The sequence below is a fragment of the Typopeltis vanoorti genome, chromosome 1 (assembly GCF_054136105.1).
Source record: "Typopeltis vanoorti isolate ZY-2024b chromosome 1, IOZ_Tvanoo_1.0, whole genome shotgun sequence".
Lineage (NCBI taxonomy): Eukaryota > Metazoa > Arthropoda > Arachnida > Uropygi > Thelyphonidae > Typopeltis > Typopeltis vanoorti.
The window spans coordinates 31,885,051-31,957,139 of record NC_143549.1 but is presented as its reverse complement, the minus strand read 5'-3'; the positions used below and the strand labels follow the sequence as shown (position 1 = coordinate 31,957,139).

Sequence of the window (72,089 nt, the reverse complement as noted above, 5' to 3'; positions counted from 1 at the left end):
AAGATAAGGATATCCTGGATGAATGGAATAATTACTTTCAAAGACTGGTAAATGAGACAAGCAGTGTCAGCATAGTAATAGAAAACATTCAAGAGGAATGCAATCAGGAGTGCATACCCATACTTGAAGTAGACAAGGTCATCAAAAGCCTGAAATGTTGTAATACAGCAAGATAAGTTGATATTAGACCGAAATTCTCAAATACGGAGGCATAAAAGCTTTATAATGACCAGGTTTTCTGAATTATGCAGTGCGTGCACTTCATTATTCAGATCACAAGGCCTGCCCATAGGAGTGAATTACAGAGAATAAGAGTAGCTCACTCATTCATAGCCCCCCCCATATTAAAAGGAAATCAAATGAAGGTGAGAATTGCAGATAAATTTCCCCGTCAATAGCAAGTATAGTTGAGAAAAATTGTAAAGGAGAAACTTGGAGAAGAGCAAGCTGGGCTCAGGCCAAATAGAGGTTGTCAAGATCCGATTTTCACTTTACGACAAAAAAAGCTGAGAATTCGTGCGGTCAAGAAGGCTGCTGTGTACTTAAGTTTTGTTGATCTGGTAAAAGGCTTGTGATAGGTGCCAAAAGAAAAGCTGTTCCAAATGCTCCAGTTGTATAGTATAAATGTGCCATTTATACCATACAACTGGAGCGTTTGGAACAGCTTTTCTCTTGGCACCTATCGCAGGCCTTTTCAGTTCTCTCACCGATCCTCTTCCTTCTGTATATCAATGACCCACTTCAGTTGACCTCCAACCCAATGCACAGTTTTGCAGATGACAGCACATTGCACTCCTCTCTTTCATTTGACAAATCCTACTCTACACAACTCACTTCGACCCACAGAACATCAACCACCACTGCCCTTAATTCTGACCTCTAAGCCATCCTCCAATGGGGCTCAGATAACCTCATCAATTTAAATGCTAGTAAAATCCATTTCTCTCTTATTTCTCAAAAAAAAAAAGAACAATATTCCCCAATATTATTTTTGACAACACCCAAATTTCCAGACAATTTGAGATTTCTCTTCTTGGAATTACCCTCACGGTAATTCCATTGCATCCTCAGCTTCCAAAATACCAGGATTTCTCTTTCGCTCAAGACGTTAATTCACCTCTAAACAGCTGTTAACCTAATACAAATCACAACTACGCCCAGCCAACTCTCACATTTTGAGTGGGGCCCATAAAAGCTCCCTCAAAATGCTTGACTCAATACAGAGGAGGGCAGTTAAGTTGATAAATGACCGATCTCTTACCAACTCACTCCCCTCACTTTCACACAGATGTTTGGCCTCTGCAATCTGTATATTCTATTAATATTTCCATGGGAAATGTTCATCTGAATTGGTATCAATAAGATGATAAGTTTTAAGATGATTTCATGTAAAATCAGCTGTGAGACAAGAAGGCGCACTGTCTCCGTTTTCATTTATCATCTGTGTGCAGCTCCTTTATGAAGGAAGATGGCATTCAACCTGATATCAAAATTGAAGACGTTAATCTCAACCTTTTTTAATTTACGGATATGACATACACTTGAATAAATGTATTAGAAGTTTTAAGTATTCTTTCTAAACTGAACTGAATAATCAGTTTTCTAACAAATTTGGTATGAAATCATATAGGACTAATCCTATAAGTCCTTTTAGTTATTTAGCACACCAAATTTGGAAAGAGGTAAAATAGCATTTCATTGGATTGCAAGAGACCAGAGATCCTGTACACTCAGCAAGAGTGCATAACAGGAATTGGATGACGATAATATTGATGAATTTAATTTCATAAATATCATACTTTTCCTACCTTATCAAATATTCCAAAGCGAAGATGCGGGTTGTGCGAAGTCTTTGAAGTTGTCGTGTAATCATAATAATACTCGCAATAATAATAGCAGCAACAACAACAGTAATAATAAGTTATAATTAAAATGTAATATTAAAATTAAAATTCTAGTGCTAGCGTGTGTGTGCATGTTATTACAACCACACCCATGTTTATTTATTTATGTAACAAATATAAATAAATAAATACATTTATTTGTTTATTTTATTTATTTATTTATTTTTATTTAGCAGAAAATGAAAATCTTATAGATGATTCCCAAGACAAATTTCCAATGACTGGTAAGTTTAAAATAATGATACGGGATACTTATGAGGATGGTTAAATTTAAAGAAATTCCTTGTGTGATTTTTTTTTTTAAATCAGAATCTTAATTTAGCCAATTTCTAATACCATAACTATAGAATCACGCGTATACCACAGTAAAAAGGGAATTTATTACGCAGATATTTCGTCTTGCGTATCACAAGACATGATCAGTGCAAACGGCGAACAACAATAAAGGAATTCGAATAAATAAACAGGAATTAAATTTGAATCCCTCTCTGTACGAAGTCGCGTGTTCATAGGTTCAAACCTATTGGACAGAAATGAAATAGATAAGTTAAAATATAAGAGATTACAAATTTATTTAACGCAGTTGAGGATGATAATTTTCCCCACTTTTGGAACAGTAAGGCAGTCATTACGATTGAGGTTAGGTCAATAAAATAGGACTTCAGCACTTCCTTTGTAAGCAAACGTATCCCCGAACAGATAGCTCGATGTATAAATTCGTATCCTGCTACCTTTTCCAAAATATAAACTCTCCTTGCTGATATTACCTGGCGTACACTAAGTGCCATGTTCCTGTTCGTTCATAGCAAGGCAACTTGGGCGAATGGCTCTTAGTGTACGCCAGGTCATATCAGCAAGGAGAGTTTATATTTTGGAAAAGTTAGCAGGTTATGAATTTCATTGATGGGTTTACAGGTAGCGAAGAGTTGACATTTTTTTCATAATTTTTGCAACGCGTTCAGAGATGCCATTTTAATAAATGGTATAGAAGTCCAGTGGACTTCTTCTATGGGCTGCTTTATAGACGAGTGGTTTATTATTAATTTTTTTTGGGGGGGGGCCGGGGCGGGGTTACTGGATTATATCCATTTAAGTAAGGCTGTTTTTTTGCTAATTTCCAATTCTTGTTTTAGAGATTCTTCGGAGGAAAAAATCCCGCGTGCTCTGGATACTAAAGGTTTTACGATGCCATATTTTTGAGATGGATGGTGAGGCTGATGTATTGTGGATATAACGACCTGAGAAAGTTGGTTTACGGTAGAGGGAAATGGAAATGGATCCATCTTCTTACGTTGAATGTGTAAATCAAGAAAGCAAATACCTGTTGATGATTCCTTTTCTAGTGTGAACTTGATTCGAGGATGCAGGATGCTGATTTTTTTCCCTTTCTTTTTGTTGTAGAAATTGTTCGTTTGTGGTCAAGTGAGAAAATTCTTTCTTTTAGGTGTTCAAGATAACAGTTGGCTTGGTTAGGTGACAGGCGAGGCCATTCCAATTCTAGCTTGAGAGGAAGTTTTCCTGCTTTTTTTTTTTTTTCCTACCAAATAGGTCTGTAGATGACAAAGCTGTAATTCGATGTAAAATATCATGCCATGTTACTGAATCATCGGAAACATCCAATCTCTGATCATTCAGCTGTTGTGAGCATTTTTTCATGATGAGAGAGAGAGGGGGGGGCGGTTGTAAGGATATTTATTAACAGTTGTTGAAGCACCTGTGATTTGTCTACAGTGCTAGTTTAATGTTCTAATCTCATTCATGCCACATCTTCTCATGCTGGACAGGCATATTTGGGATTGCAAAACATCGTCAGTCCAGGGGTATCAACAGTTTCACTCCACTATGATGGAGTGAAACTGAGTATCACCAGTTTCACTCCATTATAGAGAATTCTTTGCACTAACTTTCTCTGCATGTTTCTTATATGCTAGCGTATAATACCTCAATGTACTAGTGTGTTTGACTGGTTGGCATATAAGAAGTTTTGTTTGTAATCAACTTCCATATTTTTATTTATTTATTTAGAGCTGGTGAGAGAGGGAGAAATCTAACTGCGTACACTTCAAGAACACGTGGATCCTTCTTTGGTCTAATTTGAGGTTTAATTTGCGTACCACGTTCCGTTTTATTTATTTGATGGAGGTGTGGAAACCTCAAATACGAGGGAAATATCATAGTATTGTGTCCTATGTGAAATAAGTACGAATGCAATAAAGAGAAGACTTCTTTGGAAATAAAATTTGTGATAAGTTTAAAATATCTAATTAGGTGAGCTGTTTGCCAATGAAATCAGTCAATTTATTAGTCAATTTGCCTACGAAACTGTCTGCTGCAAATTATCAATCTCCTTATTATTACTGCCGCATATAATTTAGAACAGAAAAATACTCAGTAAATGCTAAATTTAGACGTGACGTCATCAATAGATTTAGAAAGAACAGGCGTAGATGAACAGAAAACCTGGACTGCATTTTTTTTTTTTTTTTTTTTTTTTTTTTTTTTAGTCTTCTTGAAGATCAACATATTTACGAACAAGAGTTGGCAGAGGGAGTTTTTGGATGCCCTCCGGAAGTTGCCAGTTGTCATGCAGGGCACGGCGAATAACGCAGCGACAGAAGTGAGTTAATCTCGATGGCTTCGAGACTCGTTCTTTCACCAAGGGAGTCCACTTTGTGGTGCTCTCAAGAAAAGCCATTGCAGAGCTGCTCAGGTTTGATGCTTCTTCTGGAGTGGCGACGCGTTCTAGAAATTCGACGGTGAACTGAGGAACACTGCGAAGTATAACTTCGGCGCACTTGATTTTCTGCAGCTTATTTTTCTCTTCCACTTCAGGGTTTTTTCCCTCTTGAAAATGAAGGTGGGTAATTGTGAAATGGATCCCTTGTATCAGTAACTGTAGAGCGGTGCAGTCACAGTCGACGACAAAATCTGTTCGTCCTTCGAGTCTCAGCATCAAGAGCAGGAGGTCTGGGTCGCTGCGGAGGATTAGCTTGCAAAATCGGCTTCTTCGACCGAAGACTACACTATCGATGAAACGCTCTTTTTTAGGACCAAAGGTCAACTTGTGAAAATTGGCAACTCGTTGGACATACAGCACAAAAGACTCCATCACTCTTTTGTTGTTACGCTGGTTTCTTCCTGGGCATCCCCAGGAAGGTGCTGACATTTTGGGATCTTCTTCTAGAATCTCACACGAAAGTTTCTTGAAGTAGTCGTATTCGTAAATGCGTAGGAGCACTTCGCCCACGAGATTCATATCAGCAACGTCTTTCTGGAAACACACCTTAATTAACGAGTAAACCAAAGGAGTTTCGTCAATTTCAAAGTTCGAAAGAGTTTTATACTCCCACCTGTAATATAAATCCAAAATTATTCGAATTTTCTGTTCATCGTCTTCTTTCTGTTTTAGAGAAATTTCTGTTTCTTCTGATGATTTTAAAAGTGAGTTCAAGGCCGAACGAATATCAGCTTTGAAATCATAAATAATATAAAAGGAATCTCCACGGCCTGATGTTTGATCCATCTTTATTTTAAAATTAAAGTGCAATACTTTACAGTTTCATTCTTGTTTGTTTCAACTATTCTTTGTTCACTTTTTTTTTTCAGTTGTTCCCAACAATGGTATTCAACAATGATATTTCTCCAACTGTTGTTTGATTATTTAGTCCTAATTCACATTCTAAAGCAACAAGAAGAAATTATGAGACACCAGAAATTATGTTGATAAAATAATGAATCCTTCTATTCGACATTTTATCCAGTAAAGAGTATCACGTTAAGAAAACCATATCATATTGAGTCCATGACGGAAAAATTATGCAGTATGAATTCTCTCCCCCCCCCGTATTATGACATTTGTTTTTGACAATGAGGCAATTTTCGCCATTATAATGTTCTATAACCTCAATCTAATTCTATTCGATACAGCAATTCTATAACTTCCGATTTTTCTTATTATACAGTAGATGAAGCTATTTTCAGCTGTGGACATTTTTTCCGTTAAGAAGAAATATTGCATGGTTAAATGCGTGTTTTTAAGTCAGTCGTAAATTTATCTGGAGAACGTGCTTGTTAAGTTCCGAATTTCCTGCAATAGAATAAAATCGGACGATTTCAGCAGTGGTTTACTTGTCAAGTAACGCAGCGCTCTATGATGCTCCCCTTTCTTTTATGCTTTCAGTATTTTTTTTTTTTTTTTTTTTAAATTCGTTATGAAGTTTGCCAATTCTTAACAGTCTGGCTACCTCACAAGAGAAACTTGAACTGGAAAAAATCCATAACGACAAACTAAACATAAAATCGGTTTTTTTCTTTTTCCTAGATTAAGCCAAGAACTGTACAAAGAATTCTGTACGCAGTTCATTTGTGGGGTTTGGTTCTCAGTGTGAAAAGCGTCTGAGCATGCGCGAATCACTTTAGCCGTAGATAATTTTCATTGCATTGGGCTTGTTAATTTTATCTGATTTGATTTTTGTCTTTTAAATAATTTTTTCTATTTTCTTGAAGAAATTATATATTCAGGTAATCAAAATTAAAATAAAAAATAATATAAATAAAATAACGTACTGCATTATCGAACTAGCAGTTCAATACGGAAAATACAGAATAGATTTTAAACATTTGAAGCATCCATCCATGGAGTACACTGTCCGACACACTTCGGCCTTCGTAATTCCGTAAGCGATATGCAGTATTCATTTGTTTTTATTAGCATTTTTCTCTCTCTCCCTCCCCTTAAAAGTCTCGATTCATTGATAGCTTGACCTCACTATCATGGTTTTGGAGTTTTTAAGTCATTTCAATCTCATTGATTGAAATCAATGAGATTGAAATGACTTAAAAACTCCAATATCCATCTATCTTTTTGAAGATGGATGGGTGACTTAAAGTCATTTCAATCAGATTGATTACCCATCTATCTTCAGAAAGGTAGTCAGGGATAGAGGAGTTCTGCCTATTCCTTTTGGGGAGGATTTATTTTTTAATTAATTTTATTTTTTATTTATAAATATATATAAAGATCTCGGTTAAGAATTTCCGTAAAGTTGGTATGCAGTGTAACTAGATTGGGGAGGAGGTAAATTAAATTACGTAAACATAACATATAAAACTTTGGAAAGAACAAATTGGCTTTCGTCTCAGATAGGGATTGACAGAACGAATTTTTATTTCAAAACAAATAGTGAGAATATAACAAGGATCTGTACTTAAGTTTTATAGATCTTGCAAAAGCATGTCGAGAGAAAAGCTGAACATTACGGTTCTATAGGAGTAAGTGGAACATTATGTAGATCAATATGCAATCTGTATTTAAGAGAAGTCAGAAGGACGGTTGCAGAAGACGGTTTGATGCAAAATTAGGCTTAAGATAACGATAAACACTGCCTCTGCGCTTTTCTTCATCTATATGGATCACATTATGAAGCAAAGCGATATTTAACCTGATATCAAAATTGGAGATGTTGATCTCACTCTTTACTTTATGTAGATGATCTTATACTCCTAAATAAATCCAGCTCAAGTCTGCGGGATTTCTTGACTAAATTCAATAAATGGTGCAGAAAATCCGACGTGAAAATCAAAAATAAAAAGACAAGGACTATGAAAATAGGGCAGGAACATCGAAAACATCAACTGCATTCTCAGTTGTTCATGAAATTTGTAAATAAAATGTAGAAATGGATAATAAAATAAGCAAAGCTACTTTGATAAGGAATCCGTTATAAATGAATGTGTAATAAATAAATTAATTAAAAAAACAAAAACAAATGAATTAGGCAACATAGTAAACTAGCAGTATACCAGACAGTTTCGATTATGGATTGGATTAGAAATAAAACAGTATTTGAGCAGAAAGTTAGTAAAACTGGGGTTCGATGCCAGGATGTTAGAAAAAATACCAAGACTAAGCGGACTGATGCAATTAGTAGTGCTTTGAAAGATCGAAATGAATTGAAATAGCAAATTATTACGGAAAGAGTCGTTCATGGGATGCTAGTAATGTTGTTAATTCTGTTACACCCCTTGAAGGCACATTTAAACAATTTGATAAAAAAAATATATATATAGTGTATAAAGTTAGTGCACAGTTGACAAAACTGAATGGAACAAATTAAAAAAAAAATGTACGAGTAATGAAAGAATATATTTTTGAATTAAATGTAAGCTTAAAATGTGAACCTTCTTAAGAATAATTGTATTTGATTTGTGTCCAATATATTTATTTCTTATTAAAATAGTTCAATATTATTTTATAAGAACAAAATGATGTGCTTTACATCCAAGCAAAAAAAAAATTTTTTTTTTTCTTTTCTTCCTTTTTTCTTTCGATTTTGATTATTTCTTAATTTTAATTGCTCTTATTGATTATTAATGATTTTCAGCATTCAGATATTGACGGCACTGTTTCTTCTGAGAGCTCAGTGCTAGTTTAATTTTATGTTACCGCGACTCTAATACACGTCCCGGACTACTGAATTAAAAACTTTTATTTAATATCGTGTTGGACCTCCTTTAGTCTGAACTTCAGCATATATGCGGGTTGGCTTAGATTCCACGAGGTGTCGGATTGCATCTACGTCTACAACATAAAAGATTCACCAGATATTGCTTCAGCTGTCTCAGATTTGACGAAAGAGGACTTTGCTCCCGAATCTGTTTTAATACCATGCCCCATACGTTCTTAACGGTGTTCAGATTCGGGCATTGGGATGGCCAGCGAAGATGATGGGAGTCGCTGCCACATACGCTCAACCACTGCTGAACAATTCTTGAGCGATTGGCAGAGGCATTGTCGTCCATGAAACCGTCACGTGCTGGATTAAGTCAGCATTACAGGACGGACTCGATCGGCAACAATGTTTAGATATTAATTGGAGGACACCCGACCTTCTATACGGAAACCACGGATTTCGCAAAAATCAGTGGTTTCCGTATAGACATCTGTGGAAAGTTCGTCTGCATTGATTTCTACGAAGTACTGGAAAGTTTCGGTGAGTTATAGGTCGCGAACAGGCTTCATTTAATTCTTCGGTCAACCGCTGTACACACACACAGGAAGTTCTGTTTGTCCATAGAATCCTTCTCAGACGACGGCGATCTCGTTCTTGACAGACTTTCTTAGGATCACAGTTATGCCTCTTAGACTAGCAATATGCATTATTTTTCCACTTATTGAACGCCAGAGATAGCTCACCTTCTGAGAAACCATTCGGCTCCATGGCTTTCAAAATGTTGGCTCCAGCCACGGGTACCCACAATAAGCTCTTTACCGAACTCCGAAAGGTCCTTTGCTTTTCCCCATTGTGATCGACACTATTGATGATTACTGACCAGGAGCTTATGAAATCATAAGCAGTTGGTTGTACATATCAGTCGCTGAATCAGAAATCCTTATGCGGATGTGCGTAAACGTCACTTACGTAGGTATACTCAAAATACTTGGTATCATACATGTTCTAGGCAACTATTTAAGAATGTTCCTGGTCAGTAATCATCAATAGCTACGTTTTTTATTTTGATTTATTATGGTATGCGTACATTTTCATAGCTAGGATAAACTCGCGCATCACAAGCTTAAATATAAAGTTATGATTCAATCGTGTAAATTGGATTATAAGTTTGCAAAGGAACCGATCATCATTTTGCATGGGATTAGTACCAGGAAAAGTGCTCATCACTTTTCTGAAAAGTTCCAGAAAAGTGATGAGCACTTTTCTGGAACTTTTCGTATTGCTGTTATCCGACAGGATTTTTTTTTTCCTTTTAACTTCCCAAAACTCGAGATATTCCCCCCCCCCCTCAAAACCGGCAACAAAAAATTTCCAAAATGAGAGAATAAGAAATTGATAAAATAATGAATAATGAAAAGAGGAAAAAATAGATGAATATTTATGAATAGTAATTTGCGATCTGAAACTGAAGGAAGGTTACCAAAAGCAGTAATAAAATATAAAGGGAAATGGAAAATAAATATGGGGAAACCTAGGAAGAGAACAATAATATAGTCCTTTAGATGCCGAAACATGCTTTTAGCCTATATCTTAGGTTTACAGACTTTCGTAGGTGAATTCGCATAAAAAAATTTGAATTAAAAAGAGTTCATAAACCTGAAGACTATAACGTATTCAAGATAAAAATGGATAGCAATCTAAGATAGAAACCACATACTAGAGAAATTCGTAACAGGGATTACTTTTCTTTCGCCTTCTTCCTTTATTTATTTATTTTTTCTAATTTCTCTACAAAGATCATACTGACACATTTGTATAGGACAGTGGTGTTCAACCTTTTTAGCTACGCGAGATACTTTTCTATAAAAAGTTATTCGGCGATTTACTCTCTTATATAGATCACGTTCCCCCAACCTGATATCTCATTACGCACAAATAAACAACTAAAAATTAACAACTAAAAAAAAAATACCCAACTAAAAACTTTATTTGTATTTAGAAATTTATTTATCACTTTTAATTATTTTAATACAACAAATATTTTAATACAACAAAAATATATATATATATATATATTGGAATAAAATATTTATTTCTCTATTTTGGAAAACCAAAGTCAGAAAAATCAACAGATTGATTACAAACTCCCAAGTTACAGGAAATGCTGGTTCATTAAAAAAAAAAAAAAATTAATGTGAAATTTTGCATTGTTTGGACCTCGCAATATTTTCATAGTCAAGTTGATAAGAAGAAGTGGCCAATCGCAGACAATCATCCAAATGATCTTTTGTAATTTGGTTTCTTAATTGATTTTTTATGGCGGTCATATTTGAAAAAGAGGATTCTGACAAGAATGTCGATCCGAAACACGACAGATTTTTCGCGCAGTGTCAGTTAATATTGGGAATTTTTCATGTGCATACTTCCAAATGACTTCATTGTTTATTGGTTTTAAATGTAAACTATTCTGAATGTTTTTTATCTCCAGTTTTACTTCAGCTTAGTTTATATCAAACAGCCCACTAATTTTATTTGGAATTTCTGTGATGTTCAAGTTTTCTTGAAATGGATTATTGACAAAAGATACAATCATTTCAGTTTTATTAAAATCTTTAAATCTTGAATTTATTTCTTCCTCAACTAATTCTATTTCACGAATAAATTCTTTTAAACCATAGCGAAGCATTTCTTGATTTTGTTCAAAACATTTTAATAAATATGGGAGATGTCTAAATTCGCGGTCATTTATATTTTTCTTTAATAAAAGTAAGTATTGTTGGAAAGTTTTTATTGAACTTAACACGTCAATTAAATTTTTATCTCTACCTTGTAACTCTAAATTTAAATTGCTTAATTTCGTTCAGAAATCTACTAAAAATGATAAGTGTAACAACCATCTTTTATCATTCAATTGTAGATAAATATCTCCTTTTTCATCAAGAAAAAATTTTATATCATTAATTAATACAAGAAATCTTTCTAAAACTTGACTTCTGCTGAGCCAGCGAACATTATTGTACAACAGAAGTTCTCTATCATCATCATCTGCCTGTAATTTAAATAACCGCCGTTGCAGGGCTTTTCCTCGAACAGAATTTACAATTTTAAATATATCCAAAACATCTTTTGTGTTTAATCTTTTACTACACAGTACTTGTTGGTGAATAATACAGTGGTACGTTAAAAAATCTGGATATTTGTCATCGTTTTTACATAATGAAATGAAGCCTGATTTATCACCTATCATTGCAGGAGCACCATCAGTAGTAATAGACACAAGTTTAAAAAGCGGAAGTTTGTGTGGTTTCATCAAATGCCAAAAAAAGTCTTCTCCCCTAGTCCTTCCCAAAAATGGTATAATTTTCAAAAGTTCTTCTTTACTTGAATAATCTTGAAATACCATGCGAATAAATACCATTAACTGAGCAGTGAAGTCGTTTGATTCATCAAATTGTAATGAAAACGCAACACACTGGTGAATGTCTGACATTAACCTGGCCTACAAACTTTTCTCCGGCAATTGGAACTCTTCCTTTTGGCAATTTGAAACTTTGTCTGCCTAGAAGTAGTCTCTCTCTCTAGCGACGTCTCGAACCGAGAAGCTCCTTTCTGGAAGCGGGAAACTCTTCTCTCAAGCAACGTGGATCCGGGAAGTCTCTCTGACGGCGACTCTGGACCGGGCGACCTCCTCTCTGACAGCAATTTTGGAACCGGAACCCCTTCTGCTTGCTTCAGTCCCTTTTTATTAGGCCTCCTCTGAGACCTTGGATGAAGTTTGGCAACCCCCCCCCCCAAAGAATCGGTATGTGTCTTTCATCTTAAGTTTCAAGTTCGGCACGCCTTTTGTTCTCCTCCGCTTTCTTTTGATTGTAAGTTGCCGGACATCGGAAAGTTGTTTGAACTCTTTCTGACTGACTTTGGAGATGTTTACACTTAGAGCCTGCAAGCCTTTCTCATACATACAAATTTCAATAACAACCTAATGCCGCCATGTACAGCTTCAGCGACAAAAACATTGCCTTTGTTTTTAACACTCTAACACAAGGGTGGGGAACCCCTCGCCCGCGAGTCAATTTCAATTCGCCCCTTTACTCATATGTACATCAGCACATACACTATATATAAGAGTTAAAATTTGCCAGTCGCCCCCGGAAGTTTTTAAATTAGCAATTTTCGCCCTTGATACTAAAAAGGCTCACCACCCCTGCTCTAACACATTCTTATTAAAGCAGTATATACAGTTAGCTTCAAAAGAGTTATTTACAAAAACATCTAATACAAACTATACCGAGACAAACAAAGTTTATTTTTTACAATATTCACATGGGACTTAACCTAAGTAAAAAATCGATGTAATGCGCTTTGGAATATTTAATATTTAAGCTGCAATCGCGTTTTTACACTTTGCTTATAATCGTATTCACTCGGCTCGCTGTTTGACTTCCACTGATCCAAATTAATTCATTTACCCGGACTTATAAGAAAATTACCGATTTGACAATTTTAACGAAAAATAAATAAACAATAGCAGTACACTTAAAAATAATACAAAACAATGATAAATGAAATATTATGTTTTCAGTTTTAATTAAATTTGTAGGTAAGGAGGAATACACAAGAGATCGACCAAAAATCGCTCGGCGGTCGATCGCGATCGACGGTGTGAACACCCCTGGTATAGGACATTTACTGTTCTTAAATCTGATAATCGGTATGTAAACATCAGACACGATGCTTACTTAAACAGAACAGTGCAGAAGAAGTGTAAACGACAATTTCTCATTTTTTTTTAAACTAAGAAATTGTAAATTACTCAAGTGAAAAATATATTTGTCTTAAAATTATTAATATATATTATTAATTTATGTTAATTGGTATTTTTAAAATTAAATAAATTAATTTTAAATAATTATTTTTAAATTAATTTTTTTAAAATTCACAAACAACATAAATTATCAATGTTTAGAGTGTTTTCCCTGAAAGTACTTTTCTTTTTATGCATCACAAGCGCACTCAGCACAGCCTTCAAGTAATGCTGTTAATTCATTATCGAGACCCCAACAAGTCCCTTAAAACAACCGGACAAGAATGCAGATTATTTCGTAACCAAATTCAAATTCTCGTGTTTCGATGAATCCTTATTCTTCACCACAGCATAGCAATTGAGGGACTTCATAAGTTACCTTTTAGCTTGTTCGTACAGTTCTTCCCTTAGGGAACTATAGGAAAGCAACTGAAACACACGGCGGAACATCTTCATAGTTTCTCTTAAAGGAATGATGAACACAGCAAAGTTCACTGCAATTTAATTATTCTTAGGTTCAGATTTTCTATAATTTAAAATAGTTTTTAATATATACAGTAAATGATTCGGACCACTGTGGATGTTTGGGAGGTTTTTTTTTTTTTTTTTTTTTTTTTTTTTTTTTGCCAATTTGTAAAATGGGAGTTCATTGTTTCTTTGACGTTTTACAGAAGCCTCCGCTGATTGTCGCATTAAAGTTTAAATCAGATGAAATTCTGCCATAGAAATATTAATTTTGAGGAGGTGGGTATATTTTATCGAAATACTGTATTGTGTTCACGTTTTGTCTTAATACTGTTCATTAAGCGCTCAGGATACGGAACCGATTTAAATGTTGGAGTGTTGAGTACTTTTCAATTGTTTTAAGCTTAATCGAAAAATGTAGTTCACAGAGAACCACATGCCAAAATTCGGAGTCAATTGCACGATGATTAGCTACGTATATCAGGCTGAATAGGATTCGATCTTTGAAAGTATACAGAGCTTATAACGTGTCTAATTTTATTTAATTTCTGACAGTGTTAATGTTGAGGCTTTATTTATGGGTCGTCCAATGCTAATCATCTTCATGAATGTAAAATTCTCTTGACATTCTGCGGCCACCAAACCGCCAAACCTACGCAGTTCATTGTCAACAGGACTATATTATTATTAGCTTTTGTGACCAATGTTTACAAGGAATGATATTTGTTGATTTACTGGATTACAGGTATCATCATCGCTGTAGTAGTGGTCATCATCTTCTTGAATATTGTAGTTATCCTCTTCGTTGTCATCATCCGTAACAGGTATGTGGAACTTATTTTATTTGGAATACAATTTTAAATGTAAGTCGCTTTTCACTGCAACAGATTTGCATGTCCCGTTTTGCCACTCACCACACATCCTCTCCACGCACATTACGTATTTCATCAGAGAAAATATTAATGTTAAGCTGGCACATCGCTAAAGAAAAACGGTGAAGACCTCTGATGTTCGGTGCATCCACAATAATTTTGACAGCAGAATCACTAAATCGACGTTATAGCTAGAAATTGTCAGCATAAACTTGACTGTGAGTGTGATGAGGAGACATCAATATCAGCAGGAACAACGTCGAGAATTATAGCAAACATCACGCCTTGATCTCTCATCCATGTCAGCGAGGAATTGCACAATCTAGTTATATCTCCACCCATCGGAGTACAGCGAAACTGACTCAAGCCATGGAACCAGTGGTGGGTAATGGCTTTATGCATTACGGTCTTTAGCGGTGACTTATGTATACTCACCGCTTAAGTCCTTGAGCAAACGACAGTCCCGAAGTCGTCACTCTTCACAGATCGATCGATGATTGCTCTTCAGTCTCAGTGCATCATGAGATGCTTCGAAAAAAGCTCCGATGGCTTGGCCACGTGGCTAGATCAGATAGGTTACCTAAAATAGCACTAGAGGGGCGTGACTTATTGGGGAAAAATACGGGACGATCTAGAATTCCATGGATAGATAATATTAGAACATGAGCTAATTTTTGGTTCTCTACCTTGTTAATGAGATCTCAAGACAGAATCATCTGGAGAAAGTATGTTAGGACTGCCACCTTCATAGTGCCCCAACAGTTTATATAGTCTTTTACCCGGAAGAACATGCTGTTCTTCCGGGTAAAACGGAGGAAAATTTGGAAGGAACACTTCGAATCAGGTGAGAAGTAAAGAGCGTAGTGAGTAAACATGTAATGCTAACAGCTGCTCAATTCTGTGATGAGGGACTTATAAAACTACCTGACATTAGAAGAAGTGAATGGACCATGAGGTGTTTGCGTTGAGAAATTCTGGAAATTTAAATTTATTTCGAATTAATAATTATACCCTAGCTGGATGGAATTTCGCGAGGTTCGCCATTTCGGATTTCTGTTAAAATTTGTTGAATCACTTAAATTTTGATTTGAGTTGGACCATTTGTGGTGGTAATGGTTAGGAATACCAAAATTATATGTACAGAGCATATAATTTTGCTCTCTACATATAAATCGAATTAAATGCGGCAAATGTTTGATATACACGATGTACGGTGGTACAAAGTGTATATCAAACTCTATAGAATTCTTAGAATAACGTAATCATGGTAGTTCTCGCGAAAGCAACTTAAATTCGACAATCGAAAATTCAACTCTGGATATTGTTAAATGATCTCCGAACTCGGTCATAACCACGCTGAACATTAAATTGAAGAAGCAAGCAAGAAATCCCTGTTTTCGCAAAGTACATAAAGCATCCTTCGTATGGAATGAGAATATTTCCTTGAAGTAGTTTTAGAAATTGGTAGGTACCGATGATGCTTGCGTAGCTTCGGGATAATTTCCATACCAGGTCAGCGAACCATCTATAAGTTAGATTCTTGCCTACTGCAGGAAAACGTTTTGCGTTTTCAGGTCATTTTTTTCATTCCGATTTCATATTTAGTCGGTCTTTGCTATAATGGGTTTTTATTCCCTACTGGGGTATTTAACAACTCAGAAGTCGTATCAATAGTAGTCACGATTCACACCTGTTTCGTCCAGCTTGCTGTGAAAATGATCACAACTCTGCCAATTAAAACGTAGAGAATAACTGCTTGGCGATTTTTTTAAGTTATTAAAATAATGTCTCTATTTCAGTTGAGGAATGGAGAGGCATCACAAGATAAACAGACAATAGTAAGACGTCTATAGTATTAAAATATTTATTTAATTTATGCCACGCTTGGGTATGCTGCTGCATTGAGCAAGTAAAACGTGGTGTTGGGTGGATTTCTTCCTGCATCTCAATATTTTTTGGAAATATTGAGATACAGTACTGGTCGGTAGTACGTGCTACTAACGACCAATACTGTTCACTATTTTTTTTTTTTTTAATTTCTGCCCGTAAATAACATCATAATGCATTGTTTTAGACAATAATTGCAAGATAATAGTTCATTGACAACCGACTTAATTTCATGAATCTTAATTTCTTCTAGGAGACGACACAAGAAAGCAAATCCTCCTTCTCACGGCACGGACATCTCTTCGTCTACTTTCATCAGCAGCAGCAACCATCACAACGGGGTCCCAGAAGAAGCGGTGTACCAGAACGACATCTGTTACGAAACCGTGTTTCCGAAAGCGAACAATTTGTACGATCGAAAAGAAACCACCCCGGAGAGCACAGAACGTTATCTACCTCCGACAGAACCGCCGCCAGCTCCTGCGGTTTCCGACTCCATTTATGCAAAGGTGAACAGCACGTACGGAAAAATCAACGGACCCCCCAAAAAACACAGGCCCCCGGATGCGCCTTACGAAAGCGTGTACGGAAAAGTGATGCCCAAAAACAAAAACAGATCCCTGAAGAAACAATTTTCCCGATTGGGAAAACCGAAGTTTTCGAGGAAATCGGAAACGAAAAAAGTGAACCGATCGCCTTTCTCCCCGCCACCGCCTCCGCCTCAGCCTCCCGTTTACGCCAAAATAGACTACGACAAAAAGAGGTTGTCTCGACTGCTCAGAGAGAACATGCAACGAAACGAAAACGGTTTTCAGTCGAGCACCGAACAGTTACCATCGTCAGATTACAACGACCTGGACACGGAGCCCGTGAGACTACGCGAACTCCCGCCCTTACCCACAGACGAAGATGGAAGAGCCCTGGAGAACAACTGCGTTCCCATCAAGCCTTATGCCAGTGCTTCCGTCATGCTGAAAAGCAACCCCATCTACGAAGGGGTGAATGTAGAATAACTAAGAATCAGTGAATGTGCTGATAGCTGTAAATATATATAAATACGAAATAGCGCATCGCATTTAATTTAAAAAAAAAAAAAAGGAACTGACTGTCTGTATGTGCGGTTGTGTTCATAATGTTATGTAACTAACAATGAACAATATGGCGTCACTAAAATTGAAGAAACTCGTGTAATCACTTTGAATCCTGACACGTTCCAGTGTATTTAACAATTCCAACAAGCAAATATACTGCAACATGATCGCCTTCGAAAGAAATATATTCTTCCTTTAGCATTTTTTCATTTCCAAGAGAATTTCAAACGACCTTTTGAATATTTGAAAGATATTTTCTCAGATGTGTATGTTCAAATATTTTTAAAATGCGCAATTTTCCAACAAAAATCATGTTTTCAATTTTTTTTATATTTTTTATTTTTTTGCAGCATTTCAAATTGATTTCATCTCTGCCACTTTAACCACGTCTGTATTCTCGTATCATTGTAAAAAAAAAACAAAAAAAAAAACATGGATGTTGCGGAACATATTGTTCGTGTTTTGATAACCTATTTTTGTTAAAATACGAGTGCATAAATCTTCGATGAGAATGGCTAATCTTTCATATGAAGTTTTCAACAGTGAGTTCATGGATGCTATGTTGTCCAGTGACGTAACTGTTGAAATTTGAGCATGCCTTTGCTTCAGCAGATCGAAAGTCTTCTACCATTAATTTTTCTTTTGTTATTGCAATAAAGCACTAGTTCATTTCTTACATGGATCCACACGATTATATACAATAAATACTAATTAGTATTAGGAACGTCGTGATTGTGAAGAACCGGCTGCCGACCGATTTACAAATATTTAGGGACAAATGAATCCTGCTTACTTCCTTTGGACAACGAAAACGAGTTAATAAAATCAGAGTTTCTATTACCACGGAATTTTATGATGATATAAGATATCACAACATCTCGTGTGGACATCATTTTATATGATTTTTTAAAAAACTTCCTTAACACCTTTGGTTTTTAGCGGCATAAGATTCACTTATCTATAAAAGTCTCGTGTTATTTATTTTTTTTCCTACCGACTGACTAGATTTAAGAAGCAAGAACTTTGATAATAAACGCTTTTTGAATTGGTAAAAATGTGTCAAAAAGTAGGTAATATATAAAAGTATATCTTTCATTTGTGGTATAATTAGTTTAAATTTTAAATTTAAAAAATTGCACTTTAAATTCACCAATTAAAATTAAAGCACTTTACTAATACTCAGTAAAAATGGATATTAGATAACCCTTTGATAAAATCAATCTAAAATGTAGTATAACTTCAATAATGTAGAATCGCTGGAGCATAATAAAAGCAGTCCTGTGTTCGATCTCTGATATAGACAAGTAGGGTTTTTCTCCTGGAAACTTGAGGTTTTATTCCTTCATCACAAAACGTAACCGTAGAATTCTCAGTATTATACACAAGAATACGAGTGTTAGAATTAGGGCTATGAGATGGCGGCCTTTGTCTGCCTTACTCACATCAGAAAAGCTTTGATAGCATGAGCTCACAACAGTCTAACGGACGAAGACGGGCTGCTCACCTTTCTTCAAACAGGACTAAAGGAGATCCCTATGTGGAAGAAAAGACGCTACAGATTTTTTAACTGAATCGTATTTCTGTTAAATCCTTTTTTTTGAATTTTTTTTTTATTAAAAAGGACTTCACAAGAACATTTTTCTTTTCTACAGGCTTTATGTTCAAACGAACCCTGCTGGTAATGTCGAAATAAATAATCGAATTGCCCTCTTTCCTAAAGGGAGAACACAGTCTCCGCTCTTGATCTTCATCAGTAGTTGAATTTATCCCTGCAGACAATTTGTACAGCAAGCAATGCTTCCGTCTCTCCTTCCTAATCCTAATGCCATGTATTATTGTGTGACATTATGTGAGTTCTGTTACAAATTTATTTACAAGTTGTATGAAAATACAAAGATTGGTTGGGCCGGTGAGAAGGTAAAAACCCTTCTCATCCGTTGATTATAAATCAATCATGGAAGTTACCAAAGCCAAACAAGTGTATCAAAGTGAAGTGTTTGTAAAATAATAAAAAAATGCAATTTTTTTTAAATTTAGTTCTTTTTTTTTCCATACCAAATGTCATTTTTTTGCGTATGTGATTTCTCTAGCGTTTTACAAAAAAAAAAAAAAAAAAACTTAGCTTAAATTTCTTTAAAATTATATTGTCAAATTTATATTTTTAAATCTTTATTTTAAAATACACTTTTCAGAGCTTCTTCGATTGCTGTATTAAACGAATAAGCATTTTTTAACGAAATTTTTTTGACGTTGATTCATTCATCCAGTTTTATCGAACACTTAAAACACATAAAACGACTAATCATGGCGACATCAGCAGACAACTGTGTATTCATTTAAGGGTCATTCCAAGTAAAATCATCAGAGATCATTTTACTTGGAATGAGTAAAATCATAATTTTTTTACTTTTATATAGTAAAAAACTCAGCTATGCTGGCAATGTTATTTCATATCTCTACGGTGCAAAGGTCCAGATGCTGCAGTTTGAAGTGCTTATAAAACTTCGTTTTATTTTAACTCATTTCACTTATCTTGGGTAATAAAAATAAGCAACACGCACCACTTAAATGTGATTTATTATTATTTTATCTTCTTATCAGTTTTAATAACAATTCTAATTCGCCTAATTTGCCTTTGATGATCATGTGACTGCAATAAAATGAAAGCTTTCTGAAACAGAGCGAAAAGCAACCTTTTTCTCATCGACTGCGACGTTACTGTGATACACTTGTGTTGTCAATTTTCTTTCTTTTTTTTTTTTTTTTTTTTTTTTTTCAAATTTGTCACTCCTTCGCTGGACACACACAAAAAAGGAAAAAAAAAATTTATACTAACAGTGTCGCTAGAAGAACAGAAGTCAAATATGATTTGTATTCACAATATGCGGTATACAAACACAATTTCGCAACCCAAAACAGCTAACATCAGAACGAACAAAACTAGGGATGAGGAGTAGAGGGATGGAATTGCAAATAATATGTTAATTTTCCCTTAACCTGCTTTAGCATGTTGTTTGATGAGTCACTAAGACACGTGTTCAAACTTGCCTGTACTGCCACAATTTGTTCAGCTTCACAATTCTTACATGAATGGACACACGAGAAATTTTGTGTTTTATATAATTCCTGTTCATATCCTGCTCTATTCTTCATTAAATTATTACCATATCTAATATTAAAACGAGCCGTAAGCCATATAACTTCAGCGTTGATATTTATTTTATCACTTTAGTTATCAAAATGCTATTCTCTCTTGAAAATAAAATTTAAGTGAATTGGAAAATAATTATTTTTCACTCTCATGATTCTAAAAAATTGTCTTCATAGGTGGATATACTAATGCTGAAAGATAAAAAAAAAGAGGGAAAAATGGTTTTCTTCATTTCCAAACGGCAGTTGATTGAGGTGGAGAAATAAAAACTGAATGGGAGAGCAATTTTGCATTGTAGCCCCCTGTCAAGAGTAACCTCTCATAACAATTTTATTGGGTCCCTCTCACAGCATTTTCTGTTAAGTCCGCTACTGACTTTTATTCCCTATAGGATGTAGGTGAGGCCGTTAAAGCTCTACCCAACTTTTTTGGAGATGGGGAGGAGCAGTTTAATCTCCACCTATAGCTGATCAGAGACAGATGGCCCAAAACTTCAATTATAAACGGCATCTCCTTACAGGGGTATAATTCTTCCGGAAAAACAGGTAAATCAATTAAAGGGATATATGCAGTTATGCAACAATATTTGCACCCGCATAATATGATCAAAAATATGATATGATATGGCTATGGTTGTGATGATAGACATACAATGCAGCCATGACCCATACAAGGAAGCACACAGCCTTGCAATCGTCATAGACAAATATTAACAAATATACCGGAGAGCTCAGCGTCTTTCCCTTTCGATTTGGCACTATCATAGGATACTACTTTTGTAACAGTTCAGTTAAGTTCAGTTTGGGGGAATTTCTGCTCTGTTGTAGCTGCCCCGATCAACTGTAAGTGATGTTATTGTGAAGTTGCAACGTCTAGGAACAACAACAACACAATCATAACCTTGTAGGGCACATAAAATCAGAAACAAAGTTGAACAGGGTGCTGTAGTGTGTGGTGCGAAAAATTATGGAAGTCGAAAAATTCAACTTTCGAAATGCCTTTGCAAGCAATGCCGGCACCACAAGTGTTCGTCGGCAGCTGAAGAATATGGGTTTCCATGACCGCGTAGTCGCACAAGCAGAATATCAGTCAAGGCAATGCCAAGAGTAGTACGAAATGTTAAGTTTGTAGCTATTGATGATTTTGGAGCAGTGGAAACGCGGAATACCAGAAAATGATCAATCACGCTTCACCATTTGTATCTAGCACGACATTGATTGATTCCTGTCCACAAAGAGGAGTCTTTGCATGAATGGCTTGATGAGATGGGTACTGAAGAACTTTACTTGACTGCAAAAAGCCCTTATCTCAATCTCATCAAACATCTGTGGGATGAATTGGAACGCCGATTGCGAGCAAGGCCGAATCGTCTGACATCAGTTACAGACCTCACTAATGTTATTCTGGAAGAATGCAAAGGAATTACAGAAGCAAACTAACAAAATCTAGTAAAAGTCTTCTCAGAAAGTTGAAAGCTATTATATTATATATTTTGGCTCCATCCAGCTACTTTTGGATCCGGATGGGCACACATTCGGATACTTTTGATCAGATAGTGTCTATTAAGAATCGCAACTGACGGTGCTAAGACAACCAAACGCAACCCGAAATTCAGTGACTTCCCATATTATTTTTATCTCTAAATACTCATTTTAAGGTGTCACAGTACCTTATTTCTTCTACCACAATGCTAGATAGGGGAAACTCTTACCGGTTCGATTCCAAATACTAACTTCTGGAACTTTCAGCCGTTTCTCAAATTTAGTCGATCTTCTTCGCTTTAGTCTTCTTAGATTTAGTCTATCTAACCTATTCTAGAAACTAAATCATACAAGATAATACTCCATGCTGTAAATTTATTGAATCTTTCAGATTTAAATATTGCTTTATATTAATCAATTTTCTTTCATTTGTAATTTTGATATATTATTGTTCTTTTTTATTATTAATTTATTTTTGTTGCTTTCATTTACGTATGAGAATAGGTTACTCATTTAAAAATGTTACTTTATATAAATTATAATCTTTCTGTTTTCTTTCCCCCTTTTTCTCATGACAAATTAACCTACAATTCAGTTATCGAGTGTGTCCTAAAAAAAGTTGAACGAATGCCAGCTTCCATTACTCCATCAGCATACTTACATCTTGTTCTCCTTATAACAAAACAGATGTTTCGATATCTGAAAAAAAAATGCTGTAAAAATAGACATAGAAATATAGGAGTCATACATACGCAAATAAAACAAATGAATGATGTGCTAACAAATAAAATAAAAAAAAAACTGAATTGACTATGCAGTGAAACAAATGATTCAAACCGTGTATTTCTGTCTCTTTCGTCAAAGGGCAAGTGTCAAAGAAATTAAAAGTTGTTTCTTCGTGTTTGGCAGATGCACAATATTACGATTTTTAAAACATTACTATGGTACATATGTAGTAAAAGCAAGACGTCATTCTTTGTTAGTGTAGTAACAGTTAAAGATTTTACAAATAAAAAAATATGTGCATCTTTTCAATTGAACTGAATACGATATCCTACAGCTATCAAGTTTCTCTAATTATTATTAGACACCTCCAGGGTGTCTGATAATAATTAGTAGGTGCCCTCCGTTGATGAGTCCAAAGACTCATCAACGGAGGGCACCTACTCTACAACTTCTCTCTCCACTACTTCTCCCAAAGACGATCACAGACATCTATGCCCACGGCGGGATTCGAACTCCAAGCATTTTGGCTGGAGAGCGGATACGTTAACTACTCGGCCAGCCAAGCTGGCAACTCTATAATGACCTGATAAAATACGGATACAAGTGATGACTTTTTTTTTTTTTTTTTGGATAAAATTTGGAAAGAAAAACTTTTTCTTGCCTCTAATATTTCTTATCGTTTATTACTTTTTACTGCTTTGAGAGAGCACTTTTTTCGTAGCAACTAACTCTTATGTTCACACATCATTGCCTCGTGTATTAGATACATGGGGAATGTTCATAAGGCATAGACCTGAATCGGCTGATATCTTTTAACACGTTTATTGCCAAGCTGAAAATTGAAATTTCGTGTGGTGGCCAATTTTTTTTTTTTTTTTTTTATTTAGTTAGCGATAACGCGTGATTGGCAATGAACGTGTTAAGGACCGGCAATTACTGTCATTTATTTCAATAATATTTCATTCTAGCAGAGTGTGTGAAAATCTCTTCATATCAATAATAGTTCTACACATTCCTTAGGGCAGTGCTTCCCAAACTTCTGGATGTCAGGGCCACCTTTTGAAAAATTAAAATATTTCACGGTTCCCCCTCGAAAAAAAATCGTAATATAGACGTATTATTATAATATTTATTGTATTTATATTCAATACAAAACATACACAGCGAATATTGCAAAAAAACAAACGGAAATATTACATTTTTAGCATCGTACATACACATTTGACATGGCACGATATCTCAGATTTTTATATAGATGGACATATTGTTATTGTACATTTGCAGTACAAGCACATGAAATGTAAAACGATTAGTAATAAAGAATTAAAAACATAAAACAAGTTTGATAACAATCTAATGTGATGGATGTGTTTCAATACTGCTACACCAATATCACGTGAAATATTTGGAACTGCAATTCTTAGATTTCTGCTTTGAAATGAAACTTATAAGAATAAGCAATATTTACTAATATTCATTAAGCGCCGAAATACGCAGGAAGCAAAATTTGTGAACCCGCACCAATGTGTGATTTTTTTCCATTAAAATATAAAAAATAACAAAAGAGAAATAATAAATAATAAAAATTAAATACCTTTCTATTAAGATAAAAAAAATCTACTTAGTCTTAAAAGATTTTCTTGTTTTCATTATTTCGCGGCTCCCTCAACAAAACCTACGGCCGTGGCCCACAGTTTGGGAAGCGCTGCCTTAGGGGATTCCGATCTTCATGGACACCTTTCTTGTGTTTGTGGAAGTCCTAAATCCTATCTGGTGTGGTCACTAGTTTCCTACGATTGATCTCTAGATTGGGGTGAGCTCTTTATCAAATAATAAATGAAAGATAGTTGAACACATGAATGAATATGAGACGTACCTCCTCGATATTCGACTGTAACAGTTGGGTTGTAAAAGAACATATTTCTATGAAATAAAAATTATTTTTGACCTAAAATTTACAATTTTTATTTTAAAATAATCATTCTTAGTGATTTGAATTACTGGTATGAGCTATTTCGGCAAATTCGCTGCTTCTTCTGTGTTGGTTATTTATGCAGCTTATTTCTGAAAGGGAAATTGAATTTAAATACAAATAAAAAATCACTACCTTCACGAAACTACTTATATTTGTACAAAGTACACTGCTTGGAATGAAGTCAACGGGCACGACCCCCCCCCCCCCATGAGCAAGGTGCATCGTGTGCCATGTAACGAATGAGTTTGTAGCCGGTATAAATTAGAGGAATATGATGCTCCCAAATGCAACTGTGTTCGAGTGAAATGACTGCGACAAGGGAACTGACGGAGTTTGAAACAAGAGTCGTGATAGAATGCCTGCTACAAGCCTATCTGTTTGGCATTGACAAATTGACCCTTCATCTCAGTATGGTAATACTGAGATTTGACTAATATGGATCTAGCCTTTTAATTTTGTTGGCTTTTAAAATGACTTTTAATTTTATATGTTTTTAAAATGACAATGTGTTGTACTACATGTTTTGTTATTTATGTCATACGAATAAAAATAAATAAAAATCATACTGAGATGGAAGCGCATGGAGTCAACAGCAAGTGCTACCCGCAGTGGACGACCTGCCGCCCTCATCGAACGTGACTGTAGGGCGATACGAAAGGTAATATGTAAAAACCTCCATTCGTCGGCTGACACGTTGAATGCGGAGTTCCGGGCATGGACTGGAGCACAAAATATTCAGAACCGAGGCTCACAACATGGGTTTCCATGGTAGGAAACCGCAATATGCAAAAGATCCACATTACCTAACAAACATGCAACGTTGTCTTCAGTGGTGTGAAGAGCGTGCAGAACGGGACGTGGAAGCTTAGAAAGCTGTGTTATGGAGCGACGAATCACGCTACACCTTCTACCAAGCAGATGGATAGGTATGAGTGTGACAGATGCCCATTGAACATTTCTTACCAAAGTGTGTAATCGTAACTATGAAATTCAGAGGGCAAGGGTCGTTCATCAACAATAGTCCTGGGCCTCATTACATGCCCAGAAAGAATGGTTCAAAATTCCCATTGATCGCTAATCATACGCTTGTGGAAGTATGCCCCCCGTAGGATTGCTGCAGTCATCACAGCGAAAGGAGGTTCTACATCTTATTAAGACGGGCGCCATAACAGTTTGATCCTCACACCATGGTGTCCGTTGACTTCTTTGCAAGCAGTGTATTTATACTTGGGCATTATTCCTCAAGCTACCTTTCGTCAAATTTGGGCCATTATGAGTGCATAATGGCCCAAATCCTCGATGTCGCGATGCACGTTCTTCACAAAAGATCCTTTTCTAAAGACAAAACAAGCTTTTCTTCCTGTGTAATAGCCTCGTATTATCGAGTTGTTTTCAGTGAAAAAGAATTATAAAATGTGGAAATTCACGATAATAACATAGAATAAAAAAAATCAGCTAACGCCTTTTTGTTCCCGTATAGGGAGTAGGCGAGGCCGTTTTTAAGCCCTACTTAACTTTTGGAGACTGAGTGCGCAGTTCAATCTCCACTAGTAACCAATCAGAGATAGCTGGCCCAAGGCTATCACTAATTAAGCGGCACGCAGTGAAGAGAGATGGCTCAACAAGTGCCGCCATCTCGTGGTCCTTAACCCTAACACTCGTATTTAATGTCTGAAATAATGTGGGTTCTACGGTCGATTTTCTTGAGTTTACGGGACGAAAAACCCGAGTTTCCGGGAGAAAAAAACCGTTTGCCCGTGCCAGAGATCGAAAAATTTCTTCTAGTCGCCGACTAGATTCGAAACCAAGACGTCTTCCTTCCTGCGGTCAAGCGCCGTAATGTGCAAACGCCACATTTACTGAGCTACACATTAGTAAGATGAACTGCTCACTCATCCCTGACGAAGATAAAAGGTGAAAGCAATCAACGGATTTCAAAAAAAAAAAAAAAAAAGTTAATTCAAAAACAGGCTTACCTCCTTTAGGAAATAAAAGTAAGGTAGATTTATCTATGTTAGTTGTTGCGCAGATCTGGTGTTAATGAAGCTGAGAATTCCGACAGCTTCACTAACACCAGATCTATGCATCTGATGCCAAAAATAATACAGTAATTCCTATTATTATTTAAAGCAGAATGAAAGTAGAAGAAAATAAGACCACGTGTAATTTCTTAAAATTAGCTTCACCAGAGGGATATCAAGTACGTTTCCAGAACAGCAACTGAATTTAATAAACCTGAATCCATTGCTTTCATGCCTCAGACAATCTTTCCATTGCTGCTTTCAATTCATAGGTACGTCCAGACAATTTTCTGTCAACACTAGACAGTAATATTTGTCCTACTGTCATATTTAATAACAGTATTACTTGGAATGAAAAATTCGCGAAAAACTAACTAAATTAGTATCGGATGCCTTGTTGATGTTGCTTTTTCTGACTGGACAACCTCTTGTAGATGGGGGTTATGATAATAAATAATAAAATTGCATTTTATATTATTTTCGACATAATTTGGAAACAGATGCGTTGCTTTTGCTATTAATATCACTACCTAGCACGAGAGAGCATCTCTCGGAAGGATATAGCAACACAGCTACTCCCATCCGTTGCTTGTGTTAGTTCCTGCCTTTCAAATACGTGTCACTTTTGCTTTCATATAAAGAATGAGGGAAGAGAAAGTTTTAGTTTATGTTCAAACAAGCAAATGATAATAACTGTGAATTTAATTGTTATCATTACCTTGTGCTCTCTGGAAAAATGTATGGGTAAGGAATCCTATTTATGACTTTAATATGTCTGTGATTGCTTAGCGAGTAGTTTGTACGTAAAATGTTTAAAGAACCAGGTGATAGTAAGATGATATGAATAATATGATTTTGTCAATAAGGCCAGGGTGATAATGTGTAGTTTAAATGATCATGCAGATAAAGGTAAGCAGAATTTTACTTTAGGAACAACTAGAAGACACTATACACATTCAAACAAAGATAAACGCGCTTTAACCCGAGCAAACAGGATCGAAGAATCAATTTAATGCCAGCATTAATTATATGAAACACTTTATTCATGCTTCCACTTGATCTAGAGATATTTAGATTAATTTAGGCAACGGTACAAACACGATAAGCAGGGCCTTCTTACTTATTTTACTACTTATTTTGGACAAATGCTACGAAAGAGGAGGTACATCTCAGCTCACCTGACATGAATACCTAGCAGAGTGCTCTTGTGCCCTTTAACTGAAATGAAAACACTCCTAAACTAAAAGAGTTTTTCAACACCAACAGTTCACCGCAGATTAATAACTTGATGATCAGAAACATCGTTCATACATGGAATTTATTAGTTATCATCCCACCTGAAAAAAAAAAGGCTATCCAAATATTTAATATTGAAGGGATACAACCTGTAAATACATGAACATTTAACCGAACAAAATAAAATAATTGCAGAAATATCAATGGCTGAGGACCACACACGCAGTCTGAGGAAAATTAGGATGGTAAACAGATGACATTAATGACAGAATCATATTCAAAACAAAAATATCAAGAATGAACATGGGCAAGAGTTGGAGAGGAAATATAAGCAAAAAAAAACTGCTCGAAGCAAAACTGGCAAAAAATATCTAGGGGGGATCGAAATGTAAGTGAATTGATGTAGATAAAGTGCTTCAAAGGAATGAAATAAAAGTGCTGATCAGATTGGAGACCCATAATAATAATAATAATAATAATAATAATTTTTTTAATTTAAAAAAATTTTTTTATTAATCTCTCAAATATTTACATATATCTCAAATATATACAATTATCATCTTGAGTAGCATTCGCATATCATTTTACAAGGTTCAGCACGAAGTGCTGCATATAATAAAATTTCCATAATAATGACGATAACATAGTTTTTTTTTGCTTTCTTTTAAAATAACAATAATTTACAATTATATAGTTCGGATAATAATAATATTTTTTTTAAAAATAATAATAGTTTATTATCTCTCAAATAATTACATGAATATACTAAAATTTAGGCAACAATGCAACTTTTTCTTGCAAAATGGTTCAGTAAAAATTATAATTACTCGTAATATCATTATCATTTGCAGAATTTCTCATTGAAGCAAGAGTAAAAAAAGCGTGTATTATTACCATTGATAATAATCATAGTAATACTTTACACTTAATAACTCACAAGTTAAACAATTTTACTTATGTTGCAGTTTACATAATAATAATTTTTTTAAATTTAAATATGTAAATTAAATATATAATTTTAAATTTAAATATACATCTGAAGTATTACTATCACATTTTCTGTTTACTACAAGTATTCATTACAGAGTGTTAAGTAAATTATGTTTGATAAATACTATTACTGGGATGTTATGTCTCAACTGCATCCTCGAAGCTTTGTAATTAGCTTATCTGAGGATGACACTGGTTATATATATATTTTTTTTTTATTGATTTGGTTGCTGTGTTGGAAGTAGGCAGGTGTTTAGGAGGTCAAATGAATGATCTGAAAGGTCTGATCAAAGTGAAATTGCTGATATATCCTGTGTTATTGCATCTGTCTTGATGGTTCACGTTCTTTTTTTATTGTGGGCTTCTTTTTGAACTATTTAGGAGGCTTTTTTTTCACAGTGGCAGCCTTTCTATGTCTTCTGTGCTTTTAATTTGTATCGGCTTTGAAGTTTGTGACTTTCTTATGAATATCTTGGCATCTCTGGTCTACAAAAATTAGTAATTTTTTTCTGTTTTTGCTTTCCTTGCTTGGTACAACAGATTCTGGTTGAATGGTGTTAAATATTCGGATAGGAAGATTGGTGTATTGTCTTGCTGTGCGTTCAAGTCCTTGGCAACTGGTTTTTTCTGTCTGCTGGCTTTTATGAGATTGTCTCTTGTGGACTTGCTCGTAAGACGAATTATGACTGATGCAGGTCGTGGCAAGCCTTGGTTTTTGCTCTTCCTAGGAATCCGATTTACGGTCTGAATGTTGTTAAGCTGTAGGGGGTTATCAATTACATGGCCTAATTTTAAAACCACGTCTCTGAGGTTTTCTGTAGGTGCAGTTTCAGGAAGACCGTTTATGACAAGATCTTCTTTATGTTGTTGCTGATTTAAACGTTCGTATTGTAGTTTTAGAGAATGAAGTTCTTGACCGAGTTCGGATGTCTCTTTCATCAAATTGTGTTGCCTGTCATTTAGTAGGTTAATGCTCATTTTAATGTCTTTTATTATTCTAAATTATTATGTTTTACCAAATCTTCATATTCGCTAGATTTTTTTGTTATTTGTTCGTTCTGTTTATTAAAGAGTTCTTGCACAGGGTCTACTAAGCTGGCTTTTATGGTCTCTAGACCGTTTCCTATTAGTATATTTAAAGAGTTGAAATTATAGCACTCACCTGCATTTTTTTCTCTGTTCAGTTCGTCGTCTGATTTTGGCTCCGGTAGTATAATCGGCTGCGTCGTAGGCGGCTGCTTTAGGTGCGTTTCTTTGTTCTTCCTACAGAGTACGCACTTCCATTCCTCGTGTTACATCGGATTTATATTTATGTTGCCCGGTTGTTTCTGAAAAGCCGGCACATTTTAAGTGTAGAATCCTACTGCATTTCGTACAAGTTATATTATTTCCGTTGGACGATAAATCCTCCAGGCATTTGATACACTTCACGACTCACCTTTCTTCCCTTAGGTAGACTGGCGTGATTGTAAAGATGGCGACGTCCTTTGTTCTTCGCTCGTTGTTGACCACGGTCCTCTCTCTTCACTTTTCAACACTTCAAAATTTGATTTCTTCTTAGCCGATATGGTTGAATTTTATATCACTGTGTTGGGTGTGTTAAGTAGGATTACTTGGGAACACTTTCACTTAAAACAGGAGTTGGAACCACTTTAAAACTATAAAAAACTGGAGCAGCGATATCACTGTGCCCCCTTATTATTATTATTATTATTAGTAGTAGTAGTAGTAGTAGTAGTAGTAGTATTAATATTAATAATAATAATAATAATCTTCTTAGATGCAAATGCTGTAATTGAAACCATCGCAACCAATAGTATAAAGGAAACAAATCAGTTCCTCTACAGCACAGCCTATATCATTTCAGCGAAGCTTGGTTGCAAACCGAAAGAGCAAAAGCCGAGGATGAAACAATCTGCACCATGGAAAATCCGGTTAGAACGAAAGGTCAAAAGGCTTCTAGCTGATCTAAGCAATTTAAAGAGTTTTAAAGAAGGATGGTTGAAAAATAATAACATCAAAAACAAACTGATTAACACATATATTATGGCCAACAAAACAATTGCTGAAGTTACCAAAGAGATAAAACAAAGAATTACAGCGACTGTAAAGAAAATTAAAAGATATGAAGCAAGAATAAACCAATATGTACAAAATATGCAATTTCGACAGAACCAATCAGTTCTTTCAGTCTCTGCAGAGAAATACAAATGCAAACCACCATTCACCCGGAAAAGAAGAAACACTCACATTTTGGAAGTCAATCTGGGATAATCGTATTGAACACAATAATGATGCTTCATGGATTAAGGAAATAGAATCAGAAATGAAACAAAAGGAAATGCTAAATGTCAATATCACTAAAGAAATGGTCAGTGCTGAAGCTAGAAAATTAAAAAACTGGAGTGCACCCGACAAAGACGACTACATGGATTTTGGTTAAATCATCTAACCAGTCTACATGATCGAATGGCAGAACAATTTCATTATTTGTTGCAGTCAGGCTCAGTGGAAGACTGGATGATATGTGGGCACACTTTTCTCTTCATGAAAAATAAGGATAAGGATGCAGACCCAAGTAACTATCGTCCAATAACATGCCTACCAACTATGCTTAAGCTGTTCACTGCAATCATAACAAATTCCATATACCACTACTTATCAGATAATCAGATTTATTCGATTGAACAAAAAGGCAATTTTCAAAAATCTAGAGGAGCAAAAGACCATATCCTTAGTAATAAAATGATTCTCAGAAACTCAAAAAGACGAAAAACTAATTTAAACATGGCATGGATACACTACAAGAAAGCATTCGATTCCCTCCCACACTCCTGGATCCTAAAATCACTAAACATATTTGGAATTATGTTCGCTTCAAAAACATATGTTCGTTTCTGGCTACTGCTATGAAATCATGGAAAACAACATTAATAGTGAATAATGAAGGACTTGGAGATATCAGCATTAAACGTGGAATTTTCCAAGGTGATTCCTTGTCACCATTGCTCGTCGACATTTCTTTGATACCTTTGTCTATGATTCTGAAGAAAACAAAACTTGGATATGAAATTCCTAAATGTAATATTAAGATTTCCCATCTGTTGTATATGGATGACTTGAAGCTATATGGAAAATCGGCACAGCAAATAGATTCTTTATTGAACATAGTTCGTATTTTCAGTCAGGACATCAAAATGGAATTTGGTTTAGATAAATTCGCAATTTTATCTATTAAACGAGGAAAAATTAATAACACTTGCAATTTTAATTTTGATCAAAAGAAATATATAAAAGCAATTTCACCTGACGAACAGTACAAATACCTAGGTATATTAGAAGCCACTGATAATCTCCACTCGAAGGTTAAACATCAGGCAACATTAGAATACATTAAAAGAGTTAGAAATATTCTGAAACCAAAACTAAATGGATTAAACACAATTAGCGCAATGAATTTTTGGGCTATACCAGTGATCCGATACACAGCTGGGCATAAGGAGCATAAACTATCGAGGAGAATAGGTGGACAGGGTCTGCTGCAAGTGAGACAGACTGTGGAAGAAGAAGAAATTGGTTTAAGAAATTACATCGACAATAGCTCTGAGCCAATGCTTCAAGCAATTATACAAGACGGCCTTCTGAAAGCAACAGGAAACAAATCCGATTACAAAGAGGAACAACAAAATATCCGATATGTGCGCTGGAAAAATAAACCCTTTCATGGCCAATTTCTTCGAGATACTGAGGACAAAATTGACGTGAACAAGAGATGGCAATGACTTCAACACGGATACATTAAAAAAGAAACAGAAGGATTTATTGTAGCAGCTCAAGAACAGGAATTACAAACTAATGCAATCAAAGCAAAAATTTCAACATCAATAATAACAGCAAATGCAGATTATGCGATCAGGCAGATGAGACTGCAGAACATCTAATCAGTGCCTGCAGCAAAGTAGCTCAAACTGACTATAAATACCGCCATGATCAAGTGGCCAAAATAATTCATTGGTATGTATGCAAAAAATATGGCTTTCCTACTTCTGATAACTGGCGGCAGCATAAAATCGAGACCGCATTGGAAAACGAAACAGCAAAAATTCTGTTGGACTTTAGAATACAAACTGATCGACATTTGGAACGCAACAGACCTGACATCACAATTATAGAACATCGACAGGTTTGGATTATTGATATTGCAGTATCCAGTGATAACAACATTAGCAATGAAGAACTGGAAAAAATTACTAAATATCGAGATCTGGCAATCGAAGTTCGCCGACTGTGGCTTAAACACACCAAAGTCATTCCAATAGTTATCGATGCACTTGGTGCAACTTCAAAGAAGCTGTCCAACTATTTACAGCAATTAAAAATCAATTAAGTGACCCCATATGACCAAAAAAAAAAAAAAAACAGCATTACTTGGAACAGTCCATATTTTACGACGCTACCTGACGGACTATTCTTAGATTCTTAGGTAGAATCTGAATTATTCCGAATCACCAGTAAAATTTTTATTTATATGATATCTTGTTTTGACTGTGTATTAATTATGTGAATAAAATAATAATAGTAATAATAATAAGAAGAAGAAGAACTAGTCTAGAAAAAAAAGTTGCTAGTAGAAAATTAGTCATAAAATATTAAAGAACTATCATAAAATTTACATTAAAGATGCCAAGAAATTAAATTCTTAGTTTAATTCTTTATGAAAATGTAAGCAAACGAAGTTTGCGAGTGAAGTATCTTCACAACTGGGCTACTTGCATATAGAGTTTAATGACTTCACATCAATTGCCTTTGTATCCCATAATGCAAAGCACACATCCTTTAGGGTGTGTATTATCCTATAATATAGAATGTGTATAATCCAATAATATAGGATTATACACATCCTAATATATAATCCTATGCATTATGAGAAGGGCCAAATTGAGGCATCATCAGTGGAAGCCAGACCCAGAAAAGATACTAAGGTTGAAGTAATGCAGAAGTGATATATTTCCCATATACATTGGTGTCTAAGGCTGAACACGATATCTTGAAGATTAGAGCCATAAATTCAGACTAATCAGTTGTGGTGATTTAAATAACTGGCGATTTCGAGTAGAAAGCGGGGACACATTTCGAATTGTGGACAAAGGGGTCACGTCGTGGTAGCACTCAACAGGATAAAAGGTAAAAGACTGCGCTAAGCGAATTGTGTTTGAAGGAAGCTCTTTTCGTAACGGAATAAAGTTGTAAACTTGGATGTCTTGTAATATCTCAAAAACATCATTTAGATGATTTCACACCAGTAAAAATCTTTGGAGAGCTTGAAGAAGGCCACAGAATTATTGATGTTGTCAGAGAGTTTGGAATCTCAGTATCCAGGTTCTAGATACAACACTATGTGATATTTTCTTTCCATTAGTTTGAAACTAAGCGTTTCAAACTAATGGAATGCGTTGCAGACGTTTGCTAAGAGATCACCCTCGCTCTACCACGGAGCATGATTTTTGGCTATAACAGCAAAACATAATCGACGCACCAAGGCAGGTCAGCTTACAAGTCGGCTCCGGCTCCATTCAAGCAGGTATGCGGATATCTACAAACTGTGGCAATACATCTGCGACAAGTAGACCTATGCACCCGAAGGTCTGTAGTATGCGTCTCTTTATCCACAGCTCATCGTAGATTACGTTTGTAGTAGTGTTGTATCCATAAAAAATTGACAAGACACCAATGGGCTAATGTATTCTTTACAGATGAGAGCCATTTTAGTCTTTCTTCCGATTCCAGAAGACACTCAATCTGACGTAAAAAGTGGTACTGCTCTCCATCGTGAGAATTTTCTTGACACTGCTGGAGTCATGATGTGGGGAGACTTAATGGACGTACTGAGCTACAAGTGCTGGAAGAAGGGACTATAACTGGTGAGCGTTATTGCAGCAATGTACACGAGCAGTGGAAATACTTCTGGAGATTGAGGATATTAATCGAATCGAGTAGCCAGCACACTTCCCAGATCTCAACCTCATATAACACGTTTAAGACGCAATAAAGAGACGCACTGCGTCTCTCTATTGAGTCGTTTGTTTTCTAGTCCTCCAGAAAACAAACGAGGCTTTATCCTTGTTATGAAGGAGGCGTTAGAACTCCTGAATCACTTGGTGCTAAGCATGGTACGACATGGTGACAGCTGCATCGCAGTTACAGATGGACATTTTATACTGAAATATGTCTCTGTATAGTTTTCTGTAAGTACTGTACATTAATTCCAAATTAATTCCTTAGGAAATTTATAACTTTTGCCAAAAAACATATTGCATTTAATTTGTACGAAATTTATAAAACATTTTTGCGTAATATACGGTAATTTATTAGTATGCTGCCGATAAATTCATGTTCGCATTTGGCTGTAGTCATGAAAATGTTTTCATATACGGTAAAAATGTAGTTCACCCTTAGATTTTGGACACCAGTGTACAAGTAGTGATTGATTTCCACTGATGAGACCCCACTTGGAGCCAGTCAGTGGGAAATACTTTTAACGGTATATTATCATACGAATAATCATTATCATTTGTATTGTTGTTTCAGGTCAATCTATGATAACACAAAACCCAAAGATAAGCTATCTGTTATGCAGTAGTTCCAAGTTCTCCGGCAATTTTCTGATTGAATCCAGTTTGTTAACGAATGAAACTGAATATGGTATGTTTTTAAGTATTCGTAAGTATAAAATTCAACTATTAATAAGTATTATTATTATTATTAAAATAATAAGTGTTACTATTACTATAACTTGATATTGTCGTGACGACTCTTTTCTGTCGTGTTCTAAATCTATCTAGTTTCAAGTCACTTTTATGAATAATACAACTAATTACGAAATGATCACCGATCCAAAAGTAGGGAAATTTATATTTATACTGCGCCACCCTATTCTTAGATTAGTCTATATAAATAGTAGGATCAGTTCTAAATTAAGTTAACAGTCATCTCATTAGGCCGAATCATCTATTATTATTTTTACTTGGGGTTCCCGCAAGATTCGAATATTTATGAATGGTGCAATAATAAGGAATTCAGGCAAACACAATATTTAGATCAACAAAATAAAACATTTAATATATGATATGGTTAACAAATACAAGAACTCTATTTTAAAATGGAACTATACAATTAACTTAACACTTCTTAGGTCACTGATGCTAATTCAATGTTCTAACTTTCATATACTATTCACAGTCTCAAAAACACAAATCTTCTTATTTCAAGTTAATATAACAATTTCACATCTTATTCAGTCTTCACAAATCTATCAGCTCAATGTTTATATTCACAGCAGGCAATAAACTACGTAAGCTATATTCCAAGCAAATATATTCCCGGACCTTGAGCATCGGAGATATATTACAGTTAATGCTAGAATAGAGAAACTTATACAACTACTCTTACCAGACAAATTCTTCAATACATCAAATTATTGAGAGAGCACTTATGAATTAACTTAATTAACATTAGCGGAACACACATAACAAATATTCTCCATAGTTTAAACTGTATTACTGTAAGTCGCACTTCACTATTCCAAACAACAGTAATTAGGTACTAATATCTTTTCCTGTTCACTTTTCTCCAAGTAATCAATATAACCTTTTCCTAGGGCAACATAGAATTTAATCGTAATCCAGATTAACTAGAACTAATCAGAATTTTCGCATTGACTGTCCAGTTTCCTTTTATCTGATTACGGCATCAACCTTTCTTCATAACAACAGCAGATTTCGCTTATAACATTAAACTTTATGTTTCACTACTTATAGGTTCACTTTCGAACACTATACTCATAAATCTCTGCCCTGAGGATTATATAATCTTGGATCCGCAAAACTCTCTCCTCACTCCTTAATAATAATTCTTCTCTATCTCTTCTTTCTATGACCTTCCCTCTTCTCTATATTTTTATCTATCTTACCTTCACTCCCACCTTACGTTCGAACGCCACGCTCTACTCCACTCGTGGTTGTTTACGCGTGCATCTCCATGACAACAGACTGCACGTAAACATTTCGCTAATGTAATGTATGGTCTAATATTATTCATGAGTGATTACATAACATTAAATATTTCACAAAATAAAACAACAGAATATTTAAGCTACTTCTTTAACTTTTTGATTACGTATACAGTTAAATATAAATTAACACTTTACGTTACACCATATATATTTAGTTACACAAAATTCTAAACATATTATTATTTTATAAGTTAATAGCAGGTCAGATTTTGAGTAAATATTTAATTAGTAATTCTTATTTAAGGAATAATAAACAATTTTATATAAACCATGATTAATATTTAATAAGCAATGTTAAATGTGAATGAAAAATAATAAATTACATAACATAGCTTCATTCACAATTTAACAATATCTCCATGCAATCTCAAGACCCGTAATAAATTATTTTTTAGGATGTTTAATTTTTCTTTATAAATATGCAATATTAAGCCTAATATTCTTCCTTCATATCGTATGCTGATTAAGGGTAGGAGGTCTCCGGGAAAATTCATGTCTCGTTAAGTAACTTCATTAGAATACATACCCAATACATCTCATTGTCCACGGCGATATTGTCGTATTTCTCTTTCTTGCTCACCCTTTCTTCTAACAGGTTGAGGATCAGAAAGCAACAGATCACGTTTGCCATTTTTTTCACCCGCTACCTCTCGATTGGAATTCGTCACAGCAGTCTTGAGGTGATATTTTGCATGAGTGAACTTCCTCAACCAACTTCTTAAAATTTCATCGTGTTTCGAGATAAGGAAAGCTATTAAAGAAAGAAATTAATTGCCGAAATAAATAATCGCTGCAGGGATCTTTTTATTTATTTTATCAAGCTCTGAACAAACTATGGAAAAATTCACAGAAACTAAGCGATCCCGGTTTGTTACCGAGACCCACCGCTGAATAATACCCCGTGTTATATTCAGTCTTCTGCCAATTTTCTTTCAGGGGTTGAATAAGTGTACTGATGAATGAATCTTCATCTTTAAACTTTTCAGCTAACTCCCGAGTACCACAGGACTCTTGATTTTTAAATCTGTTTCTTTTTTTTCGATATTTTTTTTAAAATACGATCACTCAAACCAGTCAATACAAAAATCAAAGAAACTTTTAGAACCTTCTTCACTTTTAACTCTTAATTTTTTAATCAAATATTTTTCTATGGGATTATGGTAATTTGGCTAACTTCCATGCTAGCAAAGCTCAATCGTATTAATTATTTCTCTTAAGAAAGAATCCGTACATTCGTGTCTTACTTCCGACACTATACCAGATCTGTAACTAAGATGAGTTTTCTCATCTTGCGATAAGCTAACGACCGGTTTATCTTGGCATACGCAATTCTCCTACTCAGCATTCAAGGTATCATGTTATATATATTTACATGATTTACATGAAATATATATATATATATATATATATATATATATATATAGACAGGGCCGGAGGAATCGGGCATGCAGAGCATGCGGGCGTCGCTACGATGGAAACGCCGCCGCCAGGGAACGGTTCATAAGTTAATTTTTAAGAAACAAAATTTTTATCATAAAAACAAAATAATTCTTAGAATGATCAATATTAAAATAAATGAGGCCGTATAAATTGAATAAAAATTTAAAATGTACATTGCTGCCTCTTTGATCAGCCGGCTGTTTACAATTTTGCAGCTGTTTACAATTTTGCTGCAGTCTATCTAAAGTGAAACGGTGAACAGTTTTTATGCGCAAAACGAATTTTCGTACCAAACATTTGTTGCTAGTTAACTAGTCATATGGTACGCATCTCAGTAGGCTACTGACAGTAGCGCAGTGCCGACTATTATTTCGTCTCTGTGTCATGTTGTGTAATAATTTCTCGTGGGTATAAAATAGAAATGGAATCAAAAATTTAAAAAATAGTTATCCGGTGCACAAAATCATAAGCGTCATGCTGCGAAAGAAGCAGATATTAAGAAACAAACTGGGACTCTTAATAAATTTGTTAAAATATTAAAATATTCTGATGCAGATTGTAACCAACTCGATACATCAGAAATCAGAGTTAAAGAACCGTGCACATCATCCAGTTTGCATGAAGGTACTATTGCAACTATTGAACAAGATAATTGAACATGATTTAAGTGAAAAATAATTAGGATTTAGTCAACTACAACAAGATTTAGTTGTAGTTGACCACGAAACTAACACCTTGTTAGCCTCTGTGAATTTAGAAGATCCAGGTGAACGGGGAAATATTGATGAAAAATTACGAGTTGTTTTAATTGAAATGGGGCCTGTTCAAAATAAAAATATATATCCCAGAGATACATATGGTCGTAAATTTGGCGACATGTATTATAATAGAAAAATGGAAAAAGGGAGCTCGTGCCAAGAACATGGCTCATTTATTCCGAAACTTTAAATTCTGTTTTTTGCTTTTGTTGCAAACTTTTCGCGCCTACTGAATCAAGTAGTCTTGTAGAAGGTTATAACGATTGCAGAAATGTAAGTACAACTTTACATAGACATGAGACTAGTTTAAATCACATGAAAAATTTCTTTAAATGGAAGGGACTTGATAAAAATTAAAAAAAAAACAAAACTACTATTGATTTCCAGATTCAAAGCATGTATGAAATGGAAAAGAAACATCGGACGAGTGTTTTAGAACGCTTGATTGAAATGATAAAATTCGTTGGTAGCCGAAATTAACTTTTCGCGGATCATCTGATAAATTATATGAAAGAAATCACGGCAATTTTTTAAAATTAGTCGAACTGTTTGCGAAGTTTGATCCCGTAAATGAAAACTCATGCCGAAAGGGCCCTACAACGAAACAATAGAGTACACTATTTGAGTAAAGACAGTCAAAATGAAATATTGGAAACTTTAAGTAACGTAATCAGGACACAACTTTATTATCAATTCTAAAATCTAAATATTATTCCATAATTTTAGACTGCACTCCTGATGCAAGTAAAACAGAACAAATGACCATTATTATTCGCTTTGTTTCCTGTGACAATGGAATTGTCAAGATCAGAGAAAACATTTTAGGTTTTCCCTGATCTATATATCAGATTCTACAGGACGTGGTTTATGTGCAACAATAATGAACCAACTGGAAAAATGGAACATTCCCATTGAAGACATGCGAGGTCAAGGGTATGACAATGGGGCAAATATGGACTCCAAAATTTGCTTTTGAACAAAATTCCTCGAGCTTTTTACGTGCCATGTGCTGCTCATACTCTAAATTTAATCATTAACGATGCAGCTAAAGTGAATGCAGATACAATTAGTTTCTTTACAATTATTCAAGAAATATACAATATTTTTTATTCTCTTACAAACGTTGGGCAATCCTTTTAAAGTTCGTAAAAAAATTAACATTGAAACAGCCATCAGGAACCCGATGGGAAAGTAAAATTAATGTAATCCGCCCTCTACGATATCAGTTAGGAGAAATTTATGATGCACTTTTTGAAATTTTAAATAATGAACATTTTAATAAACAAACTCAGCATGAAGCACAAACATTATGTGCTAAAATAAAGGATTACAAATTTATTTGCTCTTTATAACTTGGCATGATTTACTTAACAGAATAAACCCTGTGAGTAAAATGCTTCTAGACAAAAATATGAACATTACACTTGCTTTAGAATCTATCGAAAACTTAAAAATATTCTTACAAGAGTATCCATCAGATACAAATTTTAAAGAAGTTCTAAAAACGGCAAAAGAACTGAGTGAAGAGGTGGATGGAGAACAAGAATTTAAAACTAGTACGGGAGTTCGACGACGAAAGAAGACACGCCAATTTGACTACGAGCTTCTTGACGAAACGCCACAATCGCCAGAAGATAAATTTTGAGTGAATGTGTTTTATACACTTCTAGACGTTGCAATGTGTTCGTTAATAGAACGTTTTGAACAACTAAAAACATATTATGATAATTTCAATTTCTTGTATAGATTACTACAAATTAATAACGAAGATTTACGAAAAATTTGTGACGATTTAGAGATTCTCTTGAAGGATTGCGACAATAAAAACGTAAATGCCATAGAACTATATGACGAGTTATGTGCTTTCCGGGATATTTTTCGGAAGGATAATTTAAATATTCAAAAGCCCTTTTGATATTCTTAATTTTATTGTGTCCAATAATTTATCTTTTTCTAACTTTTCAATTGCTTTAAGAATACTATTAACCTTAACTGTTAGTGTAGCGAGCGGTGAACGTTCCTTTTCCAAGTTGAAATTGATTAAAACCTACTTAAGAACAAGTATGTCACAAAAAAAGGCTTGTTAGTTTGGCGTTAACAGCTATTGAAAATGATATATGTGCGGAATTAGACGTTAAGACCATTATTTCTAATTTTGTGAATATGAAATCAAAAACCTTAAAATTTTAATAAAAAAATTTCAAGTATATTTATGTAATTTAATTTATTTTCTGTTATTCTGTAAAGATATTATTTTTTGAATACTTATTAAATGTTCTAATTATTTCTGAATTTTTTTATTATTTTCTCATCTATTTTGAGTTTCTTTTAATTTCCTAAAAGATAGTTCCACTTATAAAAATTATTACAAGTTACTAAGAATTTACTATCTTGTAAATTCGGGTCGGTGAGAAGGCTATAATCCCTGTATGATTATATTCAACGATTAAAGTTAAGTGCTTTATCAAAATTTGCTTTAACTTTGGAGAATTTTTTGAATATTCGGGTTTTTAACGATTATCCTGCCTAGTCAACACCCCCGATTCGTTACATTTACCGAACCAACGTGTGACTGTTCGGTCAAAATTTATTTAAGAAATTTCAAATAATTAAAATTTTTATTATCGTAAAAGAACCACACACGCCCGGATCGTTACGGATCGCTACTAGGGCGTCAAAGACCCTAGCGCCGGCTCTGTATATATATATATATATATATATATATATATATATATATATATATATATATATAGAGAGAGAGAGAGAGAGAGAGAGAGAGAGAGAGAGAGAGAGAAGTTTCATAAACGTTTTACATTTTTCACTTAACTCTGTATTCATACATGATTCACACATAGCTAACGAAGCGTACAATAGGTTGAACAATTTTTGTGTGTGTGTGTGTGTGTGTGTGTGTGTGTGTGTGTGTGTGTGTGTGTGTGTGTGTGTGTGTGTGTGTGTGTGTGTGTGTGTGTGTGTGTGTGTGTGTGTGTGTGTAAAGCTGCTGTATGGAAGTATCTAATAATAACAATAATAATAATAAATCAGCAGTACTTACAGGCTCATGATCTGCATTTTCAACCTGACGTTCAGAATCATAATTTTAAGATAAGGTAGTTATTATTATGCTTAAATGTATGTTTTATTTTCTGAAATTTCCCTCGGCAGAACTTTGTTTTTTTTAGGGGAGGAAAAGTCCTTCCATGAGACTTAATGACTTACTTTCATTTGTGAAACTCTGATAAAAGTCCTTCGAGTCCTAGACAGGATTCGAACCGAGGTCTTTCGATGAAGGCGACCAAACGACTTCATCGAAATCGACTGAGCTATGGAGGCTCTATGGAAGTATATACTAATGAATCTGAATCCGTAATAAGAAAACAACAAATAAAAGTCGTGTAACGCCCTTTATTCTCCAAAGGGAATAGGCAAAGCTCTTTTACTTATGACTTTTGGAAATCGATGAGCAGCTGGTGTTCATCCTTAGCTATCATCAATGACTGAGTTCAGAATCATTTAATAATTTTCAAGGCACTGGGAGAGAGACTATCTCGAACAATCGCGCCATCTCATGATCGTAAATCCCAAACACTCGTATTGTCTGAATTAAAGTAGATTTTTTTGTCTAAATTTTTCTGAAATACGAGGTTAAAACTCTAGTTGTCTGTGCCACAAAGTCGCTAACTCGGGAAGGAAGACAATATTATAAATATTACATTTCAAACGTTTTACCCCATGTAATCCAGCTGTAAACCAAACATTTATTTCACAAAAACATTTAGAGGTATTTGATATAATTTTTATTCTTTATTACCACTGTGACATATGTTTGGCTGTCATATTTTCTGGGAGTGGGGGGGGGTAACTTCAGCAGAAACTTTGTCGGTAGTGCTAAACATTCATTACCCAACATGTGGTTCTTCAACATAGTGAACAGGTCGAAGTCTGGAGGGATCCTGTCAGTAGTGAATAAGTTACATGGAAGTATTTGTCATGTGATTAGATACATCACTTAATATATCGCCTGCATTGTCATTAAAATGCGCAATATTCGATTTGAATTGCATTCTTCCTCCACTTCGAAGTCTTGTTTCAGTAACACAAGAAACAAAAACGAGTATGCAACATTTTTATTCAGAATCTGGCTGATATTAAGGCTGAAACTATTACGCTATCCTACTGGCAACGCATGCGCAAAGTGCAGAAGGTTTGAAATGATTTTTGTATGTTACTGTCAATTTCTGTTAGAACTATGGTATTGTCTGTATAATATTAAATTTTGGTACATATGAACATAGTTTTCGTTCATGTGTACATGTGTTCATTAATGTTTATTTAATGTTTTCCCTAATATTATGTGATCCAAATACATATTATAACAATAACCTCTTAATTATGAATTTCTTTAAGAAAATCCAAATAGGAAGTGGTTGTGATGCTACCTGAATAATGAGGCAAGTGAAATAGATTACCTCTTAACTAACAAAAATATATCATTCAAGACTCGTAAATCTTGATTCGTAAATGACAACTGCATTAGATTTGTCGCCAATATCCACGAGAATACAACAGCAACATTCAAGCATTTTAAAGACACAAAGCCTGTCAAAAGCACTCTTATGAACAAATTCAACAAAGGATTCAACAGTGATCATTTGATATCCTAATAGAAGTGAATGAAAAAGATAATAAATTATCCTTCTCCATCTATAGAAAACTCACCAACACAGAAAGAGTTCTTAATGCGGCCTCACACCACCATTCCTCGCAAAAAAAAAAGGGACAGAGCTTATTTCCAGCACAGAAAAACAGAGAAATTAAGAATTTCAATATTTAACACAGATCCTCAAAAAAAAAAAAAAAAAGGTTATGAAGCTAAGACAATAAAAGAATCCTGTACACACCTCCTACAAGCATCTCACAAAAGCAAGATTTCAAGAACGCAATCACGCTTCCATACATCAAGAATGTTACAGACAAAATGGCTAAATTACTAAACAAACATAACATCAAAGTGGCTTTTCTACCGTTGGAAAAAATTTCATGATCTCTACATCCCCCAAAACCTCCACATAATCTTTAATCCTTAATCCTTTAAAAAACCAGGCGTATATAAAATTCATTGTTCCTGTGCCATCTGCTTTGTAGGCCAAACGGGAAGATCAGGGGAAATGCGCATGAACGAACACCAAAAAGACGTACAAAAAAGAAGAGAATACAAATCAGGCCTAGCATACCATACAACTTCCACCGGCCATAATGTACTCTGACAAAAAACAAACATGTCTTACATTGAAAAAAATTGTTTCATAAGGAAATTTAAAGAAGCTACAAACATGCTGAGAATTCCAACACAATGCAACATAAACCAGGGCGTAATTCTACACCAAGTTTGGTCAGCATTGATAAAAAATATACCCAACTCAGACCTCGGACAATGTGAACGTGAACAACAGAACGTGGCAGCATCCAGCATCGTTCAAACTTAGCATTGCACTGAATCTAGAATCGGATATTCAATTTAATAATAGTTAGACTGCCAACTGTATATAATGAATTAATTTGAGTAATTTCTCATTTCTTGTGTTTAAACTTTTAGTTACCTTTGACCCCTGAAGAAAAAAAAGTATTTATTTTCATTTAGCTTAATAAACATGTGGTCCAATTACCGGAATCTTTCTTATGAACTGCTAAACCACAGAAACCTTCGCATACAAATAAAAGTATTGCTCATGCTGAAAAAACGAGGATAAACATCTCAGCAAAGAAAATCTACCAACTGCAATGGACTATGAACGTTGCAAGACTGTACAGAAGTGTATTACAGAGGACATAAGAAAGTACAACTGTGAGCTTATTCGGAAACCAATTGAGAATAACCACAGCCTGTGCAAATCCGGCATCAACTGGGAAATGGAAGGAAACAAATAACTGCCTTTAAAAGTGATGGTAATGGCCAAGTTAGTAAAAAAAAAAAAAAAAGTAAAAGACTAATTTGAAGATTGTGAAAGAATTCGATGTAAAACTGTACAGCAATGGTGAGGATAACGAAGCAGTAAAAATTATACCCAAGGAAAAGCAACGCCGTTCCCGCGGTAGAAAGTTACCCATGTTATCTAGAAAATGGCGTGAGGAAAAGGTCAAGGAGAATATGAAATTACTATAGATATCTTAAAAGCTGCTAGATCAGAGATGAAGACAGTACTGGCCCTACTATTTAATAAATGTCATGAAGAAAGTCGAATTCCCATGAAGCGGAAGAATGCCACAGTTCATTCTGGCACTCTGTCTTTTATATAAAATAATGGACAGAGGATCTGTAAAAACTACGTAACCTATTAGCCTCCTACTTATAATTTACAAAATGTTCACGGGTGTGTGCTCAGCCGCTTGAACAAGCATGTCTCAAAAGTGCTACGAGAACTAATAGGGAGGTCCAATGAATACAGACTCCCACTCCTCTTGGCACTCATTGACAATGAGAAAGCATTTGATTCCATAAATCTTGATTCCTAAATGACACTGCATTAAAATTATCGCCAACATCCACGAGAATACAACAGCAACATTCAAGCATTTTAAAGACACAAAACCTGTCAAAATTGGGAAAAGAGCGATATCACCAATCACGTGAAGAAGGGATGCGGCTGTTGAACATTATTACACTCCCACACGAGAACACTGCCTGCACAGTTAGAAAGATGGTACGGAATTCCTCTTTCTTTAGATCAAACAACTTCTAGATCCATTTGTAGGCTAAAAAGGAGCTTAACAGAGAACAGAACTACATTGCATTTGTTGTGTCTCCGAGTCACATGTTCCTAGCACCAGTTTCGACGAGGTCTGTGGCGATTTGTGGTTAATGGGATACAAACTACTGCCGCCTTTCCTCAAAGGCCACTTGAATTGCACTTTCTTAACACAGTCCAAGTGGAAATGTCTTTAGCTGTGGTGGCAGCGGCCTGTATAGACATGATGACATGACATCATAGGGATATTGCTGTTAGAACCAGATAACAGGATGTTCTGGTTGATGTAGTCCTACGGACGACCTTGGCCAGCTCTTATTGCAATGGTTTCTGTCTGCTGAAACTGCATCCATAGTACCAAGACAACACTTCCTAACATTATTCCAAAGTGCAACCTTCGCTTGCGACTGCCCAGCTTCAAGTCGTCCGATCTCTGGCACTGGTCCGATCACTGTCTTCATCTCAAAGAATCATTTAAGCGATGATAGCTTCCCATCCTGAAAATAATGAGTGGGATGTTATTCAAGAAAATGAATGACCAAATTAATGATAGATTAATAAAATTTTAACAGTTTTTTAATCGTAGTAGTTTAGTTGTGAAAATTTCACTTTCGTCTGACATGTTTTCTATCTATACTTGTCAAGGTTATTACTTCATTTACAGGAAATATTGCCTGATATCAGTGCCGTAGCGTTAATTGAGAGAGCGGTACCCTCGCCCAAGGCAACATATCTTAAGAAACGCTATTTAGAGTCATAGAGCATTTATTTATTTATTTATTAGGGGCGCAAGTTTTGAAATGCTCCGCAGGCGCCGATTTGAAACGCTACGGGCTGCTTCTTATATTCATATCTAACCATCCAATATAAAATCAACAATGACATCGATTGAACAGGATAAATTTGGTGTGTTTGATGAATAGTTAGTATTTCTATTCGTATTGTTGAATTGTTAATTCTTCTAAACCTTTTTTAAACCTCTGCCGATTAGATATTTGAAGGGAATTGGCATTTCCTCTGACGAAGTTGTTCAATCTAAGTGTCTGCTCTGGCAGAGTTCCTAGGGAGTGGAAAGAGGGTAAAATAGTACCATTGCATAAAGGTGGCTCCAAGACAGAGGTAACAAACTACAGAAAAATTAATATATCGGAAGCGATTGTTAAAGTATTGGAAACGTTGGTGAAACGTAAAATACAACATTGGATGGATAGGGATGCGATACTCTATAGTGGACAGAATGGCTTTGTAAAGGGTAAATAAAAAAATGCCACTGGCTTTATTCATTTACCAGTAATGGCTACACCATGTTGCTGCTCGACTTTACCAAGGAATTTAATAGAATACCACATGGAAAACTATTACAAAAACTGGAGATGATGGAAATGGATGTGAGGCTAGTAGTATGGAGAGGGGATGACTGACGGAGAGACACCATAGAGTAGCATATGGTGGAGTGGAGTCTGAGAGAATGATGGTGACTAGTGGAGTACCTCAAGGTTCGGTACTAGAGCCACTACTCCTTAATTTGTATATCAATGACATAGGGACAGATTTAAGATGGGATATTCAGTTGTTTGCTGATAATGCAAAACTGGGGAGTGCAATAGTTGATGAAGGTGATGTAGATATCCTGCAGGATGAAATCAGAAAATAATCAGCTGACGCCTTTTTTTCCCTTATAGGGAGTAATCGAAGCCGTTTTGCCCTATCTAACTTTTGAAGACTGAATGGGCAGTTCAATCTCCACTGGCAGCCAATCAGAGACAGCTGGCTAGAGGCTATCACTAATTAAGCGGCACGCAGTGAAGAGAGAAGGCTCAACAAATGCCGCCATCTCGTGGTCCCTAACCCTAACACAGTATATTTAATGTCTGAAATAATGTGGTTTCTAAGGTCGATTTTCTTGAGTTTACGGGACAAAAAACCTGAGTTTCCGGGAGAAAAAACCCGTTTTCCCGTGCCAGAGATCGACTAACTCGGGAATCGGTCGAAAAAAGACTTTAAAAAATTTCCTCTAGTCGACGACTAGATTCGAAACAAAGTCTTCCTTTGTGCGGTCAAGCGCCGTGATATGCAAACGCCACATCCACTGAGGGATGATAATTTATTTATGGATGATAATAAAATCTTACAAAATGTAAGGTTATGAACTTCGGGTTGAAAAGGTTGCATAGGGTTTATCATATTGATGATATTGGTTTGCAAGAAATTGATGAGGCTAAAGACTTGGGGATAATGGTGGACAAAGAGTTAAAGTTAAGAGGGCATATTGGAAAAATTGGTAAAATAGCTGAACGAATTATTTCGATGTTGAAAAACACACTAACAAGTAAAGATAAGATAGTTTTCATTCCTTTTTATAAAGCTATGATTCGGAACATCTTGGTTACTGTGCATGCACAGATTTGGTCACGTGGGTTTCTTGGGGAACAGGAGGTGGTCGAAAAGGTTCACAGACCAGTGAAACAAGATGGTGACAGGTCTTTAGAATACTCCCTATGAGATAGTTTGAAGGTTTGTAGGTTAAAGTTTAGTTGATAGGCGGAAAAGTGGGGACAAAATAGAAATTTTTAAGATATTAAAGGGGTTTTATAAAATTGATGGAAGTAAAAATTTTCAATATATGACAAACAGTCAGAGAACTAGGGGCCATCCGTGGAAGTTCTGTAAGAGTGTGGCTAGTAGGGATGTGCGGACCAGACTTTTTTGCGTGGATACTGGTGAATAGAATGGACTGCCAGAATTGGTTGTGAGTTCCCTCTTAGTGAATGGAGAGGTATGATAGGATTTGTGTGTATGCTGCTTGATTTGGGCCTCTCGCGGTGAGTCATTGGACTCCATCGAGATGCCTTAAATAATAATAATAACAATACTTATTTTTATACAGTCTGTATTTAATACAGATATTTACTTCTGTGTGTATATATATATATATATATACAGTGTACGGTTTAACGTTTTTGAAGAGGGGAGGGAGTTGGATTTGGATATGGCGTCCTTGTAATGGTGTTTAAGAGGAATATTCGTTATAGGTGTGTGTGTGTGTGTGTGTGTGTGTGTAATTTCTCTCTAATTTTCAGTTTCGCTATAATATTTATATAGCGCCTGTTTCAGATCTCTGTATGTCCTTAGGTTTCTGTCGTCGAATGGCAGTTTGTTAGTTTGTTGTATAATAATAATAATAATAACTTTTAAATTATACAATAAAGTTGAAATTTTATAACTGTATTCTAAATATACTTTTTTTAATATAGAATTTTCTCGAAGCAAGATAGAACTCGTAAAATTGTCTTCAAATTCTGCAGCCATTTGCAAAGGACGATTGCCAGTCGAGTTGTCTGTCCAGAATCAAAGTTTTGAGTTTCTTAGAAGTTGTAAAATTAGTTTGGAACAGCAGATGGTGGTAAATGCCATACGTCTGATATTTTCTACAGGTAACGTTTGATTTTTTTTAGCAAGATTTAAAATGGGATTTATATTTCCTTGAAATATTAACTGAAGTAAGAAAATGGGATTTTCTTATGGGATTATAATTCTACTAAGGTCTTTTTTGCCACTTCAAAAGAAGACTTGTATAGTTTCTAGTTGGACTGAACCACTGTAATCCTTCTCTCCCAGTCTTTTTTCAGGTAATCTTTCCGAGTAACTCAATCTTTAATCTTCGGTTCAATTAAAAAGAATTTCTCCTTCCTCCCCCCTTCTACAAATTGACGTTTTTAGCCACTCTCCACAACTCAGAAAAATCTGCCATACAACTCATACTGTTTCCCTAATTCAGGCAATAATAACTATTTAGGATTTGGAACGTGGCGGTGCTTGTTTGTCGTAATCGTTCGACCTTTGCTTCTTCAAATCGTTGCTAGTTTCGATTCAACTATTAGTGACGAATGATGTCTAGTAATTTCCAAAACAGTTCTGCCTACTCACTTTTTGGAATGAAAGCCTGTTCGATCGAAAATGTCTCTGTTTATTTAGTCTAACATAATATTTAAAGCACACATTAAGAAAAGGTAGAAGTCAGGTTTCCTCGGAACTCATATTTCTAACAAAAACTATTAAAAATAAATAATAAAATATACAAAAAGGAAGAAAGAAAAGAAAAATATATACATAATATCGCGTTTATTTTAATTACATTCATAATCCCTGTATTATTATTATTTTTTTTTTAGGTATCCCACTACTAGAGGTAGTGGGTAGCTCAGTGCCTGTGTAGCTCAGTGGAAGTGGCGCTTGCGTCCTCTGAGCTTGGTCGCTTGAAGTCAGACTTAAGTTCAAGTCTAGTTTCCGACTGGAGGAACTTTTTCTAAGCCTTTCTTCGACCGATTCCCGAGTTAGTCGATCTCTGGCACGGACAAACGGGTTTTTCCTCCCGGAAACTCAAGAAAATCGACCGTAGTACCCACATTATGTCAGACAGTAACCTATCTTGTTAGGGTTAGGTACCAAGAGATGGCAGCACTTGTTTGCCAGCCTCTTCATCGGTGGCTGTTATAATTAGTGATAGACATGGGCCAGATATCTCTGATTGGCGATGGAGATTGAACTGCCCACTCAGTCTCCAAAAGCTAGATAGGGTTAAAAGGCCTCGCCTACTCCCTATAAGGGAATAAAAGGCGTTAGCTGATTTTTTTTTTTTACTACTAGAGGTTGTAAATCTATAGTATATTGTTACTATGGACAGGCTTAGGATTTTTTAAAAATTTTATTTTTTATCTATTTACACCAAAACATGGAACGTGTTCAAGCCACTTCAGGACTCAAATAAGATGGGCGATGGTCTCACACTGGGCATTGAAATCCATTTCCCATCTAAAGACAATCCCAAATCCATGCCCATGGCAGGATTCGAACCCACTGCCGGTTCACGTATACGTTAACGACTCGGCTAACCAGGCCGACAGTTATTATTATTATTGTTATTATTATATCTGCACCTTGTTGGTTGGCCAAGTGTTTCAACATAGATAAGAGGAGTACTCGTTAGTTATTCGGGCGATCAATCCTGCTACTATTATTGTTATTTCAAATACTTCGTGAATTCAAAGTCTGACCTTTTGAAAAAATATGAAAAATACAAATAACATCTATAGTAAATATTATTCGTACAAATGTTATGGCTAAGCTCCTGTTAAGGATCGGAAGTTGGAACATTCGTTCCTTAAAACAAAAAGCAAGAAGAATTAATTGAGGAATTGGATAAGCAAAATATAAAAATAGCTTTCATATCAGAAACAAGAAGGAAAGGTAAAGGAATATATAAATTAAATAACTACCACATTTTTAGTGGAGTAGAGAAGAAAAAAAAACCTAAAGACGTTGTGGGAATAATAATACAAGAGAATTTTCAAAATGAAATAAACGAATGGGAATACATACATATCTGAAAGAATTATGAGAATAAAATAAAATTGCCAAATAAAAATCTAAATATAATCATCGCCTAAAGCCTGAAGAAGGAAAAAACAATAACAGAAACTGGAGAATTCTATGATAAGCTACAAAAAACTGTAAAAAAATATATCATCAACTGAATTAATAATACTGGCAGGAGACTTAAATGCAAGAATCGAAAACAATGGAATACCAGGAACATATCCAACATTCAATGGAACAACTAAAAACTCAAATGGAGTCAGATTGATTCAGTATTGTACAGATATCGAATTTAGAATAGATAATACCTTCTTTAATCACACAATAATGTGCAGAAATAACAGAGGAATATTTACCATACATTATAACAAACAGAACAGTAATCCAGATGAAATATTGGATACTGATGGGAAAATTTTAACAAAACATGAATAAAGTGAAAAAGCAAAATAAATAGATACAAGAAAATAATTTACGGTTGAATTATTACAAGAAGACAGTATTATAATACCAAAACTGACTAAAATATCAATTCCAAAATATGTCCGAGTACTTCAAAAAATATGAAGTACTCGGACAGAAATAAACTGGAAAATACAACACAAGATGAACTTCTTGGTATACTGAAGAAACCAAAGCACTATCAGAACCAAGAAAACTATATTTGTTAAACATTTACCCGATAAAACTAATATAGTCAAATATAATGAATATAAAAGAATAAGAAATGAAATAAATAACAAAATTTGACTCATGAAGCAATAATATAGGGAAAGTTACTCTAAACAACTAGAGCATGACTTTTACAGAGCACGAAAACAGTACAGAGAATGATCCGAAATGAAAGAAAAAAATTTGTGAACACATAAAAATCCCAATCATAGAAATGTATAATGAAATGCTGAAATATAGAGGTAAAGAAATTATTGAAAACATCAAATTGAATTAAACATATCTTTGAGAAATAACAGATTCCCAATGAATGGGGAATGAATGTTACAATAGCAATATTTAAAAAGGGAACAAAATCCGAACCCCAAAACTATCGAATAATAAAGTTACTGTGCACCACTCTAAAAATATGCACAAGAATTATCAAAGAATTCGAATCAAGACTAAATTATTATTGAAGAACAACAAGGATTTTGTAAGGGAAGATCATATACTTATATGGCATTTGTTATAATGCAAACATCAGAAAAAGCAATAGAATTTAACGAATTTATTTGCTTCATTGACGTAGAGAAAGCTTTCGACAGAATCAGATTACAAGATGTTCCGAAAATACTAGCGTTAAGAAAGATACTACTACTGCAAATAATCGAAATGATCAAAGATGAGTATACAATGTCTTATTAGTATACTAATATCTTATTACACACACAAAAAATGAGTGTGTAATAAGATATTAGAACACAAATACACAAAAAAATCCTTATAGGGATAAAGAGATCAGACAAGGTGATTTTTTAAATCCATGTTTATTTAAGATAATCATGGACGAAATAATAACAGAGTTTAAGAAACAGAAATTAAATGTTATTAAAATTAAAAAAAGAAAATTTTAATTTGGTTGGATATGCAATATTATGATATGATGTAGCATTACTTGCAGAAAATGAAGATGATCTCCAAAAGCAATTATCCAAACTGCAACAGATATGCAGCAGTTTTTAACATGCAAATATTCAACAGAGAAATAAAAAAATAATGGTAATTGCAAAAGAATCAGTCAGGTGTATACTAAATGGAAAAATACTGGAATAAATAATGAAATTTAAATACCTCGGAATATAGTGAACAGTGAAAATATAACACAGGATGAAGTAAACGAAAAATCTCCGAAGGCTAGTAATTTAGCCTTCGGAGATTGTTCACTAATCCGACCAATGTTAACGTATGCATGTGAAACAAGAATAGAAACATCGAAAATACAACATGCGAAATGAAAACATTATGAAAAATAGTTAACAAAACACAATTTGATAGACTAAAAAGTAAGAGATTTATGAAGAATGTCATCTACAACTCATAAACCCATGGATAAAAAAAAGAGGAGATCAAAATGGAATCAACATGTTAACAGAATGGACCCAAAAAGAATAATTAAACTAGCAAGAGACTGGAAATCAAGCACAAAAATATCAGTTGGTAAACTAAGAAAAAAAGCAATGGATAGACTGTTTCCTTCGAAGTATTGAGATGCAATAAGCTGAAGCTTAAAGACAGAAAAGGAAGAATAATGAACTATCTACACACACACAGCTCTGCACAGTTTCTAGGGGAGTAGCCTTGTGTTCATTATCTTCTCCATTTCTTCAGCCTTTTGAAAAACATGAAAAATACAAATAAAATTTGCTAAATATTATTTGTCCAAATTCCATATGCTCCTGTTAACAATTTTTGTCTCGTAATTTTTGTTTTCAATTAATTGCTGATAGCATTTTGATAAACGGTTAACATGAATATATTTGTAGAAAATTGCAAGGAAGAAAGTACTGCTTGTTTTGCGTGAAAGAGAGGGAAATAAATGAATAAGAGATAGATCATTATTCAACTTAATTGCTCTTTCTTTATTGAATCAAGATGTGTTTAGGGAGCTGTTAAGGGAAGCTCCAAGTATGAGAACACTGTTCGACAGATTTCTGATTTGTTTATAGTTAATAGGTGTTCAAAGATAACCCTTGCGAAAGAGGAAACCTATTTTTTATACTGATGAGAAAATATTTGCAATATGTTTGTACCAAAAAATATTGAAGGAGTTTCCCAAAGAAGAGAAATATCTTCTCGTCGTGTGTGCTCTCATCTTATCGTATCCCCTCAAGATTTCAGTATTGTGAGAAGTAAGACTGGAAGAAAACACTTTTTTTTGCGAAAAATAAGACGGAATTGGGTTTTACTAGATTAAAATTAACCAAGTTATCAGAAGTCATCGAAGACTGTTTTGGAGATCATAATTTAGTTGTAGAAGTTGATATGGGAACGTTATGGCGAACTGTGTATTCGATTGCTCTTACAAATTTAATGTCAAATGTGGAGTGTGCTCGCAAACTATTTCTCTTTGCTTCAACTTTTCAGGGTTACCGTTTAAGTAGAACTGAAATTAATTAAATACTGGGTTTAATATGTCGTTTGGTATTATATACAAAGTGATTTTAATATCTGTTGGAGAAGAAACGTATCCACTTTGTGCTAATTGATAATCTAAATCCATTTGTCCCAGATTACATACTGATGTGCAATGTGGAAATCTATCAAATGCTTCTTCAAATTCTAAAAAATGGTTGGTACATCCGTACTGCTCATGTTTACCACTATTGTCACCTGCTTATAAAACGGAACTAGATTGTTGAAGCAAATGACTTTCCTTAAGAAGCCCTTCGCATGTACTAAATCTTTTCCTCTTCTATCCCAAACAGAGTTTTAATTGGTAATTAGTCCATTCGAAACCTTAACTACTGCTCTATTAGTCTTTAACAGGTGGTAATTTCATGTTTCTGTTCATCCCACCAGACAAAAGGCTCTTATTAAATATACTAATTAAACTATCGTAAATTTACGAAAAATTTAATCATTTTTTTAAAAAAATCCTTTGTATCTTGCGAATCATAAATTAAAAATATGAACTTTTTACACATGTGTATTTTCTTTCTTTTTTTTAATAATTAATAAAATACGTTAAACTCATGCGTTGAAGTTTGGATTCTTTTGAAGTCTTTATTGTACTCCACCGCTAAAACACTGCACTACCTCTTACTCTCGCTAACAGCCTTCACTTGGGAAGGCTGTTAGCGAGAATTTTTTTTTTCGCGAAAAAAAAAAAGAATTCAATATTTTCATTCATTTTTTTAAACTTTTAACTTATCTATCCTGTTTGTGGACTAGAAGTTTTTACAACAGTGTCAGATTGAATGTCTTTGTCATTTATAAATATAATAATCATACTTTATTATTATAATATTAAATAAAATTTATTTACAGCATTGATAATTTTTTAATTAAAAATTATAAATATGAAGAATTTTAGTTTGTTATATTAATTCTCCCCCCCCCCCCCCCCCCCCGACCGTTTAAAATGAAACTTCGATATTTGACTGTTTCCATATTTCATTATTGCAATAGCAATTATTATTTTTTTTGAAAGAGTCATTTGCTTTTTTAATTTTTAAAAAAATACTTGTTATGTTATTCAAGAATATGCTATAAAACAGATTATTTTTCAAGGGGATTTATTATTTTCCTTTTATTTCAGAGCAAGGAATGAATAATGCCATCCGCTCGGATTATTTTGATTGGTATTTAAAGCTAGACAACTTGATAACCTTCAATAAAGCTGTTATCAGATGGAATTATACCGCCAACGTTCCAGTAAAAGTAAAACTCTATATCTGTGGTGAGATTCTAAATATAATTTCACACAATTATTTTTTGAGTATTGAGCACATGGAATTAGCGAACTGAATTATAGTGAATTTTCTATCGAATATATTAATTTCTTGAGTATTAAGTATAGCGTGCTCCTTAATCCTATTGTAGATTGGAGGAAGGGCATCGGAATGCTAAGGCAGATAAGATTATCATATCTTATCTTATAAAAATAGACGAATCATCATGAGAGATTTTAACAAAAGCGACACCAGTAGAAACAAGAAGAGCACATGGAAGTAGGGACAGTGAATCAAGTTCAGCAGGGTGTCATTATAAACGTGGTATCCACTTCTCCGGGTTGATGAGAATAATCATATAGTTCTGACATAACTACCGAAAAGTTCCAGTTGCAGTTCTAGAGAGAGCAGTACCCTTTGTGAATCAGTATGCTAACAGCAGACAAGTCGAGAGGCCTTTCTTGGTTTACGTGTGTTGTTGAAACGCCGTGTTTTAATGGTTCGACGATTTTCTTCTGCAACTGAAATGACTGATTAAGCAGCAAAGAAACTGTATCAAATTTTGCTTCAACTTCAAATAAAAAAATAAAAAAACTGCAGCAAAAAACCCACCGAATTGACCACTGCCAGGAACAGTGCTTCAAGGTCAAGTTCTCAGCAATATCGAGTCAATGTTTTTTTTTTTTTTTCTTTTACATCAGAGGCATTGTCCACAAGGAATCCCTTCCCGTGCCGGTGAAACTGTCAACGGCAAGTTTTACTGTGAGATTTTGAAGCGCCTAAGAAAGAGCATTCGGCAAACGTCCAGACAATTGGTAGAGCAATGACTAGATTCTTCATCATGATGTTCGGAGTGAGAGTCATATACAAGCGAGTCATCGATTGTAGAATTCGGCTGCTCATTTCTTCACGGGTGCATAGGATTGGGCATTTCCCCCCAATATAGGTATCATATAATGCCCATGAGGAAGGTCTTTGGTGATGAATTCTTTTCTGAAGATAACGAATAACTGTTGTTGTCATTGTCTGGAATTAGCACCAAAGCAATTAATGCTTTGAGGCTAGTGTGTTATGGTCTGATTGCTAATTTGCCTGTTTTGAGGGGGGGATAAATCTGAGTTTCTGTATGGGAAAAACCCTCCTCCGTAGGAGTTGTGCTAACTCATTTTCACCTGAAGAGCCTTTATAACTGTTGTTCGCGTTCTTGGACAAATATTCTTTCAAACACTAAAAGGCACATCGACTCTGACTGAATTACGGAGGTTCCTTGATGATGGTACAGATTGCAACATTGTCTTTTTTTTTTTTCTCATAATCCCGCACGCACACACACTGAAGATTTCAAGGCATATTAAAAACAGGAATGTGTTAAAGTTAGATCATTTGGAAATTTTGTTCTTATGTTACCAATTATGGTATTGTTTCCCAAGTAATTTTGGCCTCAAATAAATAGGATGAGGGATCACACCAAATGATTAAAATTATCCACCACCTGAAGGCATGCACAACCATTTGTGACATAGAGAGACTCGTATCCACAACTTGATTGGTTGTAGAGACGCTAACCGCTCAGCCAACAGGTTGGCTAATTCGTTGCAACACATGGGGAAAAAAATGAAAAAAATTTACAATAAAACTTCAGGTTTTCTACAATTACTTATATATCAATAACTATGCAAGGAGAATTTGTAATCCTCATCCTGTTCTTCTTTCTAATCAAGGGGAAAAGAACTGTAGGAATAAATGAACTGTGAAGCATACCTTCAAAAAATCAATTCATCTGAGCAGTAGCAAAACATGGAAACCAAGTTCTCATTCTGTTATCCCATTCAAACTTTCATTGAACCCATGTGCTCTTTCATCCAGTTTCTCACAAACGTTCATCCCCTCTAAGTCTCTTTCCTCGCTCTGCAATGTTTGGCGGTGTGATAGTTCCGTACATGGACTCTATAAAGAGGGTCTATCACCAGCGATAAAGCGACATCATTTCATGGCTCTTTATAGCTGGTGATAGTAACATTCACTTATAATTTGACTAATAATGCTTTGGGCATTATTAGTCATTAGCATTATTGGTGAAAAGTCAGCTACTGGAACAAATTTGAAAACAAACCCCAACTCAACATCACTAGAGTTAAAGATCGGTACTATCAACATAAGAAGCCTGAATGGCAAAGAAATGGAGCTAGCTGAGGAATTAGATAAGTACCAGATCGACATAATAGGGGTGACTGAAACAAAAAAGACAAAAACTGGTGAGATCTTTCTGAGCAATAAATACAAAATATTATATTCAGGCAATGACAATCAAGGAAAAGAAGGAGTAGCCATAGTATTCAACACATAATACGAGGCTAATCTTCTTGAATGGCAGGCAGTCTCAAGTAGAGTAATGTGGGCAAATATGAGAATGGGGAACTGGACAATGAGACTTATTTGTGCCTATGGTCCCACAGAAGGATCTACTAAAGTAGAAGTGGAGGAATTTTTTGAGGCTCTAGAGAAAGCTACTGACACAATGAAAAGGAAGCGTTGGTCCTTGTTGGGGATCTAAATAACAGAGTAGGAAGTGATTGTCAGACATAGAAAAAAGGTTTTGGGAAAATTTGGAGAAAAGAGCAAAGCTAATAATAATGGTAAATACCTGTTGGATTTCTGCTAGGGACATGGACTGGTTATTACTAATACCATGTTCCAACATAAAAATGTGCACAAATTCACATGAAGAGAAGAGGCAAGGAATAAGAAAAGTCTCATTGACTATGTTATTGTTGATAGTGATGTTTTCTTCCTGGTGCAGGACACCAGAGTGTACAGAGTTTTTGAAATTGGAAGTGATCACCATTTAGTCTTGAGCAGGATAAAATTGAATTTCATATTGAAAAGAATGGCATGTAAGAAAGTTTTAAAGCGAATAAAAGTTGAGCAGCTCTCAGATGTGAACTGTAGACTAAAATACACAAAGATTATTGAAGGAAAAATGAAAGAGTTTGAGTACAGGAACCAAACCTTGGAGATTCAGTGCCAAGCCTTGAAGAAAACCTTGATTAATTCAGCTAGAGAGGCATGTGGTGAAGTTGTCTGCAAGGATAGAAAAATGAGAACTGCATAGTGGACACAGGAAGTTAAAGAGGCAGTGAAGGAAAAGAAGAAAGCATATCAAAAGTTCCTGCCAAATAAGTCAGCTTGTGCTCTTAGAGAATACAGAGACAAATGCAAGAATGGTAAACACTGTGTAAAACTAGCTAAACAAAAGTCATGGGTGGATTTTGGCAAGAATATAGAAAATAAATATCAAGAAGCTCGCAAAATATTCTGGAGGTTGTTGAAAAAGCTTAGGAATAGAGGAAAGAGTGCTGTAAAAGGAGTTAGAGATGATAAAGATGACATGAAAACGGGAGAAAAAGATAACCTTGAACTAAAGTATGGAGTAATTACTTTGAAAAACTACTAAATGAAACAAGCAGTGAGGACAGCACCGTGGTTAAAAACACTGACCAGGCATGCAGGCAGGAATACATATCCATACTTGAAGTAGAAAAAGCCATCAAAGGCTTGAAATGTGGAAAGACAGCAGGAGTAGATGATATTCGACTAGAAATGCTCAAGTGGTGGTATAAGAGTCTTACAGTGGCTGCACTGCATAGTTCAGAAAGCCTGGACAGAGGGACGGATTCCCAATGACTGGAGTAGCGCTCTCATAGTACCCATATATAAAAAGGGAAATAAAACTGAATGTGAGAATTACAGAGGTATTTCCCTACTGAGTGTTCCTGGCAAGATCTATGCAAGTATACTTGAGAAACGGTTGAGAAGAATTGTGGAAGAAAAGCTTGGTGAAGAATAAGCTGGATTCAGGCCAAATAGAGGCTGTAAGGATCAGATTTTCACTTTACGACAAATAGTCGAGAAAGCATGGTAATATAACAAAGATCTGTATTTAAGTTTTGTCGATTTGGAAAAGGTATATGACAAGGTGCCAAGAGAGAAGCTATTCAATACGCTACAGTTATATGGTGTCAATGGGGCATTATATCAAGCAATACTCAGTCTTTATTTGAGTTGTAAGTCAGCAGTTAGAATTGAAGGAAGTACACTGAAGATGGTTTAATGTTAAATCTGGTGTGAGACAAGGATGTGCATTATCCCCTCTGTTATTCATTATCTATATGGATCACATTATGAAGGAAAGTGGTATTAAACATGATATCAAAATTGGAGATGTTAATGTCAGCTCTTTGCTTTATGCAGATGATGTTATACTTCTAAATAAATCCGCTACTAGTCTGCAAGATTCTCTGACTAAATTGTATAGCTGTTGTAATAGATATGGTATGAAGGTCAGCAATAAAAAGACAAAGACAATGAAAATAGGCAGAATCATTGAAAATGTCAACTGTATTGTAAATGGAGAACCTGTGGAACAAGTGAAACATTTCAGCTACTTAGGCACGATTTTTACTGAAGATGGTAAATTAAATAAAGAAATAGACAACAGAATCAGCAAAGCTGGTATGATAGGAAGTAAATTGAATAAATTCATATGGAATAAGAGAGAAATTAGTCGGAACACTAAATTAGCTGTATACAAGACAGTGTTCAAACCAGTTTTAACTTATGGATCTGAGAGCTAGGTCAGAAGTAAAACACTTGACCAAAGACTAGAGAACGCAGATATGAGAGTCCTGAGAAAGATTAAAGGCGTGAACAGATGGCATCAATGGCAATATCATATTAAAAACGAGGATATTAGGAAAGAACTTGACATTGTCAGCATCCAGGAATGTGTTAGCAGAGCTAATCTCAGGTGGTTTGGTCACTTAAACAGAATGGGCGAGGAAAGATTAGCAAAACAAGTGTTCTCTGCCATGTTGGCAGGAAAACGACCCAGAGGAAGACCAAAATATAGGTGGATTGATACGGTACAAAGTGCCTTAGACGATAGAAATATAAGATCTGATAATGTTGGAGTCTTGACAAGTAACAGACCGATTTGGAGGAAAATTGTAGATAGGAAGTTAGTAATGATGTAATTTTTTTCATGTAGTACTATCATATCCTGTACACCCCTTGAGGGTACATGGCAGGAATTTGATGATGATGATGATGCTTTTGGCCAGGATGCACTCGAATTGATTTTATTATCATTATTTACTGCTCATTATGGCTCACAAAACACTTTCCGACCTATTACCCAATTTTTTCAACTATGTTTCTTATTTTATTTTTTGTTACAGAGGACGCTGGAATCTCAACTACCCAAAAGCCTCCAAACACTGAATTATATACATGTGTGAGCCAGTTCTTCAGTGAAAAAAGAATATCACAAACGGAATTGGACTTAGGCAAACAAGGTGATTTACAATAGTAATACTCGTATTTGTTTGGATTTTTTAAAACTTTTCTTGTGAATTAAACCCAAGCAACTTATGCCTCATTCCAGCCGCTATGTGTTCCGAATTTCATATGGGCCTTAATGCCAGCATAATCTACTCAAAACAAGTAGTCAATGAGACCTATCCTGTCAACACCACGGCTACTATAAGCTGTTCTAACCACACAAGTCGTGTTCCAAGAAAAATTATTTCGACATGTCAAGAAAATGGGAAGTGGCATTTGATGTCCTACGATTGTTCAGGTATGACTGATTTTTAGGTATTGGATATAGATTAAGAAGTATTTTAGACAAATTTGATCAGCTTTTTTATAAAGAAGTTTTTTTCAAATAGTAATAATCGTTACTTAACAAAATCTTTTCACTTGGTTGTATTATTAGGAGAAGGAGTTTGTTTATATGATAAACATATAAACGAATAAACGAATAATGATAGACCTATATAATTATCATTTTTATACGATATGTATAATGAAAACCGATTTAATTACATAATCATGCTTTATAACAAAATACTGAACTATTCCTGGCATGATGGATGCTAAACTGAAAGTGGTATTTGAGGCTTTACTACGAATACAGAAATATTATATATATATATATATATATATATATATATATATGATGAAAAGACGAATCTATCGTGTAAGTATCTATAAGGATATCTGGATAAGTGAGGCATTAGACCATGAAAAATAATCTGAAAGTTGTTCAGCTGTGTCAAAGAAACTACATAGAAGAGTATCAAAAAAGAAGAATCATGGAGTTAATTTATTATGTCTGTACATGAATGCTAGGAGATAACAAAGGGGTTGAGTTTGTTGCCTTGGTGAATCCGTTGTGACCTCATATTATTAGCATTATTGAGCCATGGCTCTTAGAAGCAGCTGAACAAAATGGTATTGAATATAAAGGATACGGTATATTTAGGAAGGCGAGACAAAGCAGGAGGGAAAGGGTGTGCTGCTAATGATATTGGATGATTTGAGTAGAATTAGGACAGATAGTCATGGTTTCAATATTAGTAACAGTCTCTATATAGTGATAAGTTTAAAGCTGCATGACGTAAGGGGGAGTCTAACAAAGTCATATACGCGGCGGAGTGTTTACAGACCTAGTGGATCAGGTGCTAGTGACGATGAAGTGCATCGCCAAATAAACCTAGTGAATACTAAACAATTATTTATCAGGGGTGGCTTTAATCATCTGAACACTGATTATGTAGAAACGACATCTCATGAAAAGAATGAAGTCGAATTTATTGCACTGTAACACGAAAACCTCATTAAGTATGACAGAAGGAACTCGAATTCAAAGAGTATTAAACCTGATTATAGTGTCAGAGGGATTTCAGTTAAAGACGTGACTATTCTCCCTCTGATTGGTAACATTGCACTGAGTGGACGTGACTAAGTTTATGGATCATTTAAAAAAGGTTACATGTTTATCCTGCTTAATTTGAAAGCAGGAAATTATGGCCAACTGAGGAGAATACTAAGTTCGATCCCATGGTGTCAGTTACTAGATACCGGAACCGCACAGGAATTATTTTTAAAAAATACATCAATGACACATTATTGGACTATGTCCACAGAAGTCGAAAAATAAACAGAGCGGGAGGGAAATGGATGTACAATCTTATTATGCAAGAGATTCTTAAGAAAAAGATGCTGAGGAAGACATGCCTTGCGGATGAGGATGATATCAATTAAAAATATAAGGTGTAGGCAAGAAGACCTACAGCTGTTGTACGAAAAACTAAGTATGAGTATGAAATGAAACTAGCTCTGCAAGCTAAAGACAACCCAGAAGATTTCTGTCATTATGCTGTAAGTAATAAAAGAATGAATGTAAAAGAATAGCTCTCGTCATTGCAAATGGTATGTGGGTGGCAGACAGAAAAGAGATTGTTCAAGTAATGAGTGCTCATTTTGCTAAGAGTTACTAAGTGGTGTGTCTGTAACATTGAGCCGTGTGCTATTTCTGCACCGGAGGAAAAACTCATGTGTATGAGGAAGAATTACTAGAGTTGTTGCATAAGCTGAATATGAATTCAGCAATTGCAACTGATGGGATATCAGCACGGATGCTAAAAGAGTGAATTGGCTATTCCTTTAACCAGGCTATATAATTTGAATCTCAGAACAGAGACGATTCCGCAGGAATGGAAAGAATGTATGGTAATCTCATTGCGCAAGAGTGGTGCAAAGACCGATGTATCCAACTAACAGCATGTGGATGGGTCATAAAATATTCATGGCTGTAAATCTGTGTGTTCACGGAGCCGCTTTGTCTGTTCTGAGGGACGAAAAATCCGAGTTTCCAATGAAAAAATCCTTTACCTCCGTATGAGACCGGCTAACTCATCTTTAGTCGAAAGAGACCAGACAAAGGTTCCTCACACGATGAACGGGAATCGAAACCGGTTCTTTCCGATCAAAGAGCTTCGTCTGTACCGATTGAGCTGGGGAGGTTCTGTATTTGCATAGTAGAATATTTATTCCTAAAGAAAATCTTTGGATGCTGATCTGATGAACGCAAGTGAACTGCTTGGAAGAAGAAATTATCTGGGTAGGTGGGAGTATTCGGTTATAGTTTTTGAGGTATTCGGACAATTGCTTGATAAAGCTCGTCTTCTTTGTTTAAAACGATAGAATCCCATGAATAAAAAAGACCCGAACCTTTATAAGGACTTGTTTGTTTGGTTTGGATGCAGGCTGAAGCGACTAAGGAGACAGAAGAACGCAAGTAATTTGCAGAGGTATTACGCCCGTAAACTGCTTGTGTTCTTCTGGCCAGTTTACTATTTTCCGGATAATAAAACCCAGAGTTTTCCGGAAGGAAATCCCTTTCTTCACATCCTTGATAAAACCTGATAAAAGTTCTTCGCGTTCCTTAAAGGAATTCGAACCCAATTCTTTCCAACCAAACGTCATTGCCGATACTCACTGAGCTGCTGTGGCTTGTTTATCAAGGATTTTTCAACTGATTATAAGTTAGTCAATCGCATACGGAAGTAGAAGGGTGGATTTTATACCTGAAAATTAGGTAAATTAACTAGAAAAATACATGCAATTAACAGATAATTCTCTGGCTTCATAGCCTTAAGTGTTTCAATCGTAATTCCAAAACAACTGCACTTACTGGTGAAAAAAAAATAAATAAAATGTTCGGTTTATTTTTCTTCTTAACTCATTTCCTAAATTTAACGTATTTTTCTTTCCAGATCACAAGAATCAGCTTAGTATAAATGATTCCACGCGGTTATTAAGTAAGTTTTTAAAAGCTTTCGAAGTTACTATGAACTTAAGTATATTATATATCTTAATTAATTTTAAGAAGCACGTAACTACGTTTCCTTACTTATGCTTTCTTCATTATATATTAAAGAATTCATTTTAAAAAGCCTTTTTAAGGATAAGTTTAAACTCTTTTACACATCTAACTTTCAGAAATCAGTAAATAGCCAGCCTTCAACTCATGGTCATCATCAACTGCCATGACTAAAAAAAAAATAATAATAATAAAAAAGCATTTATGATTTCTATAGTAGCAATATGGAAATATTAATGCTGCTGTAGAAATCATAAATGCATTTTTCCCATGATACTTTATTGCCACCTTCCTCAATCAGAAGATAAACTACTACATCTCTTATAAAACACAATTAGCTAGATCGTCTGTATATAGCAATTTACTTGAGATATTAAATGACCTGCATTGAGGAAATTCTTCGTGTAAAATAAACAACACTGGAGAAGCAGAAAATACCCGTCCACTTTCTAGCCTGGTTGACTGATCAGTTTACATATCAGCTCTCCAAACAACAGGTTGCGTTTTCGAATCCCGCGGTGGTCATAGGTCTTTAAGTGGCAAATGAATTTTTTGAGTGGCGGTGGTCTCACTCTGTGTGGGACCACCGCCCTGCTTATTGGAGGTTTGAAGTGGCTGGAAAAGTTCATTGTTTGGACCCTAGAGCAGGGTTTCTAGCCCAGGTAAAAATGAAATAAAAAATTTATAAAAACCAAAGTTAGCAACATTTTACTTGATGTATCATAGTATCCAACTTTGTTTATTTTCTGGGATTTCACATGTAGTACATCACAAAATTAAATGGAAAAATCACTAGAGAGAGTGTTTAAGCTTCCACTTTCACTCTGATATTTAAGGAATCCATAATAACATAAGCTGAATTACTAATGCATAAGTTAAAATGCTGTATCTCATAATATGAGCAATTATTAAATGCGTATATTTCTAACTCTTTTTTTTGCAGTCTATATCATAATTCCAGTGGTGATGTTCGTCATAGCTTTACTCGTTATTATTGGACTGTTCATATGGAAAAGGTAATATTTCATCATTCAGAAAGAATAATTTTGGTACTTGTGCTCAGAATAGTAGTAATTTTTACTCAACGTTCATGACAAATATTATATTTATTCAGAATTATTCAAAAGAATAATTTTTAATGAACTTATGTGGTCAAGTTTGCAAAATATTGCAAGGATGGAATAAACAACAGCAAAAAATAATGAGGCCAGAGAGAAAAACCACTTTTGATGTGAGTGTTTGCTTTGCCGCTCACGAAACCGATGAAAATGTCCGAAAACTGATTGATTCAATAGACGGGAGAAGAAGAGAAAATGTTCTGACAGTCATCAGAAGAAGACAGATGAAATGGTTCGGACATGTATAGAGGGCTGATGGCATTCCAAAGCAAGCACTAGAAAGGGTTAGGGGCCGGCCTCGATTAAAATGGACTGATAACATCAAAAAATGAACAAATTTCTCCCTTTCTCAACTGATATCAAGAAAAAGAGACCGAGACGATTGGAGGAGGCTAACAAAGAATATCACCTACCAGCCATGAATGACCCAAAGGTCCATTTAGGACTACGGGAGAGAAGAAGTTTGCTTTACGTTTAATTGAGTTAGTTGCTTTTTTGTTTAATGTTTAATGACAGCGGCGTGTTCTTATATACACCCATATACCAATATATATATAAATGCACTCAATAATCACTTTAATATACACTCAATAGTGTTGAAACTCTGCATTCAAAGGGGAACGTTTTATTTGTTATTTTCCTGCTGAAATGCTAACTTATGAAGGCAACTGGCTGCTCATGTCGTCCATAGTGAGGGGGAAGGAGATAGTAACGTCATGACTATTCTTTCTACACCATGCGGTAGACATACTAAACGGCAGGAGAATGAATAGCCCATCGAATCAAAATAAGATCACTTTAAAGTTTTTGAAACCACTCAGTACGATACGAACCATAATTTATGCTTGTTATTTTGTGGAGTAGCAATAACAGGATAAGTAAAAAGTCACTTAAATCGAATCCTTCGCGTTATATCTCCAAGTTCCCAGAAATGCAGATAACTATGAGAAAGAATCCAGATGAGATCAGGAATCCGCGCCAATTGCACAAAAGTGAAACATACTTGCCTATTATTTCTTTTCCCAATCCTTCTCGTTATTGACACAATCCTCTACATTGTCTTTATCATTTAAACTTTAGCCCGTTGACTTGAACTTCGCATCCAGATGAACTTCACAAATCCTGTCAGCATTATATATAAATTTCTTGACTCTGATCCTTGCACTGTAATCTCACTACATTAGTGAGATTGGAGTGCAAGGCTCTTGACCTGCGATTCTTCGTTTCGATGCACTAAAATTTTGTCAGCTGCTGATCATATTCCTGGAGGGAGCCATTCTAATCACAGCTTTCATTTTCGCATCTTCAGGAGATAATTCAATGTACTCTTCCAAAATCTGCACAATGTGGCTAATGTGCTAGTAGAATAACGGAGACCCTTTTTTTGTGTAATTATAGAATAATAGAAATATGTGCAGTAGAAAATGATATTAGATGACGGAGGAGAGGGACAATATGCTCGTATTAACATAATATATAAATGAATATTATGTTTCTGCATCATGAAGAATAAGGTCAAATCAAATATACTGCTTCTAGTGACTATCTCCTAGTCGAGCTACAGATTCTTACACCCTCTTCTTATTCCTTCTATTGTTATCGTTCTAATCCATTTTAAAGTTAATGAAGTCACAACCCGTGTCCGCTCTTGAACGCAGACACCGTTCTTCTGGATGCATTCCATAACGTATTTAAACCCAGCTCTGTTGTTTATCAGCCAATACAAGATTATATTTAGTTTGTTATGTTAGGAATGAAATTTTCAGGTTTAATATTTTGACCAGTGGCAGCTAATGGTTTGAAATCGTGGGGGTTCTGTAACTTTCGAAATACAGTATACATACACACTGTAAGTACAGTGAATACATGTTTGGATACAATATCAAAATTATGGTAAAAAAATAAATAAATAAACATGAAAAATATTGTTTATTATCGATAAAATTATACAGTTTAGTATACTTCAAAATTACTTAAAAATGAAATGCATTATCATAACCCCAATAATGTTCTAAAATAAAAACTATAACAGATGTTATGTCTTTAATTGTAATGTCCAAATATTTAAAGAGATGGAGTAAACACGATTAACACTACGAACACTCTACTACTGGCGCAAACTGCATATAAACAACAGTGGAACTGCGCGACGGACAGTGCCGCATCTCACTATGACGTCCATATGCTTGCGCGAGTAGCAATATGCCACTGTGGTAAACACAGTGCTGCTAGCGTCCTTTACCCTCCTAAGTGCTACAAGATGGATTTTTATTATTTTTTATACAAAATAAGAGAATTGTATAGGATTGTTGATGAAAAAATTAAATAAAACAAATATAAATAAATTAATAAATATATTTATATATCGAGAAAAATTGGAGGTGGTGCAGTTCCGCAGTGCCTATGCTCGAGCCTCCCCCGATTTTGATCTTGGATATATAATGTACGTATGTACTCAGCCGATATATGAATATTTAAGGAGTATTTTGGGGAAATTCTCCTCCTGTGTTCCTAGTTTCGATGGGGAAAAAAAAAGGTCTTATACTCAAAACGTGCAATAAAGGAGAAATAACAATTTAATATTTGATCACAGCAATGTTAAAATAACAAACGTATCCCAAATAAAACCTTCTAATCAAGCTTGGCATACTGTCACAATGAATCTTTATAATAAATATAATAACTATATAATTAATCTGCACTTGATTTCATGGATAGCATATGATCCATACAGGATCGTAGACTGTATGGATCAAATTTTTAACAATAGAGGCATTAAATGAAGATTAAAAGTATTCAACTCAGCTTTTAATTTATGTGGATAATATTATACTCATAAACAGGGGTGTAGTCCCAAAGAAATACTGCCAGGGCTCTAGCTTTGAAACAAAAATCGAGACCACGAAGTGCGGCATTATTATTATTATTATTATTGCGACGGCCATATGGTAGAGAGATTGCCTTGTTTTCTGAAACGAAAATGACAAGTGCGGTAAGCTGCTATTTTTTGACCGAACGCTGGAAATGCATTATAATTCTCATTATTGTAATTCTTATAATTTATTATAATGAATTTAAAAATTTTGATAGTTTTAAAAAAGTATCAGGCGTGCCCTGGCCCAACTACACCACCTACTCATAAATAAATCCATTACAAGTCGTTGGGATTCCTTGATTAAACTGAGCAACTGAATAACTGCCGTAACAAGTTTGGTTACTGCAACTTACAGTAGCGAACAAATTAATCCGAAAAAGCTGAATTTTCGTAAAGTTTTTGGCTGTGGTTTGGTTTTTGTTTCAGTTCACAATAAATTTGATTTTGGTTTCTGTTTACTATTTTCGTTTTTGGTTTTAGTTCACTTCTTTACAATGTTTATTAATAGTGTTGTGCATTTTTAATAGTGTAAAGAAGTTGACATTCAATTTCCTATCCACCATCACCCCCAGGCCTTTCATCTCCTCCGCCTCTTCTAAACTATCCCCACTATTCCTAAACTATGCATCCCATCTTTGCTTCCCAAATTTTAAAACCCTACACTTTGCAATATTAAACTGACTTCCCCACACATACCTGTCCATTCAGACAGTCTATTTAGGCCTCTTGCAAAGTTACATCTGCTCTACTTCTCATAACTCTCTTTAACTTTGTATCATCAAACGACTGTATGTCACCATTTAAGCCCTTTCGAATGTCGTTTACATACAAATAAACAACAATGGGCCCAAAATAAACCCCTTGGGCGCGCCTCTAGTGACTTTCTTCTTCTGGGATATCATTCCCGTACACAAACTGTTGATACCTATCTATCCAACGAGCTAATCTACTATCCAACCCGATATGTTCCAATTTAACTACTAGTTTTTCTAGTAGTTAAATTGGAACTCATGCTGTCTATTAAAGACAATTCAGCCCTCTGTTAATTCAAACCTGAATCCTTGTCTTCATTAGCTTCTTCAACATGTTGACCATAACTCCAGATACGCAAATTTGGTGTATAATTTAAAGCATCAATTTTATCACCCTCCCCCGTTTATGAGGTGGAACAATTTTGGCATCTTTCCACACCTTTGGAACTTGGACTAATCTAAGACTCATGTTAAACATGTGATTTAAAGGGGTTCTTAACTCCCCTGGAACATTCCCTCATATACCATCAAGTATATCACCAAGTGTGATATACTTGATGGTATATCACACTTGGTGATATACCATCAAGTCCCATGACCTTGTTGATATTAAGTTTAATCAGTTCCTCATATATCTCCTGTACACGTACCACCAGTGATTCCTCCCCCATTCCCACTGCTCTCAAGTTCTTCATTATGTTACATTCACAAGGATGGAATACTTTAATGAACTCAATGAATTCAATTCAATATCAGAATACAATATTGAAATTTATTGTACTAGTAAATTCTAGATCCGAAGAAGCCTTTGCTGAGTAATGTTAGTGCTATCAGTGGCAGAATTCAATTACTTGTTTACTGCCCTAAAAATATAAGTTGCACGAGCTAATTAAAACCAGCTGGCAGATCTCTTATGAGACCTGGTTCATTTTAAATAATAAGATTGTTTCTTAAAAAAAATTGCTGGTTGTGTTTTATTGCAAATTATTAATTTATATATAACAATAAAGGAAGCGACAGGACCAAGCTAAACCCCAGCTAACTGACGTTCTAGTTTAGCTTTGTGTTTTCGGTTCCTTTATTGTTATACATTAATTAGTAATTACTTGGAAGGTATAAGTATATGCACTTCCTTAATACAAACGACACCCAAATATTATATGTTACTAAAATAATCCTCTTCTTTTAAAAACATACTCTTTCCTTTAACGAAATTAACATCACTTACGCCAATTCTGAAGTCGTCGTAATCAGTTCCTACAATGTTGATAACTGTCCAAAACTATAAAATGATCAGTGTTTTGATATTTCTGTAATTATGTATAAAATTCGTGTATTTCTTTTGACAATCTTCTTTAACTTATGTATAGTATATTTGAATGGATTTACTTTTATTATTTATCATTTATGCCATATTTACTAGTCATGAAGCATTAGAAGCCTTAATCGATATATCTCGTTTTTTTTCAGGCATTCAAGATCAGACACCACTACTTCATCTGTACTAAAAATGGACTCCGTTTCCAGTACAAAAAGGATAATTAAGGAAGAATTCCCCAATCAGGAAGACTCTGTACTTAACGGTTTTAACGATTTTCTTAAAAATGATAATAACATGCATTTATATGAAGAATGCCCTGGTGACAACAACTATTGCTTTGAATATCAGGATAGACACACAACATTTGATTTACAGACCTTTTCGCACGGGCATGGTCATTTTTTGAAATATTCCAATCAGAATTTAAACTCTGGAAAAAGTCCAATGCAGAACGGATCCGATAACCTTTCATCTGCTGAAAATAACTGCCAAGAAATTAATATAACAGTTATCCCTGAAGTTCCGATGAAAAGAATGACATTGTCACATTCGCATTTTATAATGAACAGTGAACCTGAAGTTGTTCAAAATTCTTATCTTCAGATTCCAAATAGGTCTCTTGCACCAGGACACTTCCGCACATTCTCATCAAGTTCAGATTATGCTGAAGTGGACGATCTCACTTGTACAAGAGATTCGCTATCGATGGGGTTTGACAAAGAATTATCAAATCCTATCGATAACGAATATGGGAGTACCTGTACTAACATTTTAAATAAGCAAGATGAAGAAACAATGATCAGTAATCCTATTTATGATGAATCGGACAATTAAACAGCTCATTTGAGTGCCGAATCCAGAATTAAAGTATTTGAGTTTCCTACAACAAATATTTTGGCCGCTAAAAGACAAAATATTTGAAATATTCATTACATCCAAATGCGCTGTAAGCTATCTGACCAGCACTGGATGACACGTTTGGTACAATCAGAATGTCATTATCCCCAGGCTTTTGCAACTTTCTGAATTACCAAAGGTAAAATACTCAATTATTGCAAAAACTAAAATAAAATACTTGGGAGAAATATTTATTTATTATAATATTGTTTTAAATTCCAGCAGCATCATATACTCTAAGTAAACAATGCTAAAGTTGTTTTTGAGTTGCAGGAACTAAACTTGTCATTTGATATTCCAAGAAAGGTGATTTTTAATACTGAATTCATTACATATATATATATATATAATGTTATAGGAAAATTTATGTCAACATCATAATTTTTTAGCAGACGTTTGACTTCATAAAAATATTTGCTTATGTAATAATATGTAAATAAGAGTTATAAGAATATATTCTTATGTAATATAGACTCATAAAAATATTTACATATGTAAATAAATTATGTTATGCGATCAATTTTAGATATTTTAAAATGATTTTGGTCTTTTTCGAAATTAAGAATC

The 72,089-nt window shown here is 34.8% G+C and overlaps 2 protein-coding genes across 6 annotated transcripts in view; both read left to right on the top strand.

Moving 5' to 3' along the window:
• The window catches only part of LOC150109870 (uncharacterized), an 84,262-nt gene extending 66,340 nt beyond the window's left edge, over nt 1-17,922 (top strand). Inside the window, exons 8-10 of one of the 2 annotated variants that reach the window (XM_090397085.1) lie at nt 2,081-2,128; nt 14,371-14,449; nt 16,638-17,922. In XM_090397085.1, coding sequence (XP_090253211.1) covers nt 2,081-2,128; nt 14,371-14,449; nt 16,638-17,397 — 887 coding nt within the window. In that variant the 3' untranslated portion in view covers nt 17,398-17,922. Of the gene's footprint in view, nt 1-2,077; nt 2,129-14,370; nt 14,450-16,637 lie in introns of both variants that reach the window. The other variant, XM_090397078.1, reaches the window with a different exon arrangement.
• A 9,560-nt stretch (nt 17,923-27,482) lies between these two features.
• Nucleotides 27,483-71,834, top strand: LOC150109869 (uncharacterized). Of its 4 annotated transcripts, none has more exons than XM_090415500.1 (9): nt 27,483-27,573; nt 35,644-35,757; nt 49,325-49,504; nt 55,699-55,839; nt 61,069-61,185; nt 61,275-61,469; nt 64,453-64,497; nt 65,503-65,575; nt 70,775-71,834. In XM_090415500.1, exons 1-9 carry the CDS (start codon nt 27,513-27,515, stop codon nt 71,457-71,459), a joined length of 1,611 nt encoding a protein of 536 aa, XP_090271626.1. In that variant the 5' UTR covers nt 27,483-27,512; the 3' UTR covers nt 71,460-71,834. The 4 variants fall into 4 exon arrangements, with proteins under 4 accessions (XP_090271626.1, XP_090271617.1, XP_090271635.1 ...); XM_090415491.1 differs by having other exon boundaries at nt 35,644-35,775; XM_090415506.1 differs by lacking the exon at nt 27,483-27,573 and adding an exon at nt 27,654-27,738 and having other exon boundaries at nt 35,644-35,775.
• The last annotated feature ends 255 nt before the right edge of the window (nt 71,835-72,089 follow it).

Excerpts from the sequence above, each read along its gene's own strand:
- LOC150109869 (XM_090415491.1), top strand. The coding sequence starts at position 27,513 with ATGATAATAACTGTGAATTTAATTGTTATCATTACCTTGTGCTCTCTG. Across the intron at positions 61,186-61,274 it reads ATTGGACTTAGGCAAACAAG|CCGCTATGTGTTCCGAATTT; the intron begins GTGATTTACAAT and ends GCCTCATTCCAG. Across the intron at positions 61,470-64,452 it reads GATGTCCTACGATTGTTCAG|ATCACAAGAATCAGCTTAGT; the intron begins GTATGACTGATT and ends TTTTCTTTCCAG.